The following is a 70447-nucleotide window of genomic DNA, read 5'->3' on the forward strand; positions in this document are numbered from 1 at the left end:
TCACTGGGTAGTGGCACTGCCACCATCCCAGCAAGAATACCAGTCAGGGAAGACCAGCCTGGCCGCAATTGGATGTCAGCGCCTGTCAAGAGTGCACCACTTGGCTCTAATCTCTACTCCACTGAAGGCAGAGCCTGTGTCTCTTTTTCTTTAATGTGTACTGCTTGCCACCACCATCATGGATTTAATTTGAGTTGACATGTATGGCTTTGAGGAGGCAATTTTTTAGCTGAAAATTTGGCTAAAATATAAAGAGGGAGAAGTTGGGGGGGCTATGAAGAGATTATTGGGGAGGAAGGGTTGCCAACCTCCAGGTACTATCCGAAATGGAGGGCACCTCCTTGCCTATACCAATTTGGAAAACAGCACTGGAGATAAAGTGTACAAAGGTAACAAAGTTCTTATATTGTGCTTAATTAACAATGACATACAAAAGTGGAATACATAAACACTAACACATCACAAATATATACAATATGTACAATACATTTTTGATGCAGTCTCTGTAACAGAATAATGCAATTTTCTTGGTATATATTTGTAGCTAATATCAATTTAAATGGTCCAAAAGGTACACATTCAAACAATCCCAAAAGTTTACTTATTGGGAGTAGATGGGGGATGGCCGTTTCAAGGTCTTTTCTTCAGCCCCATTCAAAATTATGTTTCCAAGTAATTCTTATCTAGTACACCATCAAATTAATTCACTGGTTCCCAGAAGGATACTCCAAAGTGTAGCGGCAAGCTATGCTTGTTCTGGCATTGGAGTCCCTCCCCTCCCCAAACCCCACCCTCCTCAGGCTCCACCCAAAAAAACCCTCCCACCAGTGGTAAAGAGGGACCTGGCAACCCGAGGGGGGGGCACACATGCATGGCAATTTCCCTCCCATTTCAGATCTTTTCACCATACTATAAGAGCCAGCGTGGTGTAGTGGTCAAGAGCGGTGGTTTGGAGCGGTGGACTCTAATCTGGAGAACCGGGTTTGATTCCTCACTCCTCCACATGAGCAGAGGAGGCTGATCTGCTGAACTGGATTTGTTTCTTAATTCCTACACACGAAGCCAGCTGGGTGACCTTGGGCTAGTCACACTCTCTCAGTCCCAGCTACCTCACAGCGTGTGTGTTGTGTGGAGGGGAAGGGAAGGTGATTGTAAGCCGGTTTGATTCTTCCTTAAGTGGTAGAGAAAGTCAGCGTATAAAAACCAACTCTTCTTCTCCTCCTCCTCTTAAGAGCTCCATCAGGCAATTTTTCCATTCTGCCCTCTATTTTCTGTTCCCCATCTCTTTAAATGATGCTCAGCTGCTCTGGACAACATTCCCTGTCTCCTGGAGGGCAACGAGCATTGTCAGTTTTCATCAGTCATGTTTCTTTTGGAGTATGTGTACTTTTTTAATTTACAAAGGAATGCTTTTCTGCATACCTGAAGAGTGTTCCCACACTTATCAAATATGCATACCTGGCTGGGAAATACAGCGGGGTACAAATTGAATCAAATCACGTAATAAATAATAAAACCTTACTTTGCCTCTTGGTGGGCCCATTTTGCTGCACTGCTGATTAGAAGGCAAGCTGCCTCCGAACAGAGTTTTTAATGGCAAACAGCTACTGGTATGTCTGTCTTCCATTAATGTATTTTAGCCTTACAGAGATTTATGCTACAATAAAGGTAAAGGTGGTCCCCTGTGCAAGCACTGGGTCATTACTGACCCATGGGGTGACATCACATCATGATGTTTTACTAGGCAGACTATGTTTACTGGGGTGGTTTGCCATTTCCTTCCCCAGTCATCTACACTTTAACCCCAGCAAGCTGGGTATACCTTATAGAAATCACCAGATTTCCAGATTTTTCTGTAAAGTACTTTCTTTTGCTTGGTTGGAATATACCATAGGTCAGTTTCCTAAGCTGTATAGAGCTGACCATTTCTAAATAAGTAACTTACCACAGTGTGCATGTAACTACTTCCTAACCTGGCCATATGGCCCCATGCATGTATACCAACAGTGGTGTTGAAATGACTTCCTCAAGGTGAGACCCTTTGTTCCTGTGCTATGTGAGTACATACTGATTCGGAGTAGACAATTTCACAGGCTTTTGCTACCAAGGCATTTATCTCTCTTCTGGCCAGGTGATAATCACGTTGGAAAGACCAATGAGGTTATTTGACTGGAGGTTATCACTACCTCTGTTGTCTTTATACATTGCTTGTGAGATTATAGGATCTGGATAAGATGGACCCTTGGTCTGATTTAGCCAGGCAATTCTTGCAAAATTTGCATCTAAAAACCTCTCCACCCCCTTGCCCCTTTCCATTCTGCTGATGGAACAGCTCTGTGTAACTGAAAACCTTGAATATTTCCAGTCTAATTACTAGTCTTGCTAACCTCCAGGTACTAGCTGCTATTTCAACTGATGTCCAGCCGATAGAGATCCATTCCCCTGGGAAAAAAATGGCCACTTTGGCAATTGGGCTCTATGGCACTGAAGTCCCTCCCCTTCCCAAACCCCACCTTCCTCAGGCTCCACCCCAAAAACCTCCCACCAGTGGCAAAGAGGGACCTGGCAACCCTACTAATGACTGCACTTCACACTAAGTGGGGCTGCCTTTGAAGGTGCTTTGGAAACTTCAGGTTGTTCAGAATGCAGCTGCCAGGCTGTTTGTTGATCAATTCACCATGGCTTGCACACATCCAGCCCATTTTGTGGCAACTGCACTGGCTTTCAATTTCGTGGTCAAATTCAAGGTGCTGGTATTAACCTTTAAAGCCCTAAATGGTCTGGGACCTTCACACCTAAAGGACCGCCTCTCCTGTTATGACCCCCCACTGTATCTTTGCTCTGCCACATGTGGGCTTTTGGTGGTGCCTGGCACTCGATTTGCCCAACTGAGTGCAACAAGGGTGAGAGCCTTTTCTATCATGCCTCGGGTTGCCAACCTCTAGGTGGTAGCTGGAGATCTCCCACTATTACAACTGATCTCCAGGCAAAAGAGATCAGTTCACAGGAAGAAAATGACTGTTTTGGAAGGTGGACTCTATGGCATTACTCCATTGAAGTCCCTCCCCTCTCCAAACCCTGCCCTACTCAGGCTCCACCCCCAAAATCTCCAGGTATTTCCCAACCTGGAGCTGGCAACCTTAATCACGGCAGCCGTAATTGTGGCCCCGACGTGGTAGAATGCTTTGTCTGAGGAGGCTCATGCCCCGCATTCAGCAGGGATTGTAAAATGGAGTTATTCCACCAGGCATTTCACTAATGTAATTTCGGTAGACTCTACTGAACGCTGTTGATTTTTTATGCCAAAATCATTAGTTTCCTGTGTGCTGAGTTTTTAATTGGATCTTATTGAAATTATGGTTTTATTGTTGTTGCTGCTCTGCACCAAGCTCCGTTCTGGGGGAGGAAACAGGATAAAAATATAATCAAACAAACAAATCAATAATTCAAATTCCTTTCTTATAAGGAAGATGGTCAAATTTAGGCCACCAGCACCATCTTGTGGCCAGACAAGAACCTATTGGTTAATATCCCCTTAAAAAGATAGGGTTACTTTTCACATGGAGGAGACCCGTGGCGCAGAGTGGTAAGCTGCAGTACTGCAGTCCAAGCTCTGCTCACGACCTGAGTTCGATCCTGACGGAAGTCAGTTTCAGGTAGCTGGTTCAAGGTTGACTCAGCCTTCCATCCTTCTGAGGTCAGTAAAATGAGTACCCAGCTTGCTGGGGGTAAAGGTAAGATGGCTGGGGAAGGCACTGCCAAACCACCCTGTAAACAAAGTCTGCCTAGTAAACGTTGGGATGTGACGTCACCCCATGGGTCAGGAATGACCTGGTGCTTGCACAGGGGACTTTTACCTTATCTACTTTTCACATGAAGGTTGCCATTATCTGTGATCACTTTGACTTCTATCACTTGTCAGATTCAGAGGTGGGTATTTTCCACATCCAAGTGGCAGAGGTTGTGTGTTAAAAAAACTGATCTGGTGCATCCTCAACACATTTTGCTGCTCTGGGGGGAACCCAAGTGGCACATTCCCTTATGAAAATGGGGGGGGGGGCACACTTCACCAGGAAATACTGCTGCATAAACTTCACTGGAAGAAAAAGAGCTAGGCAAAGACTAGTTTCAAATAGTTTTTTTCTGGGGGGGGGATCACTATAAAGTGTTTTATTACTGTACTCTGCTACAGTGAAGTAAATTTAATGCAAGGTTCTCAGGTGTACATTAATAATGTGCAATACCTAGAACAGGTAATGCTATGATCTGATGTTGTAGGAAATCCAAGAACATTGTAAGGAACTGGCAAACAGTATTAAAAAAAAATAACGAAAATAAAAACGAAACATATTTTCCATCTTGGTTGAGGTTTGTTCTGGGTTAATCTGGTATGTCACAAATACTGGGAAACCTTGTATACCTTTAACTGTAGCAGTCCAAAGTGAGACAGAAACCCCAAAGACAGTAATGTCCTGAGGCAGAAAGATGAAGTTTTTACATTCTAGATCACCATGTGCATATGGAACTTGTTTTATAGCAGTGTTGTTGAGGTTCCGGCATTGCACACTATTGGCTTAAAGATTAGGGTGGATGATCTCTCACCAGCATTACCCAACAGGTAGACTGTTGAAATGTCATGCATTCTGCACCTGGGAAAGGTAAACAGGATTAGGGAGAGACTTGGATCATGTGCAGGGTCAACAAGTGAGGCAGTTTCTGGCCCAGCATTTCCACCAACAACTGTACAGTTCCTCCGTCAATCCAAAATCAATATATGGAAGACCTAACCAAAAGGCCCCCAACATCGAGCCATGTGGGCAACCCTCCATTATGTATTAACCATCTGGGAATTCCGGTGAGTTTCCCTGCACTGGGCCCTGACCCAGTTTCCAGCTACCACCCTTGGTTGTAGCAAAATAGTTCCTGTGGGGATTAGCTCCAGCAGAGCAGCCCTGCCGGATTAGATCAAGGTCCAGCATTCTACTTCCAGCAGAGCTTCAAGAAGGTGAGGGCCTTCCCCTGTAGTTTGTCTCCAACAACTTTTATTCAGAGGTTATTGCCTCTGTCTATGGAGGCTCCAGTGCATTATCATAGCTAGCAGCCATGGTTGGACCTACACTCTATGAATTTGTCCAAATGCTTTAAACAAGCCATTTAAGCTAGGAATCGCTAGGATGATGCAAAACCTAGTGTATACTAGGGTAGATTTTGAGGTGATCAGGTTTGAAGCTTGCTGATGTTTTGATCTTGGGAGAAGTAGCTTTTCCCCTTCAGCCTATCCTGCCTAGTAGACTTGTTCATTGTCTGTAAAACATTACTTTTGAACGTAGGAGAAAGGTAATTAAGTGTACAAAAGGCAGGGAATATGTGCTCTAAATTTGTAAAGTGAACATCTTTAAATCCTTTTTGGTTTGTCAATGACAGACAGCATGGTAAAGGAGTGTGGTCTGTGATCCAAGTTCAAATCCTCTTCAGCTATGAAGCTCATTACCAAGCTATTTTCCCCCAGCCTAACCTCTCTCTTTAAACAAGACCACCTCAGCGCTGACTGCCCTGAGCTCTTGGAGGTACAGATCAATGAACAGCCTTCTTGAAGGAAGACAGTAAAGCAGTACTATTAATTCCAAGTTGTGAACATGATGCTTACAACTTAAGTCTTATGTTTTATTTAAACCATAACTTATAAAGAGTCTGGGGACAAATCCACACAAGATTAACAGTGAATGTGAAGTGGAAACTAGATAGAACAGGGTCACTTGCGCCCAACTCTATATAAGCCACCAGCCTGAAAAGATCAGAGAGCTGCTCTCAGAGGAGACCTTGGCAATACCCTTCATCCAGTCCAGCCTAAAACTAACCTTCCCCTCTGTACACAGTCGGCCAAACCCACACTGCGTGTCGGTGTTTTGCTTTGGGAGTGGAGATGAGCCTACGGTGGCAGGCCTACGACAGCTTGGAGCCCACCCTAGCTGAGCCCCGCTTCACTGCCGCTGTCTTCATCAAGCTGAGCCAATCCCTTTTCCGCATCCCCCTTCTCCACATAGTTGAGGATGCGCCGGTTGGCTTGGATCAAGTAATGTTGCTGGCGGAAGTAGACTTTGAGGGCTCCCTTGATGGCGACGAAGGCAATGCCTCCCTGCCGGGGGAAAAGGAGGGCAGAAGTGAAATTTACAGCCCCAAGTTATTCCCCTTTCCCTCCACACACACCCCACAAGATAAGGAAGAAGAGGAGGAGGAGGAAAAGAGTTGGTGTTTATATGCCGACTTTCTCTACCACTTAAGGAAGAATCAAACCGGCTTACAATCACCTTCCCTTCCCCACAACAGACACCCTGTGAGTTAGGTGGAGCTGAGAGAGCTGTGACTAGCTCAAGGTCACCCAGCTGGCTTCATGTGTAGGAGTGGCAAAACCAACCCAGTTCACCAGATTAGCATCTGCCACTCATGTGGAAGAGTGGGGAATCAAACCTGGTTCTCCAGATCAGAGTCCATAGCTCCAAACCACCACTCTCAACCACTACACCATGCTGGCTCTCTGGGTCAGCATTGGGTAAGCCTCTCATACAAGTTGTCAAATATGGTCTACTCCAAATGGCAGCAACCTGTCAAGGGATCTGGCAGGGGGCCTCTCCCAGCCCAGAAACATTTTCATTAGAGACACTGAGAGTTGAACTTGGGGATTTGTATTTGCCAGGCAGGTGCTCTATCCAAGGGCTATGGCCTTCCAAATGGACTACCAGACAGACAGGTAAAAAGTGTCACGGTACTGTGACTGCTAATGACTCCTTTGCAATCCAGCCAAAACATTATACCCCCATCCTTCCCCATCTTATTCCTCACCAGGATGGTACGCTGTAGGCTGGAGTTCACTCGGTGGAACATGACCCTGCCAACCAGATTGGCAATGGTAGGGAAGACCAGAGCGCCACACAGTGTGCGTGAGATGGACAGGTGGTCATTCTGGTAGCGGGACTCGGCCAGTGGTGCTTGCACAATGGGACGGCTGACCCCTGAAGACGGAAGAGAAAAAGATCAGGGTGTTTGAGAAGTAATAGGATTCCTGCGCTATGCCTCCTACACCCAAAGCAATCTAAAGTCTGCCCTTTCAGCTTTTCTGGCTGGATTACTTCCATGATTACATAGCTTGGCATGTGGATCACCTTCACAGCCAAGCTGCATGTTACCCTCACCACAACACAGCAAGTCCTCTCCAACTTCTGAGAATTATGAATTCCCCCTCTTACAGGCAAGGGAAACTAGAGGCAACCACTAGGACACACTCACAGAAATGGGTGCCCCTGGCTATCTTTCCCCATCTTTATCTCTACTTCTCTCCCCTTAGGGGTTAATCTTCCAGTTGCTCTTCCCCCTCCCATGGAAAATTAACCACTAAGGAAAGAGAAAAGCAGAGCAGAACTAGAAAGGAGGGGAGGGACTCCTCTTTCCTTGTTTATCTGTTATTCCCTCCACCTTTCTCTGCTTGCTCTTTGAAATTCTCAACAGGCAGAGCTAGTTGCTCTCAAAAGGAGAGCACAGTTTGCAGCCCAGTTTTAATTCTTTTTCTCCTTTCTTCTTGTCTGCTATGGGTGGACCTGTGACTGATTCCATAAAAGCCTGGTAAGATGAATGATCACTAAATTCAGCTCCCTATGAATTCCGCCTGCCGTTAAAACAGAATCACCTACAAGATCCTAGCCCTTGCGTTTGCCAAGAGGTGTTGGCAGGTGACGTCCTAGCAGCCAGGCAGGTTGCTGAACAAAGCCTTCCAGTGCTTGGAGGATTTCCAGCAGTCCTCCCACTGTATCACGGCTGAACTTACAGCCAAGCTTCATGACTGCCTCTCAGCTTTTCCTACCCTCCAATTCAAAACAAGATGCCCAGATTAGGGTCCGCTTGCAGGCAGACGGACTCACCTGGGACCAAAGCCTGCAGAGCCTGCAGTTTGCTGGAATACTTCCGCCAGACCCGCAGCACGTAGTCTTCCCAACGGATCATCTTGCCCAGGACCAGCATGACAGGGATGGTGGGAAGCCCCATGAGCAAGAAAAGAGGGTCTGCCCGCTCCATCACATCCAACCCCTTTTTATGGCCGACAACCTACAAAAAGAGAGACGGCCCATCAGCAACGTAGACGGGAGAAGTGGGCAACTTCCACTCCCGTCAATCAGGAGAACATTTAATTTACCGTATTTTTAGCTCCATAAGACGCACTTTTTTCCTCCTCAAAAGTGAGGGGAAATGTCTGTGCGTCTTATGGAGCGAATGTGTGTGAATCCAGCCCTCGGGGAGAAGGGCAAAGCTGCCGAGAGGCCCTGGGAGCCACGGCCGACCCCCGGCCGCGGCAGCCCAGAGCAGAGCCGGCACGCCCCAGGAGCCGGCTAGGAAGCCGCCAGCCAGCTGGGGGGCGGGAGGCCCCTCCCAGCAGCTGCCCAGCGCAGCGGGAGCCCGGCACGGAGCCCACGCGCCCCAGGAGCCGGCTTTAAAGCCGCCAGCCAGCTGGGAGGCAGGAGGCCCCTCCCAGCCGCCCAGCGCAGCGGCAGTGGGGCGCGGAGCTGGGCCGCCCCGGGAGCCGGCTGGGATGCCGCCAGCCAGCTGGGGGGAGGCCCCTCCCAGCCGCGCAACGGGGCACGGAGCGCCATCCGCGTGCTCGGGGATTCAGGGCACTTCCCCAGGCGTAACGTCCCCCCCCCTCGTGCAGACAGGGCATTCAGGCACCAGCCGCCGCACAAGTCCCCAGGGCGGGTCTCTGCCGGTGCCCCTCTTGGGGGGCACGGAGTTCGGCCAACCTCTTTCAGACCTCAGGGTCCCATGCTGCTTCCCAGGGCAGAGATGCAGGGGCAGTACACCATTTGATTCAGAATATATTTTTTCTTGTTTTCCTCCTCTAAAAACTAGGTGTGTCTTATGGTCAGGTGCGTCTTATGGAGCGAAAAATACGGTATATAGCACGAACCTTAAGGCACTCAATACAGGTTTCAAGCACAGCCTAGTTCTGAGTCAGGGAACAAGATTCTCTCTTAACAGCTTATTCTTAGAGGCTCCCCTCAACCAGTGCATTATTATGTGGCACCACCATAGAGCATGGTACTTTAGAGGGTAACAAACACAGCACGCTTAAACATCTTTCCATTGAAATCCTTTGGAGCAGATTCAAGAACATCCAGGTCAGTAATCGGACTTGCCCGTGTGCACAGAAATCACCAGAGACAATGACCCATGTGCTGCTCCATTGTGTCTATCGTGAGTCCTTACAGGAAGCCCATATTAAGCCGGTGATAAAAAGATATTTCACATTTCTCTGCAAAAGGCAAAGCGGCTTTCCTTTTGGCTGACCGGCACTCTTGCACTAAGGAGAAGGTAGCAAAGTTTCTTCTAGCTGCCATGAGAATTCAAGGAACCATGCGCAACCTAACTGATGGCCACCACGAATGAAAATTTGGCGCCTCCCCGGGGGCCTCCGCCCGCCCCCCGGCCTAGTCGCCCCAGAATGCCGTCGCGCCTGCTGGACCCTGCCTGCGGGGCCGAGTCCCTCCCCCCGCCTCCTTCCCCGCTCGCCAGCTGACGAGCGGGGCCGTTGTCAGCCACGTGGGTCTCCGGCCCCTTTGCCGGGGCGCGCGGAAACGGACTGGGTTGGCCGCTGCCTGTTGCCCCTCCTGGCTCCTTCCCCGGTAAGTGGGGTTTCCAGGGGTCTTCCCCCCCACCCGTCGATGGTAGCGGGGACCGGGGTTCCCGGGCAGTCCCAGGAACCCGGGTGGGAGGGCGACTCGGGACACAATGTTTGACAGCCTTGTTCAGGTCTTCCAAATTGAGGGCTGTGGCTTCCTTTATTGAGTCAATCCATCTCTTGTTGGGTCTTCCTCTTTTCCTGCTGCCCTCAACTTTTCCTAGCATGACTGTCTTTTTTACCTAGATAGTATTTTATCAACATCTTCTACAGGCCGAACAAGCAGTCTCAACTTGCTCCATTGATGTAAAGAGCCACCGGACTCAGCAAGGTTACCATTAGCCTGAAAACCCACCACTACCGTTTGGTTTTGCTTTGGGAAAAATAACCCTGTGCAATTGGGAAAAGATACCTTTTGATAATAGTGATTAATTTTCTTTGGATTAACCTCCTGATTAAAGCTTGCAACCCCTCTAAACCTTCTTTGTAAAGAGTCAGGTGAAGATCTTGCCACCAGACGATGTCCCGTAACACACAAGCATGCATGCCTGCAAGCACAGATGCACACTTCCCAGAAACCCTCAAATTACCTGCATCACAGTAACTGCTCCATAGGTAACTGCTGACCAGTATAACGTTCCCACCACAATGCCAGCAGCAGCAAAGGGGCTCACTTTGGATAAAACCCGGTCCACTTGCTGCAAGAAATAAACCAAGGGTCCTATGAGGAAGAAATTATAAATGTCAGTGTAAGCATCTGGTCATCGCAGGCATTTCTACAGCTTGGTTCTTGACTGCCTTAAGAATTAGGGCTCCCTCAGAGATCTGCAAGGCCCCATTTCTGAGCTTTCATTAAAAATATCTGAACCCACAAAGGTGACTTATACCGAGTCTGTTCAAGATCAGTACGGTTTATGCAGACTGACAGCGCTCTCCAAAATCTTCAGTGGAGGTTTTTCACATCACCTTCTACCTGACCTTTCAACTGGATGCCATAGATTGAACTTTGTGACTTTCAGAGCCACAGGTGGACTTTAATCTAGAGAACCGGGTTTGATTCCCCACTCCTCCACATGAGTGGAGGACGCTAATCTGGTGAACCAGGTTGGTTTCCCCACTCCTTCACATGAAGCCAGCTGGGTGACCTTGGGCTAGTCACAGCTCTCTTAGAGCTCTCATCTCACAGGGTGTCTGTTGTGGGGAAGGGAAGGTGATTGTAAACTGGTTTGATTCTTAAGTGATAGAGAAAGTTGGCATATAAAAAACAACTCTTCTTCCTATGAATTACAGCTGATATAGCAAGATAAGGCAAATCTCAACCTCTATTAAAATGCAGTTAATTGAACAGTTACAGAAAAGTTAGATTAACTGTCCAAAATGAAAGTAGCCCTAAGCAAACAAGCTGAAAAGTGCTTGAACTCTGTTAACTTGCAAATTCAGCAAGGAAAAAGTAGTAATATCATAGCTACCGCTACATACTCACCCAGTTTGGGGAAGACAATGTGATATTCTGTGCCACACTGCGGGCAGCTCACTCTGCCTGTGCTGTTGCCTTTCTGCTTCTCATCCAACCAGCGCTGGAGGCAGGCTTGGTGGATCCATTTGGTGGAGCCTTTGCAACGGCAGGGGCAGACCCACTCGGCTGACCGGTCATCACCCTCGGTAGCAAAACAGACCCAGCAGTGCCTGAGAAAGGGAGATCAGAGAAGGAATGAACCCAACCATCAAGAGGACTCTGCCTGTTCCTCTGGCTTAAGGTATTGCTAAGATTTATCACTGAGAAGCCTTCCCATGTGAAGGGGGAACAAGTTTAAGCCTTTCTTCCGTGTGGCTGAACAAAATAAATAAAGAGCTGAGATGGGCCACTGGGACTCACTCTTGTCTGAGGCATGGAGACAGGTGGGCCATTGGAAGGGGGGGCAGCAGAGAATCTTATGATACCAAAGGAGGAACTCAGGGAGGCAAGAAACTTGCAACAGGCTGCAAATTTCCTCAGGTGCTTTTTACAATGGTAAAGGTAAGCCCAGACAGCATCTGGATAGCAGCCCCATGTGAGCTTCCCAAAAGGTGTGGAACAGTGTCATAAATAAATGAAATTATTTGTTCTGTATAAATAAATCACTTTTAAAAATTGGGAACATCCCCATGCATGGATACTTCCATTGCGACAGCTGAAGGGAAATGCATACTTTCTCTGCTGACAGAACCTCTGTGTCTAAAGAATCAACATGCAATTGTTGTTTCCAAAAAGATTCCCACAATCCAACACTCTAATCACATATTTAGCATAATGCGGGAGCAGCAAATATGCATGAACAAGTTTTTCAGCCCAAGTTGGCCACCAATGGTTTTGTTAAACCCAATTCAGAAAAGAACTTGCATTTTCTGTAACAATTACTTGTCTCTCTGACGTGGGATCCCTCTGCATTTCATAAATGCCTTCCCCAGACAACCACCAGATTACCTTGTAGGACCATTGTGAGAATGGAGTTAGGGGTTCCCATCCTCTAAAGTGGCCTGTGGGCAATTCTTTTTAGCTCTCACTTCACACCTCTCCGCTAACCCCAGAGTCACTAACTAGGCTGGGGACATCCCCTGCCCCAATTACTGATCCTGAACCTAAGTTCTAGCCCAGTTATGCCTCTGCCACAAATGACAACTCTGGATGCTTCAGGCTAGACCAGGTATGCAACAGTGCAGAATAGTAGCAGTATCTCTCCTGTCACTCATGCGCTGATTGGGGCCACCCAACATTTAGAGACACCCTAAGCATTTCTGAAGATTTGGTTTTTCTGAATCCATTCCCTTGTTTAGTTATCATTACATCAAGTTTCAGTGAGTTCTACTGACGACTTCCATGTTTGGAAGTCAATTGATCAGACATAGTGGGTTTATACAAGTGAGGAGGGAGAAAGATGTGTTTTTGTCCTGAAACTCTTCCATACCAAAGATCATTGTATTCAGATGCCAGAATAGAAGCTGCTGCCCCTTGAGGTATGGTATCTCGCTCAGCATTCATACAGCCCTTATTGAATTGGTCTGCTCTTGGTTTTAAAATCCCACTACATCACAATCTTGCTGGACCCAATAAATTATTCTGTGGAAAGCAGGGTTGTCCAAACTGTGGCCCCCGGGCTGCCTGCAGCCCAGGACGGCTATGAATGCGGCCCAACACAAAATCGTAAACTTGATTAAAACATTATGAATCAGCTATCGTTATTGTGCAGCCCAAGACAATTCTTCTTCTTCCTATGTGGCCCAGGGAAGCCAAAAGATTGGACTCCCCTGGTGTAAAGCATCAGTCCCAACAACCTCTGTGAGCAAAGACAGTATGGCAGAGATACTCAGTTTAAATCTCACCTTCCACATAAACTCACTAGGTAGTATCAGGCATGCTACTCTTTCAGCTGCCCACCTAACACCTATCTGAAATATGAGGATAATCATTCTGACCTACCTTACAGGGTTACTACAAAGACGAGTGAGCTAATACACCTGAAGTACTTCAAGCACACACAAAAGATATTTCGTAACAGCCGTGTAATTAATTGTTCTGGAGCCCCGGCTATTACAGCTTGAGTTCCAGAACAGGCCCCGGAACAGCCTGTGGCACGGGTGTAACAAGGACACACCCAGTATGCCCAGGTTACACCACACACAACTTCCCGAGTGCCCAAATGCTTTGCATACATGACCTCCATAATCTTTTCAAAGGTCCTGTAAGGTAGGTCAGTATTGCCCTCCCTGTTGCAGATGGTGTGTATGTGTGTGGGGGTAACACAGAGACAGCATGACTGGTCTGAAGCCACCTAGCAAACTTGTCGTGGAGGAAAGATTCAAACGGGGACTACAGGGACACCAGCTCACTCTGGGAAGTTTTGCCACAAGCCACCCGAGAGCGACGAATACGGACTTCTTCAAAGTTTGACTCGTCCCAAATTAACAGAATTCCTACATGGAAACGACATGGAAGAAGTTAAAAAAACTTGGGCACAGGCCATCACATATTGGGATAAATTGGCAAAAATGGATTTTACTATTTTATTGGTTCTTGTAGGTTATCCGGGCTGTGTAACCGTGGTCTTGGTATTTTCTTTCCTGACGTTTAGCCAGCAGCTGAGGCAGGCATCTTCAGAGGAGTAACTTGCCTTCAGTGTGACTCCTCTGAAGATGCCTGCCACAGCTGCTGGCGAAACGTCAGGAAAGAAAATACCAAGACCACGGTCACACAGCCCGGATAACCTACAAGAACCAATGAACTCTGACCGCGAAAACCTTCGACAATATTTTACTACTTTAGTGAGTGAGTTATAGAAACAAGTTTATGAACTTTTTAAAATTATTATTATTAACTTTCAAAACTGTTTAGACACTTCTGAGGAAGGCAGGTGACGGGTCCCTTTTTAAGGCGGGTGGAGGGTCAAAAGGGTATTTTTGTTTCGTTGAACTTTATAACTTTGTATAATGAGAGCTGATACTCTTTTGTATTTTCTTTTTTTGTTTTGTTATTATTGCATTTGTTGGTTTGGTTTTACAGTATAAAAATAAAAAAATTAATAATAATAATAATAAAAGTTTGACTCATTCCACAGCGAGGAAACCCCTCGCGTGCCTTTCAAAAGAACGCCAGGCCTCTTGAACACGACAGACGGATCGAGACAGAAACGAAACCGAACCAGGCGGCCGTTTCTTACCGAGAGTTCAAAGAAGTTCCCGGCAGGGCATCCCGACCGAAACCCCGCTGTACTGATCTGACGCTTAAAGTGCAAACCCAACACGCTCGTACCTCTCCCATGCTTCTTCGGCTGCGGCTGCCTCTGCCATAGGCGCTGCTGCTGCTGCTGCTGCTGCTGCTGCTGCTGCCACTGCCGGCCGCCTCTGTCAATCAGATCCTCCCCACGCAAAAAATCAACCCCGCAGCTCGACCCAGAAGACCCGGGTTAGCAAAGGGCAGCGGCATCGGGACCTCCCGCGGGTCCCATGGCCACGCACGGACGCCTGTTTACAAACCCACCGCCCTGACTCGGTTTGCTGCCGCCGCGGGTCCGGGAAGGTCCCTTGACTTGCACGAGGCGCTGCCTGACGTCCGAGGCGCCCTCTCTGCTTCCGGGTCCTCTTAAAGAGACAGGCGAACCTTTCGGCGAGGCGCTTCCAAAGCGCTGCAAACTGCGTAGCGGCTCCAACCCCTGGCGCCTTTAAAACTGCCGCAGGTGAAAAGAGTGTCTGCAAAGGCAAGCTTCACCTGCCGGAGTTCCGCCCGTCTTTTATTATCATTGCCGTGTAGGGCATATATGGTTCTTGTGGGTTATCCGGGTTGTGTGACCGTGGTCTTGGTATTTTCTTTCCTGACGCTTCGCCAGCAGCTGTGGCAGGCATCTTCAGAGGAGTGACACTGAAGGACAGTGTCTCTCAGTGTCAAGGGTGTAGGAAGAGTAATATATAGTCAGAAAGGGGTTGGGTTTGAGCTGAATCATTGTCCTGCAAAAAGTAACAAAGGTAATGTGCTAACCATTGTCCTGTAAGTATCAAGATAATGTGCTATTGAGGGTGTGGTGTGTTAATGTGGAACCATTGTATCCTGAAGTGATCTGTTAACATGTGGAATCCAAAGCTAATCTGCATGGCTATTGTGGACTGTAGTCTTTGTTAGTCTGGAGGTTTTCAGGACAGGAAGCCAAGCATATATAGATAGATAGATATATGCTCGTTCGTTTTAATGTTCATCCCCTCCAGGGTGCTATACGGGAGATTTGAGAAAATCCCTTATACAGAAAGATTGTGCCCACGTGGGATGAACAAGATAGAGGATGATGAATATGTTTTATTATACTGTAAATTTTATAATGATCTTTGGGTTACTCTTCTACAGTCTGTTTTGCAATTGCTTGAGGGGCAATTGGATTCTGCCAAAGTCCGCAAACTTATTGTAACACAGAATAGGAATACAATTGAATCGGGAGCAAAATTTCTCTATTATGCTACTAAGAGGAGATATGTTTTTGACCACTGACTTGTATGTAATTTATGACGTTATTATGCCAATAAAGGTAAAGGTAAGACATTGCCATGTGCCTTCTCTACGCAGGAGTCTCCCTGCTTACTGAATCAGGGTTCTGATTTTCTTACAGGGATTATCAATCGCTGTGCAGGAATTTCCAGTTATCCACGTCGCCTGCAAAGAGACAGAGTGTTTTTTGTTCTTCTTCTTCTTGCATTGTATTTAATAGTAAACACGGAATGTAAAATCTGTCTGAAACTCCTACAGTCGATACTTGAACACACGAAGCTACCTTCTATTGGATCAGATCCTTGGTCCATCAAAGTCAGTATTGTCTACTCATACCGGCAGCGGCTCTCCAGGATCTCAGGCTGAGGTCTTTCACATCACCTACTTGCCTAGTCACTTTAACTGGAGATGCTGGGGATTGAACCTGGGACCTTCTGCATGCCAAGCCTCAACTTCAAGAGGGGCGTTAATTATCTCCAGACACACTATTTCTAAACTCCGTTTTGAGTAATGAGATGTTGCGATGCCTGGTTTAGCCCCCCACCCCACCCTTTTTGCTCACAGTGGTTCCAGTTGGTCTATTATAGTCTGTTGTATCTGTAATAATAAGTTTATCCCTATAGAAAGAATAATCGCTATTCTCAAAAACTGGGACAGGATTATAGTTGTAGGAAATTGGTGGTTCTGAAATACTTGTTAATGTTTTAGGCCATATGCATTTGCTGGAAAAATGCTGGTGTTTTCTAAACTGATTTGCTATTTTTGTTATGGTGTTGGGTTATTTGTAGGTGCTCTCACTAGAGAAAAATAAAATAATTAGCTGGTAGCACTTAGATAATTGTCTCAGTTTGTTACTGTGTGTTTGGCCTAAAGTGCCATGTATGTTAGGAGCAGTGGCCTTCTCTGCCAAAATAATGCAAATGTTCCTTACAGAACAATCCTAAACAGAGTTACACCCTTCTAAGTCTGTTAGGATGTAACTCTGTTAAGGATTGCACTGTTAATGACTGTGACTGTTTCCTTGATAAATAGGACACACTCTGTTCAAGAACCTATCAGAGTTTGGGGATGAGGAAAATAGGGGCAGGGTATTTGTGTGGAGCTGTGGCTCAGTGGCAGAGCATTCACTTTGCATTCAGAAGGTCCTAGAATCCCCAGCATCCCTAGCTAAAAGGACTGGGTAGAAGTGATATGAAAGACCTCCACTCTAGGATCCCGGGAGAGATGGTGCCACTTAGAATAGACAGTGGCTGAACTACCTTGGGTATGTCAAGGTAGTTTCTCATGTGGAAAAGTGAATGTGCTGCCCTATACGAGGCCCTCTTTGCTCTGTCTATTTGTAATGTAAAGTATATAATACAAAAATCATAAAACCAACCTAGGTATGTTCTGCCCCTGGAACCTGTTGTGTAACAGTACTTAGTAGAGATAAGGAAGAAGAGGCATTATACAGCAAATTTTCTTTTTTCTTTTTTTTTTTTTTTGCATTTTCTACAATTGTAAAGTCTCTGGCATGTAGGGTTAACTCTTGGTAACAGTAGTCTTGAATGGAGGTGGAAAGTGCTGTCAAATGGCAACTGACTTATGGTGACCCAAAAGGGTTTTCAAGGTAAGAGATGAAGAAAGGTGGTTTGCCATTGCCTGTCTCTGCTTAGCACCCCTGGACTTCCTTAGCATTCTCCCATTCAGCTACTAACCAGGGTCAACCCTGCTTAGCTTCCAAGATGTGATGAGATCAGGCTAGCCTGGTCCATCCAGATGATAAAAACTTTCAGTTTCTTCTTTTTGACCTACTTTTACAGTTCAATCCTAAATGCAGGTAGAATAATAGAATCACATCCATATAAGTCCATAGAATTCAAAGCATTTATAGGGATGTAACTTTGCTTGATTGCACTATTAATCTCTTAACTGATGAAACTACAGCCAAGTTTTCCAGTCATGCATCCTAACTCCTAATTTCCTGGTTGTACATGTAGGAGCTCTTCAAAGTCTAACCAGATAGTATGCTGGTAGTTCTGTCAGAAGCTGCAAGAATTGTTTTGAAAAAATAGTCCTGTGAACCTTATCTTAAAGTCTATCTCATTTTTATTCCATCATAAATTTTTTGGGGATTAGAACCCTCTTCTATGAGTAGGGTTGCCATCTCTGGGTTGGGAAATACCTGGAGAATTTGGGGGTGGAACCTGGGAAGGGCAGGGTTTGGGGAGGGAAGGGAAGGAACTTAAATGGAGTATAATGCCATAGAGTCCAACCTCCAAAGCAGCCATTTTCTCCAAGGGAACTGATCTTGACCATCTGGAGATCAATTGTAGTAGTGGGAGATCTCCAGGTGCTACCTGGAGGTTGGCAGCCCTATCTATGAGTCTTCATTAAAGTTGAATTAGTAAATAATGGCAATTCTAGACTAAATGGCTAGCATGGAAGTACTCAGTTGTCACTTTTTGTTTTTGCCACAGTTCTTCAAAGTGTATTACCCTGAACCAAAACAGAAATGTAGACTGACATTGAGAAACTATAGTTTTCATACAATAACTATTATTATCAATGTAAACTTGGGCATAATATAAAGTTTGACAATGTGGGAGTAAAAAATGAGAAGCTCAGGAGCCCTGCCAGAAAAAAGTAACAACTCTAGACTATTTAGCTCCCCTCCACACACTCTGAGCAATGTCTGCCCATATCTTCCAGATGACGGGACCACTTGCTATGTGCACACTGTGAGAAAATGAGAACTTATTTAATAAACATACCATCTTTTTTCTTATATTTACCTGTTTCTTACTGATTATCTGTATTTGAAAGGCATGTAAATTGACTTAAATACTCCTTCTCATGACTTAATACATGTTAGGGCTTAGCTCCTGCCAACCTGTTTCAATACTAGGACTCAGCTCCAAAATGTGAAATAATAAAACAAGTGTCCCTGAACATGTGCAGAATAGCTTTTATTGTAAAATAGTATAACTAGTCACACATCTGGAATTTATTTGCATGCATCTTGCTTTCCCCCACTTCTCCCAGAAGCATAAATATTTTAGTTTCACAAACATCTTGTGAGGGAAGTTAGGGTAAGTGACTTACCAAAGGACACCAACTTAGCTGCATGGCAGAGCAGGAATTTGAATGTTGGTTCCTAACATCTATACTCCAGACATTGCATCGTCTTGTGGATTTGAGTTGCTGTGAATCGAGTTTTTAGTCCCATTTAAGTTGCATAAGATGAAGTGGCTTAAATTGAAGTGCTTGGGTAGAGGAATTGCAGACTATTGTCGAAGGCTTTCACAGTCAGAGTTCATTGGTTCTTTTAGGTTATCCGGGCTGTGTAACCATGGTCTTGGTATTTTCTTTCCTCAAAATACCAAGACCACAGTTACACAGCCCGGATAACCTACAAGAACCAATGAATTGCAGACTGTTTGCAAATACCATAATCTTTTTAGAACAGTACGGCAAAACCTTTGTGTCCCATCCTCCAAAGTCCATGAGAGAGAAAACATTCTAATCTTGTCTCAATGTACGCTCCCAGTAATCAAACAAAGGTAATTTTAATGCTTCCCTTTTCATTCCTATACATATTTTATTTGACTGGGGCCTTTCTTCCTGTTTTCTGTAGATAAACAAACAAGGTATATATATTCAGACTGCAAAGTTAAAAGGTCAGGATAAATTGCAAGCTAAATACATGCTGAAATCAGCCAGTGTTGAACTTGGACCTGGGAGAACTGGGTTCAAATCCTTGCTCAGTCATATGGTTTACTGGGTGACATTGAGGCAGCATAACATACCCCACAGGGCTCCTGTGAAGGTAAAATTAGGCGAAGCCATTTAAGCTGCCCTGAGCACCTTGTAGGAAAAATGTAATACAAAAATGATAAATGGATTATAGAAGACATTGGAGGGAAGAGGAATAAAGGCTCCAGCATTACTCCTAAATCCTCAACCCTCACCTTAGTCTTAACTTTGTGTGGAAACTAAGCCTATGCATTAGTGTATATTCTTGCCCTGTTAACCTTGCCTCTGTCTCTTCCTCTCTGTCTCAATTTACGTCATAAACTCCTTGGCCTGTGTTCTCTCTTATGCTCAAAGCAGTCCTGGCCATTGGGGTGGGGTAGTGGCTAGGATCATATTGTACTAGCTTTAATACAGATTCCATGGCTTCCAGTTTATTTCCAGTTCCTAGAATTACCAACTTCAAAGGGGGCCTGGAGTTTTTCCAAAATTACAACTTATCCTCAGACTACAGAGTTCAGTTCCCCTGGAGAAAATGGCAGCTTCAGAGGGTGGACTCTGTGGCATTACATCCCCGCTTAGCTCCCTCACTTCCCCAAACTCTTCCCTCCCCAAACACCACCCCCCAATTGCAAGAATGTCCCAAGCCAGAGTTGGCTACCATACCACTTTTAGGGTTGCCAACCTCCAGGTACTAGCTGGAGATCTCCTGCTATTAAAACTGATCTCCAGCTGATATAGATCAGTTCATCTGGGGAAAATGGACACTTTGGCAATTGGACTCTATGGCATTGAAGTCCCTCCCCTCCCCAAACCCCACCTTCCTCAGTCTCCACCCCAAAAATCTCCAGGTATTTCCCATCCCGGAGCTGGCAACCCTAACCACCTCTGTTTTTTTTATTGTAGAACTGGAGAAGAAGCCTCAATATGGAACTGAAGTTTGCATTTTTGTGATTTCCAGAATAAGTTTGGGCTATGCCAATACAAGCCTATGACAAGGCGATTGTCCCCTAAGAAACACCCTAGCCATGTGATTGGCCAACAGTGGCTGCCAATAGAGAGTCATTCACAGTGTTCCTGTAAGGAAGATACGGAAGCTGGAGAGGTCATAAGGTTCCCACTCACTGAGAATAATTTATTTTGCTATTTAAAAGGTTCTGTGAAGCCAGGGTCTTGCAACACCACATGCAACACATTTAGATTAGAAAAAACACAATCCCAGAAATAAGGCACGGATCACAGAATTCCTACCTCTGTGTGTGTGGGAGGGGAACATATTTTTCCCCAGGATCACTCAAACAGGACATAAAGCAGTCCTAGACGTTTTTAGGAGGTGTGGGGAGGCTGTTCTGTGGTGCAAGTTGCAAGCATTTTCTTGAGAAGGCAGAGTTCATTGGGTTTTTATTGTACTGTGTATGTTTTTAAATTTGGAATTGTAAGATGCCACGAAGGAAAGGCGGAGGATAAATATTTTAATAAAAAAGGGCGCCGGGACTTTTGAACGCTCCACCTTGAGCAACAGGGCATCTCGGGTAGGCAAGCTGGGTGAGGCAGCAACCATCTCATATTTCATCAAAATGTTCTTCTATAAAGAAGCCCTCCTTGTTAAATGGAAACTGCAGTGTCACACAACCACAAATTTTAACAGGGGCACATGAGTGTAGGCAGCAGCCTCATCCGGGCTACTGCAGCGCTTTAAAGCCCCAAGGTAAACATTTGAAAAGGCCGCAAGCCCGTTTAGAACATAAGAAAAGCCCTGCTGGATCAGACCAAGGCCCATCAAGTCCAGCACTCTGTTCACACGGTGGCCAACCAGGTGCCTCTAGGAAGCCACAAACAAGACGACTGCAGCAGCACCATCCTGCCTGTGCTCCACAGCACCTAAGATAATAGGCATACTCCTCTGATCCTGGAGAGAATAAGTGTGCACCATGACCAGTATCCATTTTTACTAGTAGCCATGAATAGCCTTCTCCTCCATGAACATGTCCACTCCCCTTTTTAAGCCTTCCAAGTTGGCAGCCATCCCCACATCCTGGGGCAGGGAGTTCCACAATTTAACTAGGCGTTGTGTGCAGAAATACTTCCTTTTATCTGTTTTGTATCTCTCCCCCTCCAGCTCCAGCAGATGACCCCGCGTTCTAGTAATATGGGAGAGGGAGAAAAAGCTTCTCCCTCTGATCAGGGATCACTTCCAAGCAACCAGCCCCCTTTCCGCATCTCTCGCCAGGACTACACTGGAGCCGAAGCGACGCCTCTGCCCCTTTAAGAGCCGAGCGATGATGTCACCCCGTTTCCTCCTCGCCCCCAGTGTTCGCGCCACCAACCTTGATACGGAAGACCCGCCTCCAGGAGCCGCGCGGACCAATAGGCGGCATCTGTCAAACCGCGAGCCGCGCGGACCAACAGGCGGCAGCTGTCAAACCGCGAGCCGCGCCCCTGCTAGGCTCTCCCGGCCCGATGCCGGCTGTCACTCAGAAGGCTGGGCGCGACGCGATTCGCTGAACGGCAGGGAGCCTCGCTTGGCCCCGCCCTTCTTCGTGGCGGAGGGGAGAGGGCAGGCTACGTTGCGCCGGGTTGGGGTGGTGGTGACCGGGCCGCAGCGATAGGAGCCGCGGCGGCCGTGCAACGTCCAGCGTGAGCGGGCGGCTGTTGCCAGCTGCGAGTCTTCGGCCCGGCCAGGCTCGGCGGCGGCGGCCCCGGCGGCCATGGAGTCCTACGATATCATCGCCAACCAGCCCGTAGTCATTGACAACGTGAGCAGCGGCCGGGAGGGGGGAAGGGAGCCGCGCCCGGCGGCGGCGGCTGAGGCGGGGCTGCAGCTGGGTGGGGCCCTGAGCTGGGTCGAGGCCTGGTCCCTGCGCTGGCCGGGCGGGGTGGGCCTTCCCTTTTTTCCCTCTCCAGGAGCTGGCTGTCGTTATAAGCCTCGGCGCGCTATTTTTTTTTGTTTGTATGTACACGCACGCCGGTTCATTTCAATAACGGAGACCCAAAGTGGTGACAACATCCTCCCTTTTCTCCCGCATTAACCTATAGTGTGTCTGTGTTAAGGGCCGTCAAGTCGCTTCCGACTCGTGGCGGCCCTATATTCATGGAAGGTTTTGCATTGGATTTGTCACTCTATAGATCAGTGGTTCCCAACCTTTTTTTGACTAGGACTTTTTTGTTCGGTGCAGGGACCCCAAGGTTCAAAATAAAAATTCCGAGAATTTGAAAATAAACTTTAATCATAACTGTTAGTTAAACATTAAACTTAGAATAATATTTGAATATATTTTTATAATCGAGAACTTTTAATTGAAAATATTAATTTATTATGGGTTTATAACTTTGTTTCGTGGACCTTAATTTAGTTCTCGCGGACCCCTGGGGGTTCATGGACCCCTGGTTGGGAACCAGGGCTATAGATGCACATTTTCCCCATCTGAATTCTCAAAACTCTGCATGGCGGCTTATTGTTGAGTTTTGAGAATATGGATGGGGGGAAAGTGCATCTAAAGAGTGGCAAATCCAATGCAAAGCCTTCCACGAATAAATGGCCATATGAATCAGTGTTGTCCAAAATGCCCTATCTTTAACAGCCTTGCTCAGATCTTGCAAACTGAGGGCTGTGTCTTCCTTTATTGATTCAATCCAGCTCTTGTTGGGTCTTCCTCTGCTGCCCTCAACTTTTCCTAGCATGACTGTCTTTTCTAGTATATATAGCAATCAACACAACACAATACAATACCAACCTATAATAGCAATCATCATAATAATATAGGCTGCAGTGCATTACGGGGAGACGATAATAATAGCTGGAAGACAGACGATGCAGCTGCCATGTTAGAGTTAAGCAGGTCTGGTTCATTTCTGGGTGGGAGAACTAAGAATTTGGTGTAAGCTGGTTCTTGTAGGTTATCCAGGCTGTGTGACCGTGGTCTTGGTATTTTCTTTCCTGACATGTCCTTCAGTGTTACTCCTCTGAAGATGCCTGCCACAGCTGCTGGCGAAACGTCAGGAAAGAAAATACCAAGACCACGGTCACACAGCCCGGATAACCTACAAGAACCAATGAACTCTGACCGTGAAAGCCTTCGACAATATTTTGGTGTAAGCTGTCTTGAGTTCCACCGAGCAAGAGGAAGGGTTGGCTGTAGCATATTGTCAGCGGGGTAGAAAAAGTGATGATGATTATTCCAGTATGTTAAGAAATAAACATTTCCTAACGGCTGTATTGAGGAATGTTCAATAGTGATTATTGTTGATAATGTATTACTCATAAAGCTGCTTATACTGAGTCAGGCCACTGGTCTTTCATGGTCTGTGTTGTTTGTTCTGATTGGTTGCAGTTCTCCTGAATCTTAGCTGGAGGTCTTCCACATCACCTACTACCTGATCCTTTTAACTGGAGATGCTGGCGATTGAACCTGGGACCTTTTGTATGCAAAGCAGATGCTCTTATTACTGAGCAACAGCCCCGCCCTAAGAATATTTTAATACATCACAGTTAATAATCATTATTCTAAACTATTTCTTAATATTGCACAGCCCAATAACGACTGCCTCAAATTTAGAGATGTGTCTTGGTCCTTTATTTCTGTGGAGGCATATTATTGAGTTGAATATCAGTTGACATTTTGTAAAGTGAGGAATTTCTAACTCACAAGTGTTATCCTAAGCAGATCACTGGCTTTAATGGATTTAGAAGAGGGTAACTGCTTAGGATTACACTGCAAAACTGCATCAGGCTCGGGAGAGCCTGTGATACGTGTCTATGCTGGTGGTTCTGCAATACTGACATTGGTGACAGAATCTCATGGATTATCGTGGCACCTTGTTGCATCTTAAATCTGCATTATATCAGGGGTCATTATTCTTAATAGTGTAGCCTTAAACATTATTTCATGGTTCTTGATATGAATAATATCAAGTTTTAAGCAATGTAATATATACAAAAATTGATCAGGAAAGAAAATACCAAGACCACGGTCACACAGCCCAGATAACCTACAAGAACCAATAAAAATTGATATTTGGCGACCAGGGGCTTAGCATTTACAAACTTTTTGCTCCCATTCTAGTTGAGAGCCAGCATGGTATAGTGGTTTGGAGCGGTGGACTCTGATCTGGAGAACCAGGTTTGATTCCCCACTCCTACACATGAAGCCAGCTGGGTGACCTTGGGCTAGTCACATTCTTTCAGCCCCACCTACCTCACAGGGTGTCTGTTGTGGGGAGGGGAAGGGAAGGTGATTGTAAGCTGGTTTGATTCTTCCTTAAGTGGCAGAGAAAGTCGGCATATAAAAACCAACTCTTCTTGTAAACATATAATGCTAATTAGTAATGGAAAATCTGTGGAGAGAGGCCTTGGCCTATCCTGCTTGCCAGTTTCTTCTCTCCACCCTTTAGAAGTAGTTATAAAACCATATTTTTAGTATTTGAAGTGCTTTGTATATAGTGTAATTCTTAGAATAATCCTTAAGGTAGGTCTCTTTTATTAAGTCTGTATTGACTTCGTGGCACTTTACGCACACACATTGCCAAAAGAAAGCTGAGCTGAGGCAAAGGAGAATTTTATTGAAAGGTCCTTTGTTTTGGGGGGCCAGATGCCTCATCCTTTACTCCAGAATCTTACAAAGAAAATCCAGGAAATATACTGGATGTCCCTTGTTTTACCACAGACTCAAAGTAGTTTTCTTACATTGAGTCATCTAGCAGTGCTACTTCATGTGAACCAGCCCGGGTGTGAGGCTTTGCGGTGTGGGGGGTTTATTTCAGCCTTGCAAACAAGTGCAGAAAATTTCTCCCCACCTACCTTTTTCATTTCTCTGCCTGTCAACTCACACTGCTGCTAGTTGTTTGTGGCCTATCAGTAGCTTGACAGAAGTGCTAAAAACTGTTTTCTGATGTACAAAGGCTTCATTGCCAGAGGCAATCCTTACACATTACAGAACAACCCAACCCATCAGTCAAGCTGGCATATCTGGTTTTTGTCTCATTTTATCCTCATGGCTAGTCCATGATCAACCACTGGGCTTCAGGGCTATGCACTGCTGGATCTTGCTAATCAGGCACTCTAACAGTTACACCACATGGCTCTCAGATGATTGAATAGGATACTTCTAGCAGGTTTGGTTAATTCTTTATAAATATGCAAGTAAAAAAGAAGGTGAGACAGAGCTGGAGAAAATCCTAGACATGGGCTGCTTGGGTACCTAAAATGTATGGCTGCCTGGCTTTGTGTTGTCATTTGACATACGGTAAAGGATGCACCTGTTTTGCCATTCTGCTTATTGACTCAGTTAAGGTGTGTAGTTGGGTGTAGGATCATGGAGTAACATGGACCTCGCTAGCATGCTGCACATCATATATTGATTTGAATGATAGGCTTAATTTTGTTGTTGTTGACTGTAGTGGCTCTTGGGTATGATTATTACTACTAGTAGTAATGCTCCTTCTCCAGAGAACAAAGGCTGTCATGTTAGCCTCTCAAGAGGCCTGTGAAAAAGCTTAAGTAGAGAGTGAGTGACTTCCCCAAGGTCACTCCCCCCACCCCGTGAGCTTCATGACTGAGGCTTAATCTGTACGTTATGACTTTTAACAAGTCGGGTCTATCTTCCCCAGTCATGACTTGTGTTTCCTACAGACACACAGCTGTGGGGAACTATCATAGTTACACACGAACACTTGCAGCCTTTTAAGAACATGTTGGGGCCTTATTCTGCTCCCCTGCACTGTTTTCAGGACTGAATGGATCTTTATTTGCCCCATTAAGGACTACTGCATGTGCAGCTCCAAAATGGGGCACTGGAGATATTTTGGCTCAGGACTATGAAGTGAGGAAAGCAGCCCTCCCTTCTGCTATGTTGTGGTTCCGAGCAGAATTGGGCCCCTGTTACTCTTTAAAGACAGTTTTGCGCTGCTCGTGTGTGAATAGGGGGTGGGGAATATGAATTGGAACAAGGACCCAATTTATTAGAAGCCGTAACATCTACTTTGCACCTGAGCAGGGGTTGAAAGATGGATTTCCCACATCCGAGCTCCATCACAAGAGTTATTACACCTCACTGCTGCTTTGTTGTGGTTTGACCTAAACACGACAGTGGCAAGGAAAAAGCATGCTCCAGTGGACTTTGTGCTTGTACAACATCTCATTTATATTGGGCTGCTACCTGTCCAAAGCAGCTGTACTCACAACATGCCACAGGAGAGTAGGCATATCTGATTTGCACAGGTAGCACGAGATACTTTGTGAGTACATAGACCCACATGAAAATGCTTTTATCCTCAGCCAGCATCACACTTAAAACAGGTCTATGTTGCCTTTGCCAAGTGGAATAATGTCCAACTAGACATCTATAGCCTAATGGGGACCCTGCCAGGTGCAGCTACCTACCACATGTTCTCCATTGTGTGTTGACCATGATTGTCTCATTTTCTCAAGCCATTTTTTTGCCAAGTGATCATCTCGGAGCAGATGGCAGCGTCATCTCAGATATTATACACTTGAAAAGCACCCCTTTGCCCAAATGCTGGATGTTAACATGGTTATAATTTGATAAGCGTGAGAGATTTCGACACTCTTTAGTATTAATAGCTTCATGATGAAATGCCATTAAGCATCCCATTGTCTGTTCAATAGCACTGACTCTAATTGCTGGAATCTTGGCGGAAAAAAGGTTCCCTACCCCTGCTCTACCACTTAGGGAAAAATCAAACCGGGTTACAATCACCTTCCCTTCCCCACAACAGACACTCTGTGAGTTAGGTGGGGCTGAGAGAGCTTGAAGAGAGCTGTGACTAGCCCAAGGTCACCCAGCTAGCTTCATGTGTAGGAGTGGGGAAACCAACCCAGTTCACCAGATTCACTCATGTGGAGGAGTGGGGAATCAAACCTGGTTCTCCAGATTAGAGTCCACCGCTCCAAACCACCATTCTCAACCACTACACCACACCGGCTCTTGTTCATGCCATTGTGCAGTTGTCTGAGTGGGTTTCAAATGGGAAGTGTTGGGTATATTCCATGACTTCTATCAGCCTTCTCCTCATTTTACTGTCCTTACTGGCATGCAAAATTCATTGGTTGGGGTGGCCCTCTTTTCTTGCCATGCTAGAGCTGCCATTTTTGGCTCCTTCCATGTTCAGCTTGGTTGAACAACCAATCTGTTGCTGCATGTTCGTGACACTGAAACCTCAGGCTGTGTGAACTGGCTTTGGCATCAGGCAACTGCATGTTTGGAGCCAGCCAGCCACATATACAAGGTTTTTGGTCATAGTTCTGTTGCAGTGGGGTGACTTGCAAATTGGGAAGAAACTGTTCTTTCCAATGGTAAAAGCTGTTCGAAGGTGTTCAGAAATCCCTAGAAAGTCACAGTAGGAGAGTAACAATTTTTTTTAAAATTGTGGCTATAGAGTCAAGACACTGTTAATTCTGAGTGTGACAAACACTACAGACTAGAACAAGGCAGGATTGCAAGGCCTTTATATTGCTTGATCCTCATTTCTTTGATGGTGGCTACGTTTCTGTCCATTAATGTGTGATCACTTGAATAAGAAGTTAGCAAAACCTGGTGCAGACACGTATATTGTCAGTGATTATTTCAGGTTTGAAGGAAATTTGTGTAGACTGTGGAAGTCTTCAGGGATGAATGTCACAGGGTAGAATGGTGACAAAGTGTTGGGAGTGGCGGATGGTTTTTATTTGAAGTATCCTTGTCAATTCAGACTTGCTCTGAGTTCTCCAAATCACTGCCATCTTCAGCCCCTTCTGTGGCTGTGATAAGGCAGAATTTGGCTCTGCTTTGTAAAGAACATGATTCTACAGCTGTTTGGAAATCTGTTTTTGGAGGGAGGTACATAGACTACCTTTTTTCAAATAATTAAATATTATGCTTTTATCTGATGTCCTCCTGGACCCTTTTGCTTGGATCTCTTTCATACCAAACATTACTTTTTCGTAAAGCTGTTGTTTCCTTTTTTCCTTTGTTTACTGCAATCATTCTACTAGCTGATGTGTAACTTGCATGCATGCAACTTTATATCACTTCGGTAGTGAATGACTTCCTTCTCCCTGTACTTAGCTGAAGTGTTAAACAGAGACCTGTTGTCAACAAAGGCAATTTCATATTGTCTACTTGGTTGAACCACATTGTGGCTCTTATGTTTAATTTTAGAAAATGTGCTTATTCCCATGGATTGATTGGGTGATTTTGATTTATAGTTAGTCATTAAATACGTATCAGATCATCCGGGCAGTGCAGAACTTTCACTTTTCTTGCATTTGCATTAACGATAGGCTGGTGGTGGATCCTACCACTTTCCTACCACCCCACTGAGCAGAGTTTGTTTATCAGTTATGTCTATACCCCATCTTTCCTTTTGGCTCAAGTTTGAAGCCTTCCTCCATCATAAGTGGCTCTTTTGTTGGAGGAAGAGCAAGTTAAGTTGGAGAAAGGCTCCTTGGAGGATGGTTGGTTCTCTAGCCTGTTTTGTGTTTTAACATATTTCACTGCATGACCTAGGAGTTCTAAACATCTAGACACTGAGAAGTATGTCTGCAGAATCTCCAGTCCTGCGGCAGTATTTTGGAATAAACACAGAGTACATACCAGAACAGAAGAACTGTATTCATTGTCTGGTATGGATTATCTGGGGAAGTGAGAGCCCTTGTATGAAGCTCTCAGACACTGAACTGTGTTCTCTGTGCAATAGGATTTGGCATGTTTTTGCCCATCTCATTGCTTGCTGGGGTGTGGCTGTGAAAGAGACTTGCTTATTCATGCTGCAAAGAAATAAATTAGTAACTGGACTGAGGGAAGCTGTCCAGCCTCAGTATTCATAGCTGTTCTTGGAGGCTGGCAAAGCCAGTCAGCTAAGCTGACATCTGATCCTCTGAGGAGGGCATATCTATAGTCGGGCTCTTCTATGACTGCTGATTATGGAGGGGCACTTTATCGCTCTCCTTTCAAAGATTTTTATAAAACTGGCTTGCTTTTGGAATGTGGTATTGAATTGTCCTTCCCTCGCATTAGGAGAGGGGAGTGCTCAATTTGCAACAGTGGAGGAATTTTATTTCTGGCATGGGGAAATAGAAGAAGGGTGGTCTTGTGACATGGCATGAATCATTGGCTTGTTGGCTGTTCTGATGCCCTGGGCAATCCTGCCCTTCTACGTAGTCTGCCTTGGCTCCCATATTTCCCAGTTGTGGTGATGTTTCAGACTCTTCTGAGAGCCAGCATGGTGTAGTGGTTGAGAGTGTCTGACTTGGATCTGGGAAACCTGGGTTCAAATGCCCACCCTGCCAAGTTGTTCTCTCTCAACCGAACCTGCGTAATTGGAATGTTGTAGGTCAGTCCCCATCAGGGATAAAAGTAGGGTACAGATGGAGTAAGTAAATTCTGGGGATGTCAGGCTAGTGATCTATCCAGTCCAGCTCTGTTGTGTCTGACTGGCAGTGGGCCTGTCCGAGGACTTTCAAGAGGAAGTTCTTCCCTGATCCTTCCACCTTAGGTCTGTTAAGCAAGCCTTTGGAAGCAAATACAAGTTTTTTGCTCCTTGTACCTAGTGTAGTGCTTTTTCACTGGTATAAATGGCCAAGGCTGGAGCGCTTGAGAGACATCGGCAGTTGCATCTGCTATGCCCAGCTGACATCATGCCCTTGCTGGCAATCGGTCAGCCTTACTTTCAAAAAGTAGAAGATGAGGTTATGTCACTAGATATAGGTTTTTTAAATTTTTAGTATGAGGCCCTGTTTGTTCTGCGATGCTGTACCATGAATAAAGGGACAATTGGAAGAAGGGCGATAGTGTGAAGTATTTATACATTTCAACTTCTTTTTAGGCTTCCCCTCAACCAGCAGAGCTTCAGATTATACAAGTGTAACTGAGAACAAAAGATAAACTGAATGTTGTCTTAACCACCTGGCTGCGTGAAGCACCAAAGGGGAATGAATCCGCAGGCTCCGCGGCTCCTTTCTTTTCACTAGAGCGTCTACATTTGTCTCTTCTGAGTGGCTGAAATTCAGCAAATGTATCTCTCTTGCACCAGAAAGTCTTTTACTTTTTTCTGAACTTTTCTTCTTTTTCTTCTTTCAGGGTTCAGGAGTAGTAAAGGCTGGTTTTGCTGGAGATCAGATCCCAAAATACTGCTTCCCGAACTAGTGAGTATAGATGCTAAACAGTTTCTTTGTCTCTTCAGTAATGAGGTGTGGAGGATAAGGTTGTGTTGCACCAGGAGTTTGGGGGGCCGGAATCCTAATCCTCAAGATGCACACCTGCCCTGCAGCTTCGATAGACAACCACTTTTCTTTCTCTTGCTAGTGTGGGTCGTCCGAAGCATGTCCGGGTCATGGCTGGGGCATTAGAAGGAGATCTCTTCATTGGACCTAAGGCAGAGGTAACCCCCCTTTTACTTTATTATCTTGTGTTTTAGATAAAAATAATCTCCCCTAGCAACTAATCACAATCAAAATTCAAAATGCAATGCTGTGGGCAGTGCCATACACAAATAAGATGCCGGATTCAAGTCAAAGGACCAGATACTCAAGTGAAGGGGAGTAGAAAGAAAGGTTGGGGAGACAGATCATTTTGACAGCATCACAACAAAGTGGTGAGTTACTAACAGGCATTTCCATCCAGGTGGGGCCAAGCCTGTCTTCCCCTGTTGACGTTCTTGCTGGGACGCTGGTGGTACAACATTCTGCCAGCCCTTGTTCTCCTGGCTGATGGCAGAGGCCAGAGTATCCATCTCTTGGTTGCTGCAGTCTCAGAGCAACTAGGTGTGTTTCCTTCATTTGGGTGTAGCCAAGTCCTATAAGCATTCACCGTTTAATTCAGCTGCACCCTGGAACTCTGGATTTCTTCCAAAGGTGTGAGATGCCTGGCAAACCTGCCTTCACTGGATCTTCTCCCTGAATGAGTTGGTCTCTACTGCTGGTCTCGATAGCTGTCCTGTTCTGTGTGAAGGCAGTTCCAGAACTCCCAAGTGTACTTGTGCCTGAGCCTTATGGCATTGGACAAGTCAATCAGTCTTTCACTTTATCCATCTTTAAATTGGGATGTTGCTTCTGCTCTGGAAAAGTATTTACTGGCTGCTGGAAAACACAGCTGACCACTGGCTATCTACAAGCTGTCAGAGTATCTGGCGCCTAAAAATGCTTGATACATTATTGGAAGTAGAAGAAAGCCCACAGTAATCAAGTGATTCAGTTGGATCACACATCCCTTGTTGCATTAGGAAATTGTGATGGCATCTTAGCAAGGTTCTAGGCAGTTTGGGTGTAGCAGCTTTCCCATACTATTCTGAGCTTTTAAGTCTGTTGTGGATAGTGACCTTCTGCCCACCCTTTCTGTCGAGTCCAGTTTTTGCTGGATGTAAAATATTTCTTCTTTTCACCCTTGTCTGGGTCGGGCTTATGTGTTGGCTGCCGTGTACTAACCCTATTGCCGTGAATTTATTCCTCTGTCCTCTAGGAACATAGGGGGTTGTTGTCCATCCGGTACCCCATGGAACATGGTATCGTTCGGGACTGGAATGACATGGAGAGGATCTGGCAGTATGTTTATTCCAAAGATCAGCTGCAGACATTTTCGGAAGAGGTAACATTGCAGAACATTCATCCTTTGGCTTTAGGATTCTTTTGCTTTGTGCTGGCTTTTCAGTGAGAAGCCTGCTGGGCTGCCCAGGCTTTGGGAGGAGAGATGATGCTCTTAAGGGTCTTTTGCTGCCAGCAGGGATGATAGTTGTGGTTTCTCTCATCAGATCTGATGGAGGTCCCGCATCCTTGGGCAGATGTGCCTGGCAGGGATCCTCTTTTCTTTGACGATCCTAGAGAATGGTCTTGCCTAGCCCAAGGGGACTTGCATGGCTTGGAACCAAAGTGGCTTTGGGAGAGCAATCTCACATATTACCTCCCGTCTATGTTAATGTCATTGGTGTTAAGAAAGTCTGCTTGAGCACTTAAATTCCTGTATTTTCTATGGTAGCAAACAAGTTGTGGAACTCCTTCCTCCCACTGGAAGTATGACTGGCTGCACCAGTATGCAATTTAAGAAGTTTGTCAAATGGAGCCTATTACATTAGGCCAAAGCTTCTTAAACTGTGGGTCGCGACCCCATATGGGGTCGTGTAGCTGAATGTGGGGGTCGCGAAAAATTTGGCAACAGTAAATGGTAAAATTATATATATACCAAAGAATGGTTTCAAAATAAATTTTATGATTTATTATCAGTAATGTTTGATTTTTATACCTATTTTATATACCTATATACCTGGAGTCAAGTAAAAATGTCTTCAATGAAAAGGGGTGTCGTGTGGAAAAAGTTTAAAAAGCCCTGCATTAGGCAGTTATTCTTTTTCAGGATAATAGTGTTTTCTAGCTGTGTGTGTCTCATGTACGGGAATTGGATTTGGAATTTTTGATTTCCCCCCTTTTGTTTTATACTTTGCAGTTCTAGCCATTTATTAAATCATTGAGTTGCTTTAGGCATTGTGTGTGGAAAAGTATAGACAGCTGAATAAGTAAATAAACCTGTCCCATCCCAACAAAGAGACCCCAGCCTCTCCTTGAGAGGAAATTATAAGGATCAGACTTTGAACTGTTTGTTTGACTACAGGGACTAGGGGCTGTTCAGCAGGGATGCAGGGACTTGCATCGCCAGATCCTTCTTACCGGTACTCAGTTGTTTACTAAACCAGGCAGAAATCAGTTTGCATTAGAAGTTAGAGGCTCCAGGGCCTTTTGGTTTCTCCTGCTGTGATAGCTGGGGATTTTGCAAAAGAACCCTGCCCTCCTCCAGGGCTGTAGCTGATCATACTGTATCTGGAGAAGGGTAATTGCTACAAAGCACAGAAGAACTTCTCAAACCATTAATGGATGTATTTCATTTTTTTAAAGTCAGCTTTCAGTGCTTGTCTAAGTTGAACAAATAACCAGTACACACACACACACAAATCCCTGCACGCAGTTGCCATCCTGGGCTGGAATCGGCATGATGGGAAGCAGCAGCAAGACCTGTATTTAATCCTGTCTCCCTCATTTCTCTCCCAGCATCCCGTTCTCCTGACAGAAGCCCCTCTAAATCCCAGCAAAAACCGGGAGAAGGCTGCTGAGGTTTTCTTTGAGACCTTCAACGTTCCAGCTCTCTTCATCTCCATGCAAGCTGTCCTCAGCCTGTAAGTATTCAGTTGCTGAAAAGGTGGAGGTGGCAGGGGGTAAAGTTGGCACCTTTCTTGCTACCAAGCTGGCCCGGGCCGCTGCTTAAATGCAGCTGACCTATATGCTTGCTTCAGTGATATTTCAGGGAGTCGCTCAATAATTTCAGGAAGTGACAGTGACTTAGGAAAAGCAAACTCTTTGTGACCACTGACACCAGTGAGCAGCAAACTGGAGAGAATGCTTCCCCCCACCCTGCTGGCCAAACATTGTGATAACCCAAGCAACTCAAGATCCTATTCTTGGGCGGGAAGGGGGGATGCTTTTTGGCCTTCATTATATTGTCTCCCCAATCCTCGGTTCTGCATTCGGTGCCAGAAGATTCAGATAGCATAACCGTAGGATTGTAAGTCTGGCCCTGGAAAGCTGAAGTGTGATTAAGCCGTCTACAAGATTTGCCTTGTGTAGTTTGCTTGGTATTTCTCTTCTGTTTGGCAGTGAACTGAACAGCGACAAAGGGTGGCAGGAATATTGGGCAGAGAACACCATGGCTGATGATTGGGATTTCTTGCTTGGTTTTCACTGATCTGTTCAGCAGTTGACACTGATTATTTTAGCCTGTTTGATTGCATGCGCCCATGAGTTCCTGAAAACAGGTTTGCTATTTATGCGTCTTGTTGCAAGCCTTGCCAGGTTCTGTTACCCGCCCCTGTGCTGTACCCTGGCGAGCTGCCCTCAGGCTTACATGAAGTGTGGCTTTTGCAGTTGTTTCCTGGGCCTAGCCCTTCAGCTGTGCTTTGGAAGGCTGCGTTGTAACTAACAAATGTCCTTCTTGCCTCCCTCCGCTCACCATAGTTATGCCACAGGCCGCACTACAGGAGTGGTGCTCGATGCAGGGGATGGAGTGACGCATGCGGTACCCATCTATGAGGGCTTTGCCATGCCCCACTCAATCATGAGGGTAGACATTGCTGGGCGGGATGTTTCCCGTTACCTCCGCCTGCTGCTACGGAAAGAAGGCTATGACTTCCACACCTCCGCTGAATTTGAAGTGGTCAAGACAATAAAAGAGGTGAGATGAGGATAGCTGGCGGCATCTTTTTGAAGAGGCTGTTGCCACAAAACTACATGGTCTTTTTTTAACTTACAGAATTCCAGGAAGGAATTTTGGGCTAGTGAGTAGGGAGCCCTGTGCCAGAACCGTGGGCCATTTGAATTTGAAACCCAGATGGCTAATTGTAAGGTTTGGCAAGCTCTCCCCCTAACCTGGCAAGCTCTCTATCTCCAACCACTTCTTTGGGCACTGTTTTCACTGCTTTCTCTGGCCTCACATCAGGAGGAGAGGGTGTTCTCTCCCAGTAACCCTTACCTTCTTCCTTCTTGTGCTCGCCCTTGTGCTCCTGAACAAGAGGCTCGGCATGTCACTGGCTGTTTCCCAGCTCATTTACATTACATTTACATTAAAACTTTATTATGGTCCACGGCCAGCATAAAAACAGGTACAGGGAATAAACAAAAGGAATAAGATCAGTATACAACCAAACTCATGTAGCAACTGCCGACAAACATGGTATATACCAAACACAAGCTGCAGGATAAACATAACCTATAAGCAAATTTACAATTTGAAATTCTCCTTGACAAATACTAAAAATTTAAATCCTACACAGAAACTTTAAAACTCTGTCACTCTTTATGTCAAAAGGCCCTTTTTATTTTTTCTAAAATTACAAACTTGGGTACAAAATCGAGCAACCAGCCAAGTTGTTTGATGATTCTTGTCTGAGAGAAAATATTCAAGTTTTATTTTATTAAATCTCCTAGGAAACTTTTCCAGCAATGGCCCTGTTTCCCCGCTCGCTTTGAATAAAGCTCAGCTAGTCCTGAAAGGTCTACCGAGTTCTTGCAGGAGCAGTTCTGAGAACTCAAAGCCCACCCAGGTCTCCCCAGCAGCTCCTCCTTGTGCTCCTGTGTCTAGGCAGCTGGCTGGTAAAGCACCTTCTGGTTCCAGAGCTGCTGTGTTACTCCTCTGCCTCCCTTCGGACAGCACCCCCCCCCATGGTCAACCCCCATCCACCCAGAGCTGGTGCCAACTGGGAGTGAGGAATCTGCAGCCCCAGACAGTAATACCATGCTGTCTAAGCACTTCTGTTTAAAATTGATCTGCTGTCATCCAAGGAAGCTAATGGAATAAAAGAATTCCATGTATCTGAAAGGGGGTGTGAATGAACAGAGGAATCTGAATCCAGTCTGCTGACATGATGTTAGGCACAGTGGTTCTTAAACTCTGGTCCTCAGGGCACTTTCCCCATGCCAACAAGCTATGGTTTCTTTTGAAGTTGCCACTGCATACTGGAGACGCAACCAAGCTTTTTTTTTTTTAGCTTAGGTTTGAAACACTTAACTTGTTTGGGAGCACAAGCACGGCCGCAGGGGGAACTTCAAAGAACTCCTTGGCTGTGTGCGTGGTCTCCCTCCCAGCACTCATTGAGCTTGGCAGAACTGTGGCCTCAAAGGGGAAGATGCAGCCGGTTGAGTTTGCACTAGAAAGCGCTTGAAAAGCAGTTTCCTGAGATGCTGCCTGTAAAAATAAAAAAGAGATGGTGATAACCAAAAAACAAATATTATGCAAGGTCCTCCCCAGTTACAGACGAGGAGAGTCAGATGGGCCACCAGCCTCTGATTTAGTGGCTGCTGAGGAGCATAACCTGACCTCAGATCCCTGCAGGTCAGTAATAACCTCTTTAGGCCAACCCTTGAGCATGACAATAGAACTGCGTTGTCGGCATAAAGCAGTAGAGGAGTATGAACAGAGCTGAGTTTAGGGCAGTGACCATTGACCACTCTTAGAGAAACAGCTAGATCATTTAGGAAGAGGTTGAATAGATACAGAGGTCGCAGCCAGATGTGAGGGCGATCTGGCCGCGACATCTGTCACCCCATTGATCACCAGGGTTGATTCGGCTGATCTGGCTGGCTACACGGGTGTCCCCTACCTCCCTCACCCTCCCGAAGCTGCGCACTTGGTGGCAGAGGACAACCATCCCAAATTATCCCTGCAGGTCATTGTGACCAGAATATCACGTATCTGTCCCTCGTTGGACAGAAGGCAGTCTCTGTCATGGAACATTCCTTTCAATCTCTTTGGTCTCTGTGGTCCTGTGCCCATTCATTCTCTTCTTGCCTGTATCTTGCCTCTCTGTTTTCCTTCCCTCTCCCTCTTGCTTCTTCTCCAGTTGTCGCCAACTAACATCAGCTCTCTGGCCTTTTTCCTCGTGTCGTGCCCTTCTCTCGCTTGCCTACATTCTGTAGCCTTCCAGGAAAAGGCATGATTGATAAGCAAACCAGGACAATGGTCCTGAGTGGTGCAACACAGTTTAAGGATCTTTTTGTTTGTTTTAATAATTTTTATTTTATAATCAGGAAAAAAAACATAACAATCACTCCAACATCAGTCAAACATACAGTATATTAAATCTTACGAAGAGATTTTTTAAACCGCTCCCATTAACCAGCCGAAATCCAAAAAGTTCCCGTTACTAGCATTGTTTCATACTCCATGTTTAAATCCCGTTACCCTATCTGGTGAGTTGTATATTTAGCCTACTAGTTTCGCTACATCTCTGCCTCTACTCTGTCAGTCTGTTTCATACTTAACTCGTTAATGTATTAAAACTTGCTTATTTGCTGAATTAATCAATTTAGACATTGATAATTACTGCTTCATACACCACATCTAAATCTACTACATTACCATATTCTAATCTATACTTTCTAGTTATTTCATTACTGAGTATTAAGATTACATTTGAGCTTATTCAAAATAGGGTTCCCATTTCTTCTGTAGCTCCTCTATGGGTCTTTTATTCAGCAGATGAGTCAGCTTTGCCATCCCAGCATATTCAGCCATCTTCTCTCTCCATCTTTCTGTCTCAGGAATTTCATAAGGATCTTATGCTCTTAAGCAATAGCAGGGTGTTTGGGAACACAGCCGTCCTGGGGTTTCTGATAAGGGCTTGAACGTATCTTTTGCATGGTGCATTGATGGCATGGTAGACATTGGCATGGGGAGGGCTAACAGAACCATTGGCTTATTGGGGGGGCTGGAGTGGGGCAGACCCACTAGGATTTCCTCCAGCAAATTATTCCCAGTATCCCAATTGTCTCGTGTTTGTTTCACACCATAGAGAGCTTGCTACTTGTCCATCAACCCCCAGAAGGATGAGGCCCTGGAGACGGAGAAGGTGCAATACACACTGCCTGACGGGAGCACTTTAGATGTAAGTTTCTGAGCTAGTAAGTGGTTCTGACTTCTGAGAGGTGACAGTGAGAACCCTGAGGCTGGGAATTCCTTTACAATGCATTTGCGGTGGTGAGAGTCATCGTAAACAGGAAAGCCTTGGTTTTTTTTGTTGTGCTCAGATGTTGGCATATCCAAAACAAACACATGGTTGGTCCCAACGTTTTGCAGCCATGTGGGCCTGTTCATACCCATGGAACAGTGCCCTCCCCCACACGCACACACACGTGCATCATGTTTGCAAATGCTGTAGTATGTGAGCCAAGTGCCAAGTGGTCCTTGTTGGAGCTGAGCTGTGCCTTGTGGCCATGCTAAATGTCGTTGCTGCTCTCTCGGCAGGTTGGTCCATCCCGATTCCGAGCTCCTGAGCTGCTCTTCCAGCCAGACCTAATAGGAGACGAAAGCGAAGGGATCCATGAAGTGCTTGCATTTGCCATCCAGAAATCTGACATGGACCTGAGGAGGACGCTGTTTGCGAACATTGTCCTGTCTGGGGGGTCTACACTCTTTAAAGGTATGTTGTTAAAAGCTGATAGTGCCTGGAGGTAGAAAGCTTGTTTGGAAAAAGGTGTGGAACACCAGAGGCTGCCTTATTCCAAGAAATGGAAAGGAAACTTCAAAAGATGAACTTCAATCAGACTCAAGGCATTAGAGTTACAAAGCTTCTTTTCAGGGTCAACTATAAAATACACTGCTCTAAGCCCAGTTATGAAAATTCCTGTATTGTTCCAATGTTAAAATTACATAAAAGTTCCCATCGAAGTAATAATGCAGCAGAGCCTCAAAAGAAGACATATTAGGCAACATAAAAATTTAATTTGAGTAAAACAAGGTGTAAATTTAATCTTTTTAAAACAACAACACATTAACTGATAACAAATATTTGCAAAATATGAAACCCCTTTCTCCACTAGTTGATACTCCTAGAATCATAGAATCATCAGATTCATCTAGTCCAACCCCCTGCACAATGGAGGAAATTCACAACAACCTCTTCCCCCCACACCCCCAGTGCACCATACTCCATGCCCAGAAGATGGCCAAGATGCCCTCCCTCTCATGATCTGCCTAAGGTCATAGAATCAGCATTGCTGACAGATGGCCATCCAGCCTTTGCTTTAAAAAACTCCCTGAAAATGTATGGACAGAAAATTTTGTACACTGCTTATGCTACGTCTCTGAGTATACGCTAATAAAGGTTGATTGATTGATTAAACCTCCAGGGAAGGAGCTCTTACCACCTCCTCAGGAAGTCTGTTCCACTGAGGAACTGCTCTGTTAGAAAATTCTTCCTAATGTCTAGATGGAATACCTAGTGGTGTTGCCCATCAGATCCTACCTGAGATCCTTTTTCACTGGACAGTGCTAGGATTTGAACCTGGAACCCTCTATATATGCAAAACTTGTGTTGCACAAGTTGAGTGATACAATGGCATCTCTAGGAGAAAGAGCCGATATCGGAGGCTGAAATACTGAAAGGAGGTCTTCCTGTGTGCCTCCTGCCGCTTTCCTGTTTTGTGTAGCAGCTGTGATCAGGTCTAGTGTTTTGAACCCTACAATCTGGTGCCTTGCTTTGGGCCAAAGCGTTACTTGGGAAAGGACTCTGCCCTTTCCTGCTTAGACATTATTAGGGCTTTTTTCCTGGCCGCATCAAAAGCCACCTGTCCTGAAAAAGACATGATACCAGGCCTTAAAAACACTAGCCCTGACCTGGATGGCCCAGGCTATCAGACCTCATCAGATCTTGGAAGCTATGGAGGGTCGGCCCTGGTTAGTACTTGGTTGGGAGGCCACCAAGGAAGTCCAAGGTTGCAGTGCAAAGGCAGGCAATGGTAAACCACCTCTGAACGTCTCTTGCCTTAAAAACCCTTAAAAACAGCCTGCCACAAGTCAACTGCGACTTAACGGCACTTTCCACCACTACTATAAAAACACCAGGATGTCGGTGGCTGTCAGGCATGGCATCCTCAGAGGGCCCCCTTAGCCTTGCAGAGGCAGGGCATGCAACCCTGGAGTGACCTGATGCTTCTTCTGGCCTTCTTGGGTGCTCCAATGAAAGTGAGAATGGCAGCACTGCTGGCATGGTGGGGCCTTTGCCAACCTTGGGGTCCTGGAAGATGCCTGACCTCAACATGCTCTACACTGTAGCTAAAGGAGTCTAGGTCCGCACACCAGGCTTGGATATGAATTTATGCATGTCTCCAGTGGAGTCCAAATTAACATCCTGAAGCAGGTGGCTCTTGAGCTCTCTCATGCTGGGAGAGCCAGCGTGGGGTAGTGGTTAACAGCAGCTGTTTGGAGCGGCATACTCTGATCTGGTGAACCGGGTTTGATTCCCCACTCCTCCACATGAAGCCAGCTGGGTGACCTTGGGCTAGTCACAGCTCTTAGAGCTCTCTCAGCCCCACCTACCTCACAGGGTGTCTGTTGTGGGGAAGGGAAGGGAAGGCAATTGTAAGATGGTTTGATTCTCCCTTAAGTGGTAGAGAAATTTGGCATATAAAAAACAACCCTTCTTCATAATGGGCCTGCAAATGTAGTCTGTGCCCTCGGAGGCTTCCCAAGGGAGATAATTGGCCAGCATCAGAACTGTTGGGCATGACATACCAATAGTACATAAGGAGTGTGCTTGTGCAAAGTAGGGCCTTGTGTCCTTTCTCAACTGTATATTATTTTCCAACTGTGGTAGCAGCTTGCCAGCCAAGAAAGGTCTTTCCCAATATCTTCTCCCCTAAAATATTTTTGTGTTGCTTTCTTCATTGGGCAGGATGTACATAAAAAGCGAGTGGGGTGATGAGCAAGTACCTAAATGGAAGGAAGATAAGCAGTTGTGTTTTCAAGGAAGGCAGCTGGGCAGGGATCCCAGAGTACCTGCCATCTAGCCTTTTGGCTTTTAAGGGTGTCATTGTAGGATGAGCCAAGGAGCATGCAGTTCCTTAATGTAACAGCAGAGGGCAGAGCTCCCATACGGTATCACTTCTGCTAGCTGAAAGCAAAGTCCAGGCTTTTTCTCGCTTTGAATTCTGGGAAAGATACTGCCTGGGACATCCAGCGTTGGCAGAGTTCGAGAAATAATACAATCCTAGGTTTTGGAGTTTGCTTTCAATACTTTTACTGCAACAGGAATTGCAAAAGGCAGTAACTGACTGCAGGCTGTTAATGCAACAGAGAGGCATTCAGAGTACAAGCACGAGCATACACTAACACACAGCCCAGAGGAAAAACAACAAGAGGCAGGCTGAACTGCAAGAGAAAACATACCCTAAAGACCAGAAAATGCACTACAGCTCCCCCTAGGGTAAAAGTGGACTAAATGACTCAGCTCTATTTACATTAACTAGGCTGTCACTTCTCCAACATCCAGGACAGCTGCCCTGGACTTGGCGGGGCCTGCTCCCCATGGAGGCGGAAAGAAGCAGCTGGCTGCTATGCACCCACACCCTCCGGGCCTTGGGCAGTTCCCGGCCCCGCCTGTCCACCTTTCTTGGGCCCAGGCAGGGTGGGGTGAACCCTGAGGGGAGGCAGTGATTCTGGGACGGCATTCTGGAGTTTTGCCCAGGGCCCCAGAATCACTAAGACCACCCTGATTGCCTGAGGGTTTCTCTGCTTCTTGGCAGGCAAGAAACGGAGGCTGAAATGCATTAAGTAGGAAGAAAAATCCTAAAATGCTGGGTTGTAAATGAACACTCGGATTGAAGGGATGCTGAAAAGCTAGTGTTGTTAACCCTTTTCTGTGACTGTTATGGGAACAGTCAATTTATGCCTGAAGTATTGAGGCATGCCTCTTGAAAGCCTTGATAGCTCTGACCACATGGATCATGGTACAGTGCTCCTAATTCTGCCAACATCTTTGTGTCTCTTCTGTAAGGTTTTGGGGACCGGCTGCTCAGTGAAGTGAAGAAACTGGCTCCGAAAGATGTAAAAATTAAGGTGAGGTGATGGAGAAATTCCAGGCCCTGTTCTCGCTTTAAGTTAGTATTCAAATCTGTGCACCCCTCTCAGACAATGATGCATGTGTGCAAAACCCCAGCTGGATCTTTTATCTGATTCATGTGTGCCTCTTGTAGAAATGGTTTGTATTTTAATGTCTAAGGGCTCCTTCATTGAGCCCCGTGGCGCAAAGTGGTAAGCTGCAGTACTGCAATCCAAGCTCTGCTCACGACCTGAGTTCGATCCCAACAGAAGTTGGTTTCAGGTAGCCGGCTCAAGGTTGACTCAGCCTTCCATCCTTCCGAGGTCGGTAAAATGAGTACCCAGCTTGCTGGGGGTAAAGGGAAGATGACTGGGGAAGGCACTGGCAAACCACCCCGTAAACACAGCCTGCCTAGTAAACGTTGGGATGTGACGTCACCCCATGGGTCAGGAATGACTTGGTTATTGCACAGGGGACCTTTATCTTTTTTAAGGGCTCCTTCATAGTCTTGATCTTTACAGATAATGGGGGTCCTGTTAACATGAAGGAAAAGAACACTTTCTAGTTGCTTACTCAATAACCATGAAGAAATTTGGAAACTTGCTGCTTCTTAAAATGAAACTTGAATCTCTGGATTCTTTGGAAACCTTTAGAACTGTTGCTGGAGGACTCAGTATGACTTGCATGATCTGCTTTGAGTCCCATTGATTGGGAGAAAAGCAGGATATCAGTGTTCAAAAAAAGGATCTGCACACTTGGATGTTGGTACATGCTGAATCTTCGAAGGAGAGTGCGTTCAGCATCTCAGTTGCAGTAAAGGGCATCCTGTAGGGCTGGGCTACACTAGGTAACATAAGAACATAAGAAAAGCCCTGCTGGATCAGACCAAGGCCCATCAAGTCCAGCAGTCTGTTCACACAGTGGCCAACCAGGTGCCTCTAGGAAGCCCCCAAACAAGACGACTGCAGCAGCACCATCCTGCAGCTGAAGAAGGGCCTGGCTATTCCACACAGAAAAGCAGTTGCTTTAGTATGGGGCTAACTACAGCATCTAGACTTCCTTGGAGTTCTTGCCCCATCTCAGACTTGTGTTTTCCCTCATTGCAGATTTCTGCTCCTCAGGAGAGGTTATACTCTACGTGGATTGGGTAAGAGGATCTCCGGCAGATTTCCATCCCTAGTATCTAGCAGTAGACGCTGCAGTGGAGCTGTAATGGGGTTTAGCTGTATAATTCCCACAAGGCTGTCCAGAAATTGAGGGCTGTGTAATGGTGGAGTTTCTTACCTCTCCTTGGTATTCCATCACAGACAAGTATTGGGTGGGGGTGGCTCCTTCCACCTTAGTTGAGGAAGTTCTCCTGTGCTGGGATGGCTTCAGAGTACAGACTGATGAAAAATCGTGGTGGGGTTTATGTAGAAACAGAATCTAATTTTGATGGGCCATGCTTTGAGGCAATAAGGCAGCCCATTTGCCATTGCTTTTCTGGAAGCAAATAGTTGCTTGTGTGTTGGCAAAGATAATTCTCTTGCACAGGGTATGCACCTCATTGCTTTTTGGCTCTCTGACCCTGCTCTCTCTTTCTGTTCCAAACAGTGGCTCTATTCTGGCCTCCCTGGACACTTTTAAGAAGATGTGGGTGTCCAAGAAGGAGTACGAGGAGGACGGGTCGCGGGCCATTCATCGGAAGACCTTCTAGGGCAGGGGTGGGGGTGGCTGCAGCTGGTGTCCTTGGGCGGCTCCTCCAGGCCATGTCTTTTCTCTCTTAACCCTTTCCCGTCCAGGGCTGCTCCCTCCTTGTTGGTTGGGGCCAAACCCTGCCTTCCTCCTGGGCCTCATGCTTACCTGTCGTAGTGCCCTGTCCAATGCATGTTGCTAGCATGTGCCCCTTGGGCGGGAGGCGCAGCTGTATTTTTGAGGCCTTGGCTGCGATGGAGGAGGGCAGCGGCCCCAGCCAGAAAAGGAACTCAGAGCTCCATTCCTCTTCCTGATCTGTTCCATAGGAAAAGCACCGTGCGATCTCTAATGCCGGTGTGCTCTTTGCGTCAGAAGTAGGAAGGCCGCTTTCTGCCTCTGCTATGTAAGATGGAGGTTTGCACGGTCTTCAGTTTGATGGAAGGTTGCACCTGGCAAAGAAAAACAATGAACCGGTAAATGCGGCTGCCTGTGGCAGCTGTGTTGACTGCTTAAGCCATAGCACAAGAATTGCCCTAGACCCAGCATCTCTCTCAGCCAGCTGCATCTGAAAATATCCCTCCTTACGAGGCCGGCAGCTAAGCGTTCTTCAGCAGGCCTGCAAGTGGGATTTAGTCCTCCGGGCCTTTCATTGCTGTTAGTGCCCAGGTTCTCAACAGCAGCTGAAGAACTGCCTTAGCACAAGCCCCCCGCCTTCCCCCCATTCATCTTTAGAGGCCCCTGTGTTTAGTTTCTAAAAGGGTGGCAAGGGGGTAATCATAGTGAAACAGAAAGGGCCAGTACCTTGATGGACAGTGGGCTTAATCAAAGCTTCACTAGCGGTACAGGGGAGAAGTGTTCTCTTCTGTCCTCTGGTCTAACCACACAGGGGACTAGTGCTGTTTACATTTCATTAGTCAGTGTAGGCCTGGGAAATTGCATCTAGAGAGTTCTCCAGTGGCCAGAGAAGCTCTGGGTAGCTGTCGAAGCAGCTGCTGGGCCTAACCAAACATTTCTCATGCATTACCTCTGTGTGTCTCTCCCCCCACCCCGAGTGTCGAGGAGACTGGTGCGTTACTACTGAGACAATTCTGTGTTGGGGTAAAACAGAGAATGCAGCTGTGACACTGGGCACCGATTCCCCCCACGCACACCTCCTTGCCTTCCTCTGAAAATGGTTTCTCAGACCAATGGCACTTATTTAATTAATGCCAAGCTGGTTGTGATTGGTGGCAACCTTGCTTGTTAGGGACTGAACGCCAAGGACACTCTGCCACTTTACCAACTCCTGCTCCATCTTTTCAGGCACTGTATTTGCAAAGCTGGACTGGGTGTGTGGCAAAAGGAGTTTGGGTGACCAACCAGGGGCAGATAAAGTGGTAGGGGAAGAGTTCAGCTCCGGCTGCCCACATAAACTTTAGATCTAAACTAGATCTAAACAGGCAACTCCTCCCTCCCTTCTACTTGAAAGGTGAACAAGGTACACGTAAACAATTCCCTATGGTTGTCCCTGCTGTGGCTCATTTGGATCTTCATTTGTTTAAGCAAGGAAGTTTCCCTTCTGCTGTTGGGAGCGACAGAGATGCTTTCCCTGTTCCTTTCACAGCCCCTTGCCCTATATCAATAATTTCCTCCCAGGCAGTTTGGGTGGTGCCTTCTTGGTCAGTGATGACTATGGCCATAATCTGTCCCAAGAGGCAAACCTCTACTATTCTGTTAAAAAATAAATCAATCACGGGCCTTCTGGGCATCTAGAGAATTGGGTACGGTAGGGTTGCAATACAGGAGGGGTCCCATGGTAGCCAAAGTATATAGCAGCGGAGAGGATGGGAAGCTAGCCACCTTCTGACTCTAGGTGCATTCTAGCAATGCATTTTAGCCTTGGACTGGAAAGGGTTAATTTTTTTAAAATAAAAAAAAAGAATGAAAATACATTAATTTAAAAGAGCCCCCTGCTAAGGGGTGAGGCTGTATCCCTCAAGGGGCAGAAGCTCTTGCCCCTCCAAGCGTGTGTGTATATTGGCTTCTTCATGTTATCTTATCTACCACCTAGAGCAATCTATACCAAATGGAGGCAAGTGCAAAACCCCCGCCCCCCATTCCTCCACCTCTCTGGACTGCAATGTACAATAATTTAACACAGTTGCCTGTATTTTTATTTTGTAAATTCATTATAGTAACTATAAATTAACAAGACCGTAGATGTGTATGTGTCATCTCTACAGCAACTAGCGGTGGAGGAAGCGCAATTAAGTTGGGTTCTGCCTAACGTTTTCTTCATGATCTGAATTGAACCAGTAGTACATGTATTATAAGCATGATGTGTTTGAAGTTCAAAAGAAGGCAGAGATAAAAGGGTGTGTGGCAGCCATGGACAAGAGAGCCGCTTCGGACACTACAGAAGACTGGCTTTTTGAATTTGGGAGGCCGTGCCTAATTGCGTTGTTTTGTTCCTCCTTTCCTGTCGTCCTTAACCTCTTCAGCAGTAGTTTGCGGGTCCGGCCCCCCAGCTTTTGTGGTATCTGAACTATAAAGGTGGTAGACTTAACTGAAGGCTTCATACTTGGCAGCAGCACTGCAGGAGGAGGGCTACTATGGCATTAGGAAGAACTTTAACCTTGGTGCCAGCATTTGAACTTCAGTGTCAAGATAGAACAGCTCACTTAGGTAGCAAGACATTATTAAGTACTTGTTCACAGTTCTCACGCTTCCAACTGTTGCTGAATAGACACAGACAAACGGGGTTCCCTCATCCTATCCTGGCTGAGTGAATGGTGTGGTTTCCTATCAGAAATGTAGGTCTACCACTTCGGTTTGTCCTTGTCCTGCACAGCTGAAGGATCACGTAGGGTACTTTCTTAGCTGAGGCACTGGGAATCTCTGTATAAACGGAGTGGGCATCTAGAAGATAACCAGGAATTTTCTACACTTCACCAGCTTTCATTGGGTGGCTGCTGTTGAACAGTAGCAGCAAGCCCTGGGTGAGGACAACAGGAGAAGCACTTCATTGTAAGTTTGAGATCTTACCTTATGAGAACATACAAGCAAGGGATCTGCAGGGACTTCTAGGGGGCATCTCATTTTCTCCTCCCCCACAGCCACTCCCCTTTTCCTACTTGCTTCACCCCTTTCCACCCACCAGCCAGCATACCTTTATCTGACCTGTCTTCAGCTTTCCCTCCCCCTGGCAGCCTCATCGTGGGGGAAATATGGCCCATGTGAGTGGTGCTGGCTGCTGAGCCAGGCCCAGTAGCAAAGTGGGGAATCTGCAAGGGCTTGGGGCACCCAATTTCCCCCTGTATCCCCTTCCCCACACTATTGTCTCTTCTCCTCCTCCTGGCAGTCCCTACATCCTCACCATTCCCTGCTTCCTTCTTTCCTTCCCATTCACCAACCAAACTGTTATCTGCACCCCACCTTTCTCCACAATGTTAAATTAGGCTGGGAGTATGTGACTGGCCCAAGGTCAACTGTGTGAGCTTCCAATACAAAGTGGGGTTTTTAACATTGGCCTGAAACTGTACACCTCACTGGCTTTCATTGGGTGGCTGCTGTTGAACAGTAGCAGCAAGCCCTGGGTGAGTTATGCAGGTCATGTGGTAACAGGCCACCAAGGTGATTGCTGCTTGCCCTCATGAGCCTTCCCTTAAAGGCCAAAACAACCTTGGAAAAGGCCCTGCTGTTTACTGACAAAAAACGTTTGAAGGCAGCACTGTTGTGGTTCCCAAACAACAGCTGCTGAGGACACTTGTTTCTTAAAGCTACAGGCACTGCTAATTTATTAGGTATCTGAAGAAGTGAGCTGTGGCTCACGAAAGCTCATACCCTACCAGAAAATATTTTTGTTAGTCTTTAAGGTGCTACTGGACTCTTGCCCTTTTCTACTACTGCTAATTTATTGTCTGGCTGGTGCCATATCAATAAACATTTACAGGCACTGCTTTTGTTTTGGGTTTTTTAGATTTCAAATTTTTCTGAAAGCCTTGGCCATGTTTCTGCTTTGATGAAAGATCTGTTCTATTTATGGATCCAGTCTCTGGATGTAAGTAACCATGGATTTGACCATGTTGAGAATTAGATATACTGATAGTTGCTCCAGTTTTCTCTTAATGGCTTTTTTGATTGCCAAAAGGAATAGAGACTTTTATAAGTCTTGAATTGAATGACTACACTATTCACTGAAGATAATTCACAGTGGGTAGCCGTGTTAGTCTGTCTGCAGTAGTAGAAAAGAGCAAGAGTCCAGTAGCACCTTAAAGACTAACAAAAATATTTTCTGGCAGGGTATGAGCTTTCGTGAGCCACAGCTCACTTCTTCAGATACAGCTAGAATGTGAATCCATCTGTCTTTAAGTAGAGGAGAGTGAATTCAGACAAGCATTAGTATGTAAATGTTCACAGTATGTAAATGTGAATAGCAGGCGTGATGGGATTAGGTGTGGTATGCAGAAGAGTCTGTGATGTTCAGGGGAGAGATTGGGTGTGGAGAAATCAGCATTGGTAATGAGCCATGAATGCAAGGTCTTTATTCAGCCCAGGTAAATGCATTGTCTTTAGTTTGAATATCAATTGTAATTCAGCAGTTTCCAACTCATAGCGACCCTATGAATCAATGTCCTCCAAAGTGTCCTATCCTTAACAGCCAAGAGACAAATAGGAACACTAAATACACACAAGGAGTCAAAAGATGACTTTATTAGGTATATAGAACACGGTACACTCCTTCACAAACTAGAGGACCGGTCAGTTCCACCTTGAGTCTAACCAACCATAAATAAAGCACACTACATGCTTTAGTCAAATCATGGCACCTCATGTGGAACCAGTTTATAATGAGCCCCACAAGAAGGGCAGCGTTGGGCTTCTCCCTTGTGCAGCCAGAACCAGATCACAGTGCTGTTGTCCTCTTCGCCTGCATTATGGTAAAGTAACAGCAGATTAGACAGATGCTACATGGAGAAAGTGTTGTTCCAATATACACAGTTGTGGAAGAGTACTCTTTCCTTGATCCTAAAGATGCTACCCTTTGAATCCTAACTGGCAGAAGTGATTGTGAAGTTTCCCAGATCAGTAAACAACCTACAACAGATCTGCTAATAGCTGCACACCACTAGCAAGGATGGCTTTGTTCTAAGCAGTAATAATGGGTTTCTGGGAAAATTTGAATCAGAAAATTTTCTGATTATGTGGGATAGAAAACTTTTCATTTCACATCACTCACTGGTTCTCGGTAACTAGGCAAGAAGCTTTTATGAAGGGGAAGAGTTCTTGTACCATCCGCTGTATCCTGGCAGGTGGAACTTATCAGAACATGGATCACACAGTATTCATAATTAACTTTTGCAGAGGTTACATTGCAGCTAGTGTGCCTTGTGGCATTCAACCATATTTCTTTTCCAAGGGAAGCCCAGGCCCAAAAAGACCACTCTTCCTCAACCAACTATGATTTCACCTGTAGACTGGTGATCACAGAAACACTGTCCCCTTGAAATGATGTAGCTACCAATCACCACCATTAAATGCTAAAAAGACTTTATTTGCCCAAGGAGATACTTACAGATGCAGCCCACAATCCGCTTCTCATTGATGGAAGGGACTATGTTGGGATCTTCCTTAGTCCCAGCACGGCGTTTAGGTGGAAGAGTGCTCCATGGGTCCTACAGCAAGAAGGAGAGAATCAGATTGAAGAGCAATAGATGGAAAGCCAGACATCCAGAACAGGTACCCCAAGTTTTCAACAATTTCCTACTCTTCCTCCCCATTCTCAGATTCTTAGCAGAAGATCAACCTCTACCTTCAGACCTCAATTTTTTCTTCCTCTGAGCCATTTCACACCAGCCAGGCACTCAATCAGTATTTTTTCTATCACTAGCATTCAGGAGACTTTGTTTCCAGGCCAATATAAAAACATAAGTGAGTCATACCCTGGCCAGTCTCACTGCGCTACAATCAGCTGCCAGATTTTCTGATTCTGAAGTAAACAGAGCAGGACAAGGAAACACTTCTGTTTTTTGGTTATAGACGTTGAGAGTCAGTAGGCTACCGTTTACTTAAAATCGCGTATGGGATAGTGCAGTGGAGTAGTCAGGTACTGGCTGACACTTTTCCTTTTACTCACCAGCCCTTTCTCCAAAGCTTTCATGATTTTTCTTTCCAGTCCTGTAGCCTGTTCTTCATCAGTAGGGATACCTGGGGCAGAGAAAGACAATGATTCAAGGGGTAGTTTGAGATGGAAGACTCTTCCCACTAGACCCCACCCCCACAATACAAAAGGTGATGTTATCCCATGCTTCACACACATCCACACAACTCATTAAAATGATTTGATCACCACTGAAGAGTCTCAGCATCCAGAACAGCAACTAGTTCATTCAACCCCCCTTCCCCAATTCTGGGCACAGCCCAATCTATATGAAGGTAGACACAGGAATATGTGTAGGCCTAATATACATTTTACTAATTGATCTATTTAAGATACAGCACCGAGAACAGCTGCATCATTACAGAGCTCCAGGAAAGGCTTGCTGGTGCCTTTCATTCTCCAGAGAGCATGTAGAATAGGACTGCAACTCAGTAGCATAGCTACAGTATTTCAACACCTTTAAAATCTTTTCTATACAACACATTTCAGAAGATAATATCTTAATATTTTATTAACTCAGGCATTTATTTGCTTGTTTACTGCCAGGATATTATATTTTCATTCTTTTAATAGTTTCAGATCTGTTCACATGCTTTTGGAGTTTTATTCCTTGACATGTTGATTTTAGGACGGTTTAGGAACTGTGAGAGACTGCATACAAAAATCTGAATAAAATCAGCACCAAGCATAATAATAGTACGTACACCAATACGTATACCTTACATATTTTATGTAGGGAGGCAACTATGAATATCCTAAAAATATTGTAGGCTAGACCAGGCTGAATACTACTCTAAAAGCTAGTGGCAGGGTATAATATAGTTCTGGATATGAAGATCTGAGTTCTAATCTCACTCCAACCATGGATAAACCACATGGCTGTAGGGAACTGTTTCAACTTCAGTTCCTTTACCTGTCAAATTAAGAATAGCAGTTTACCTCATTGGGTTGTTAGTGAGGAAATACACCATTTGATCCCCAGAATCACTCCTCTCTTATACAAAGTATAGTCATAGGTGTCATATGACCGTGCACAAGGAATTCTGTGCATGATCTAAGCTGACACAAGGCTGGTAATTTGGAGGTAGTTACACTAAGGACAGTGGAGTCTGTTCTCTCACCTCAATATTTTCTTACACTGAAGACTAATCAATTTATCTGTGGGAGTTCATTCACTTCAGTGGTAAGTAAGGCAGCCAAAAGGAAGTACAGTGAATGCATTCAAAGTTGGTTATTCATGACTTAACACTATTTATCTGTTAATAGCATATAAACTCTAGTCTGTTGCAGAAAATAACTGATCACTTTACATTTACTGCTACTGTAAGAGAATAAGATTCAATACTGCATCTCCCAGTAAGTCGTGTCTCAAGTGAAAAGTCAAGCAGTTGGCACTAAACCCTCCCCCACTCTTTTTCTCTTCCTCAGTCAGGATCTGCTCTCCCATTTCATTTTTGTCCAGATAATACACTTCCACTGAAGAGTCACACTATTTCTGTACTGTAGTACTGGTACAAAATAAGCTAATAGTAGTAATCAGCAGTAAGAGCACTGGCTCTTGGAAGCATCATACCAAGACAAAACTGTAATTATTACTCAGTGAACACTGTGCTCCCACTAGGATTTCACATACATTCTCAATGAGCTTTACAAAACCCTGCAAAAGACAATTAGTACTATACAGGAGGAGGAAGGAGCTATTATTATTACATATCCCCAATGCTGCATGCAAAGGAAAGCATCCACTACACTGGACGTAATAGTTAACCTAGCATCTTCTACATTAATAAAAGCACACCCTCTGTCCCACTTGAAATAATGTGCACTGATTAGAGTTGCCAACCTTTTCACTGACAGAATTCCTACATCTTTACCAACAACGTATTCAAGAAATGCATCTAAACTAGCGTGTGTGTGTGTGTGTATACACACACACAAGCACACACACACACACATATATATACACACACACAAGCTTCCCCTCTTGGGTTGATTTTCAGAACACTGTCTTTTGTCTATCCCTGCTGTAAGCCAGCTATCTGAATGATTTATATAGCTGCTTTAAAATCCTTTAGTTTAGGGGCAGGCGGAGTTCAGTTTTGCCTAGTCTACTTTGCTTTTGCAGACCCTACCTGGGATCCCCAGCCTTTTGCCTCAAGAAGAATAAGGGGGCCTTTTTGGATCACGACCAGTCCATAAAAATCCCAGCGCGCAACGCGTATTCGGAAGCTCTACCAAAGCAGGCCAGCGATCGCCACTGGACTGCAGCTTCCCCCCACTCCCAGTCCCGCAAAGCCAAAGGCTCGGCGCGGACACGGCTGCTTCCGGGCCTCGCCACAGGACCTCGAGAGGCCGCTTCCCGGCAGCCCAAGCTCACCTCCGCCGGCCATAGAGCGGGAGGCCCCCGACAGCCGCAGCGGGCCGAGCGAACCCCGGCCCGCCCTCAGCCCCCGAAGGCCGCCGCATAACCGCAGTAACCTTGACGCCATAGCAACCCCGAAGGAGCAAGCGGGACAACGACGAGGAAGCGGCCGCCCCCGGCAGGACCTCCTTCCGCCTTCCAGACCGGAACTTCCCGTCACCTGACCCACGCCCCGTTCCAACTTTCAAAGAGCGGACCTCCATCTAGAGGTAGAAAGCGGGCTGAAGAGTTCCCCCCGCAGCCGGCACTTCCGGTGAAAGTTGAAAGCGACCGTCGACTAGGATGTTTCTCTTTGGACTTCGGGAGGCGTCGCTGTATCCTTTGGCATCTTCGTCATGAACGGCCCCCCTTTTAGTTTTCATTGGCGGCGAGAGCGGAATACTAGTTGGGCGAGCGAGGGATCTACGGGCTAGCCCGACTAGATGCCTCTACCGCCCCAGAGCGGAAGTGGGAATGAGTGCGGCCGCGCTAATGTACGGTATCTATGGCTACTCCCCCCCACGAGGCCATATACGCCTCACGTGACCACAACTGCTCTCTATGAGGCCTTTTTTTTAGGGGAGGTAGGGGGAACGGCTTACTGGAGGGGGGGTATGTGCTTGGCAGACAATAGGCAACATTTGAGTAATATGGCTGTCTGCAGCTTTGCTGCTGCGTCTGCTATTCCGTGCCTGTTTACCTGGCTGGGAATAAACTCCGTTAACCCTTGTGGGACTGTAGGTTCTTCTTCAAAAGATTCTTCTTGGAAAGAATCTTTTATCCTTTCATCTCTTCTGTATAGTTCTTCAGTGTATTGTTCCCACCTCTTCATTATTTTGTCCTGCTCAGTTAATGTATTTCCATGCTGATCTTTCAGCATGCCTAACCTTGCTTTAAATTTCCCTTTGATTTCTTGGATCTTGTGGAACAGATCTCTTGTTCTTCCTTTTTTGTTATTCTATTTCTTTACACTGGTTATTATAATAGGTCTCTTTGTCTCTACGTGCGAGTCGCTGGAACGTTGCACTTAGACTTTTGATTCTATTTCTATCACCTTCTACTTTTGCTTCTCGTCTATCTCTGGCAATTTTAAGCGTTTCCTCAGACATCCATCGAAGTTTTTCTTTTCTTTTGGCTACAGGAATAGTCTTTGCACATTCTTCCTTGATAATATCTCTAGTTACCACCCATAGTTCTTCAGGTTTACATTCACTTGAACTCAGTAATGCAAATCTGTTCCTTACATGGTCTTTAAACTCTTCCGGAATATTGCTTAGATTGTATTTTGGTGCTATGAATGTTTTGTTATTTTTCTTAAGCTTTATCTTGATTTTCGATATTAACAATTCATGATCTGTATCGCAGTCGGCTCCTGGTCTTGTTTTGGCCGAGAGAATAGAGCTTCTCCATCTTCTGCTTCCAATTATATAATCTATTTGATTTCTGTACTGGCCGTCTGGTGATGTCCATGTATATAATCGTCTATTTGGTTGCCTGAAACATGTGTTTGCAATGAACAGATTGTTGTCTCCACAGAATTCTATGAGGCGTTCTCCTGCTTCATTCCGTGCTCCTAGCCCAAATCTTCCAACATTTGATTCTGTTTTGTTTCCTACTTTTGCGTTCCAATCACCTATGATTATCAGCATATCTTGTTTAGGTGTCTGATCAATTTCTTCCTGAACACTGGCATAAAAACTTTCAATTTCTCATCAGCATCTGTAGTTGGGGCATAAACTTGAATGATGCTTATGTTGATAGGCTTTCCCTGAAGTCTGATTGATATTCTTCGGTCAGACTTTGCATTATAGCTCCTGACTGCCTTTGCTACATCTTGCCTCACTATTAAAGCAACTCCGTTTCTTCTCTTTTTGTCATTCCCTGAATAAAACACATTGTAATTTTCTGATTGAAAATGTCCTAATCCAGTCCACTTTAATTCACTTACACCCAGGACTGAAATGTCCATACGTTCCATTTCTTGTTTAACAATTTCAAGCTTACCCTGATTCATGCTCCTCACATTCCATGTTCCTATTATATGCGTCGAACAGCTCCGGACTTTCCTTTTGCATCTATTCATGTCAACCACTGAACTTCCTTTCGGCTTTAGTCCAATCGCACCATTAAGAACAGCGCTACTCGTACTTGTCCTCTGCTCTACCCCAGTAGCAGATTGAGTGCCATCCGACCTGGGGGTCCCAACTTCCAGCACTATATCTTTTTTCATTTTGGATTGTCTCATCATAGGGTTTTCAAGGTAAAGGTTGGTCAGAAGTGGTTTACCAGTGCCTTCTTCTGCGCAGTACTAACCAGGGTTAGCCATAGTGGCACTGCCGTTGTCTACGAAAGATCTTCTGCCAGTGTCACCTTCCACTACTGCTGCTGCCCAGTAGCTAACCTTCAGGGATTCCTCTGCCCCCATCCCCATTGGAACTGCCTGTTCTCTTCTGCGGATGTGGCCATTGATCCCTTAAGGTGGTGGATGCATCTTCGTCCGGTGTCTCAGCTGTGACCATTCCGTCTTGAGTGACTCTGCTAGGAGTTTAGTCTCTTGATAGAGTCTAGACCCCTTACGGTATTGCTCTCAGCTTCCCTGACACACACAAACCCCCTCACCACGTTAAGGTGTGCATCCAGAAGGGGATACGAAGTCTGCCAGTGTAAAATCGTCCTATGTATTTAAAGTGAAATCTTGAGGATAGTTAGGAGCAAGCTAAAGAATCAGATGTTTCCATGACTTTGATTCACATAATCTATTTGATGATTCTGTCTCAACAAGGCACAAAAATGTTGCTTCCAGAAGTATCTCTCTCCAAATATTTATTGGAGAACATATTTTCCTGCTTTTTATCACACAGTACCTTAAATGTGGTGGTGAAAAGTGCTGTCAAGTCACAGCTGATTAGAGTTTTCAAGGCAAGAGACAGAGGTGGTTTGCCAGTGCCTGCCTCCCTGTGGGCTGAGAGAACTGTGACTGGCCCAAGGTCACCCAGCAGGCTTCATGTGGAGGAGTGGGGAATCAAACTCGGTTCTCCAGATTAGAGTCTACCTCTCTTAACACTACACCATACTTAGCTACCAGATTCTAAAATGTAGACCTTCTCTAACTGTTCTGCTTCTCCCTGTTTACTGGTGTTAAGCAAAACTCCAGCAGCACCTAAACATTTAAACAAATGTTATTACAGCATAAGCTTACTTCCTCAGATACACAGGAATGTCCATCCAAAGCTACTAAATGTGTATTTAGAGTTCAAGTAAAAGAAAAACGGGGGGGGGGGAGCGCAGAGATGTTGCACTGAAAAGTCAGTGTAAAATAAGTAAAGTGTACACATCCCAGAAGGGAACAGGTAGAGAGAAATCAACATATAGATATAGCACCTTCACAATTTTTCACAATAACCCACTGTAATCCACGAAGCCCATCAGGGGAATCAGTGAAGCATCTCCATAGTCTCTTTCTTTCTACACTCAGCAGGCTGTTTGCACACTGTACCATCTTTGGGGCCTTGAACAAAGCCCCTAGGCTCTGAAATAAAACATTTATTGGTTAAATTTTACTTTGGAGGAAGTTTTGAACCAGCAGCCTATTTTTTTGATTGGTCCATGCCATGAAAAAACTTCCGCTGCAGTTTTATGTACGTTAATCTCTCTGTTAAAGGTTAGGGCATTTTTTTTCCTTTGGCCAGATTGCAACCTTAGTAGGAGGTGATATGAAAGACTAATACCGGAAAACTGGGAGAGCTTCTGCTATTCAGAATATGTAATATTGATGTTGATAGACTTGCTCAGTATAGAGCCGTTTGCATATTCTTATGATTGGAGAGGGGAGGCTTGGTTTATAAGTTTACATCAGTCTCAGAGAAATGAGCGCTGAGTGAGTTACACACAGATCCATTCCCCATAGGGTTGGGGAGCAAGCCAGAATCATATTGCAAACTGTTCAGAGTAGTGTTTCCCAACCTGGGGGGTGGTCGCAGGCCAGTCCTCCTGAGAGGTGGCTCCTGCAGACTTCTTTCTTCCTGGCTAATATCTCACATTCCCATCTCCCCCTCCCTCTTTGTGACAATAATGAAAAGAAAGAGTCATTCAGCGGTAGTAACTTTACAGTAGTAGCTGAAAGAAGGGGGAGGGAAGTTGGAGAGTAGGGGGGAAGCTCTTCAGCATGCTGTGGAAAAGCCAGAGGAGGACATAGAGAGGGTTGTGCATGTACACTCTGTCTTGGTGCTGCTCTTTCAGCAGCCCAACTTCTTACCCAGCCCCTGCATTGTTTCACTGGCCTCTACCTGCTGTGGTAGATGTACTGCACGGAGCCCCTTGCCACCAACCTCTTCTCTACCACCTACCATCTTCGCATATCTCCTCAACCCAGTGCCCCTCCCACAAGTGCACCCCCTCAGAACTCCAGCTCTGACCCAGCTGGCGGAGGAGGAAAGAAATTTCCACTTGCTTGGGGTTCACAGTGGGGGCAGCGGCACCCTTTATGTGAGGTTTGTTGGTTTCTCAAAAGCATCTGGTTTGGGCCCTATAGAAAATGGAATGCTGGAATAGATCTGGGTGCCGAGGACATAGTTTGCCTAGAGCACCAAAAGCCTTGGGCCGCCTATTAGGGTTGCAACCTCCAGGTACCAGCTGGAGATCTCCTGCTATTACAACTGATCTCCAGCTGAAAGAGATCAGTTCCCCTGGAGAAAATGGCCGCTTTGGCAATTGGACTCTATGGCATTGAAGCCCCTCCCATCCCCAAACCCCACCCTCCAATATACTCCGCCCCAAAAACCTCCCGCCGGTGGGGAAGAGTGACCTGGCAACCCTATGGGTCACCATACAAAGTATATTTGGATTTGTGGGTCACCATATCAAAAAGGTTGAAAACCGCTGGTTTAGAGGGTCGTATGGCTGAAAAGCAGGATATCAATCCCTTAGAGATAATTCACAGTGGGTAGCCGTGCTAGTCTGTCTGCAGTAGTAGAAAAGGGCAAGAGTCCAGTAGCACCTTAAAGACTAACAAAAATATTTTCTGCTAGGGTATGAACTTTCGTGAGCCACAGCTCACTTCTTCAGTTATCTGAAGAAGTGAGCTGTGGCTCACGAAAGCTCATACCCTAGCAGAAAATATTTTTGTTAGTCTTTAAGGTGCTACTGGACTCTTGCCCTTTTCTACTAATCCCTTAAAGAAGAATTAGGTTTCCCCTTTAGAGAACGACATGCCCCACCAATCAATGCTGGCGCTTGCAGGAAGGGTAGAGAGGCGTGTAAAAAGGACGTGGGCGTTTATTTCTTTTTCCTTCTTTTATAAACTCGGCCCCTTCAAACGGAAACCCCGGATTAGCTGAAACTTCAAGCTCTCTTCTCCCCCCCCCCCCCCGCGCGTCTACTTTAATGTCCCGAGATTACTTTGAACATCTAGTTGCTGATTGGTTCGTTTGTAGAGACTTTGCGTTCTTGGGTGCCGATTGGTTCCTTTGGCAATGGAATGTTGATTGCCCTTGTTGGTTTTTGAAACAGATAAGAGACGGGTGGGAGTTAGTAGCCGGCGCGGCTGGAGGGAGCTTCTTGCAGGTAGAGATCCTCGGGCGTAGGCATCGCTAAACCTAGCGGCTTCCGTTTCAAACCCCCGCCCCCGTTCTGACGCTTTGATATGTCCAATTAAAATCTCTTCCTCCCCACCCACCCCCGCGCGCCACTAATTTAGTGCAGGTGTTAGAGATGTCGAAGGTTTTACTTCTCAGAGCTTGTGGGTGCAATTGTAAACACGTTGACGAGGAAGTAAGTCCCATAAAGTTCAACGGGATTCATTTAAATAAATAACACATTTAGGATTTCAATGCATACGTGTTGTTTTTGGGGTGGTCCTGCCTTTGCAGCTGTGCTGGCTGTTACAACGGCAGGTTTGCAAGCCCTTAATTTGGAAAAAGCATTTGCATTATGCTTAAGTTGAAATGAAAATTAAAAACAGAGCCTTGCTTTTCCTTCCTTGTAATATCCCAGATCGCTAATCTCTGACAGTCTCAACAGGCATCAGACAAAGTGTGCTCTAGTTCTTGAAAGCTTATGCCAGAATAACAAAAATTAGGCTGTAACGTGCCATAAGCCTCCTGTTTAAATTTTCCACAGGGATAGTTAATTAACAAGTTTTGTATCACTTTAAAGATTAACAGATTTGTTGTGGCAAAAGCTTTTTAGAGCCGGAACTCACACTTGGGCATCAAATGTTACACATTGAGATAGAGGAAAAGAAATTCTAAATGTGGCCCAAATTGCATTGAAATGCAAGAGATATAATCTATTTCTATGTAAAACTCGTGTAAATCAGATAAGCAAAATAACTTAACAACTGTGATAGTTTTGATAAACACAATTTCCTTAGTATAGTTAAACTAAACTAACATCCACAGTATGAGAGGTAACCATTGTCTTGACTGAAGCCTCAACGGATGTTTGAACAATTTCACATTGGATGGAATCTCCTTTGTTGAAAACGGAGCCTTTCAAGTTAGTGTCTGAATGTCCAAAAAGAATAAAATGTCTTTATTTTTATTTTGATCCTGCCCTTGGCCGATGGTTGTGTGTGTGTGTGTGGTATTAGATAGGGTTGCCAACCCCCAGAAGGGACCTGGAGATCTCCCAGAATTACAGCTGATTTCCAGATGACAAAGATCAGTTCCCCTGGAGAAAATGTCTGCTTTGAAGAGTAGGCTGTATGGCAATATACCCTGCTGAGGTCCCTCCCCTAACCTCACCCTCCCCAGGTTCCACCCCCAAAATCTCCAGGTATTTCCCAACCTGGACTTGGCAACCCTATGTAATATACCACTTAAATGAGCTCCTCTGTTACCAGATTTCAAAATGCAGTTGCTGGGTAGATGTCGAGGCAGTGTTGACTCTGGTGCTTTCACACATGCCAAATAATGCACTTTCAGTCCACTTTGCAACTGGATTTTGTTGTGTGAAATGGCAAAATCTGCTTGCAAATGATCACTGACGTGCACTGAAAGTGGATTGAAAGCGCATTACTCAGTGGTGTGAGTTTGTTACAGGGCCTAGTCCCTAGGTCTGAGATCCTATTAGAATGTCTCTTATTGTAGGCGAGTGGCTGTTTTTCCGATGGTGCCATCTGTAGACATTCACATGCCAGGCTATCCTATGGTAGCTCCGTTTTGGACTTGAGTTTTGCTTTAAGGATGACGGGCCCTAAGGTGCTTGTGAATCTGCTTCTTGGCCTTCCATCTTTCCATTGGCTCAGCTGCCCTGATCTCATGGAAGGACACACAATTCTAGGGCCAGGCAGGGAAATGGTGACATTTTAGATTCTGAACTCAGGCATCTATGAACAACTTCTGCTAAATTAAACTGTATAAATATTATATTTAGGCTACAGGCTTTTGGATGATAGCTTCTTGGTGTGTATCATTTGGGGAGCCTCTGAGCCTTTCATCAGAAATTGACAGCTTTATGTATGCAGATAATGAGGCCTTGCAGGCTCACAGTTAGATTTGCCTTTCAAGATTTGAGAATTCCCAGCTGTAAGCATTCTCTGCTTTCCCACAATAACAGCTCCCTTTGATTGCTAGTCAGAACTTGGTTACCTCCTGTGTTACAATTATTTGCAGGCCTTCGCATGAAAGGCTTGGTAATGAGATGGAGAGCTTTGAGCCTTGTTGCCCACTGTGGCTCTGCTTGGGTGCCTGTATATTGGTAATTAAACCCAGCGAACTCAGACCTGGAACCTGGAGTGAGCTGCTTGCAGTTCAAATAGGGACATCCACTGAAGCAGGAAAGCCTCGGACAAGAGATCAGCAAAGCGATACGTAGCTTTTATCAGCAGGGTTAGGAGTTATCCTCGGCATTTATTTAAAGTTTACTGTACATTTGAAGCACATCATAGAATTATTACTTATTAATTACATTTGCATCTCCCACCTCCTCCAAAGGGCTTAGGAACGTTCATGAGGTCTGCTCCATTTTACCCTCATAACAGCCGTAGGAGGTAGTCTGAGAATGAGTGGCCTGTGGCCACCCTGTGAATCTCATGGCTGAGTGAGAATTTGAACCCAGGTCTCTCTGGTTCAAAGACAACACCCTAACTGCTAAAACATATCAGTTGAGCTAGTGCAGGGGTCCCCAATGTGGTGCCTGTGGGCACCATGGCACCCTCTGACACCTTTTCTGGTGCCCACCAAGTGTTTTTAGGAAGTGGATGGGGACAGTTAGGGCTTTTGCCCAGCAAGGCTTCTGATTGACTATTGGAGATTTGTTTTAATGTGGCTTTGGCAGCAGCTGCTACCACTACACAAGGACTGTGTCACAGAAGTTAAGGTATGAAAATCGTTTTGTGGCTGGCTCCGCCTCCTGCGGAAGCCATTTTGTGGCCACCATTTTGTTGTGCCCACCATGGTGTGTCAGAATTCCAAATGTGCCCCCAGGCTCAAAAAGGTGAGCTAGCGTGAAATTATTTTTATAATTTAAAAAATGGTTCTGGCCACATTAAGACATACTGAAGGCCTAAGCAATGTTAAGTGTAAGAGGGCCCAATAACATTACCCCAAAATGGTAATTCATAGAATTGTTTTATTTAGAGGCCTTTTGTAATCTGAGAGGGCTAAACTGTAGTTTATGTAGTTTATGCGTAATTCCAGCTCTGAAACTTCACATACAAAACACAACTTGATAGTTAAAAGCACTAAATAGACGATGGGTGGACTCTTTGTAATGAGAGAGCTGCTATTTGTGCCTCTTCTTTCTTTCCAGGTATCCGGGGGCCTTTTGCAGGGCATCCTAAGTGCTCCAGAAGAAGACAGGGTTGCTTTTGCTAATTGGTGAACTCCCCATTCCTCTTAAGATCAGTCAAGGCCAAAATACTGTCCTTGTTAGTATGTGTCTGTTTGTATTCCTTACTTTCCTGCCATTTCCACTCAACTTTCAACAAACAGCTTAAGCCTTTCCTGTGCCCCAGATCAAGCTGGGGGAGCCATCAGAGATGCCGATGAAGGAGACAGGAAAGCAAAGTTCCGAGGAATCCACTCCACCCTGTGACCAACCTGGGACTTCCAGGGACGCGGCAGAGCAGGCAGGCCAGAATCTGCCTTGCAAGGAAAAGAGCAGAGTCACTTTAGCTCCCCAGCCAAAGAAGGTATCATACAGCACGGAGCTGTTTAGCACCTGGAGGGACATCCGCTGGTTCCAGATCCCTTTGTCTTCTTTAAGGAGACCCAAAGCAGGTCTGTTCAACTTTAGGTTCCAGTATAGCCTGCAAGAGTACCAGCAGCTGCGAAAGACTAAGAGGCTGAAGGTTGGCCGGCCTTTCTCTGTGTTGCCTTTTCCTAGCTTAGCTGTGACACTTCATGATTGCTGTCCAGAGACCCTTTACAAGGAGGTGAGTAATCCTCAGGTGATTGGCAGCTCAGAATCGTGGTCCAGGAACACAATGTGCCTCTGACTCCTGAAAACATTGACCCTGAGCTTGACCTCTTAGCTAGGATCTTGGGTGGCCATGAGCACTACGCAGCATTCTGAGTTTTGCACCCGGAGATAGTCTGCTCTCAGCTCTAGGGTTTCCCCAAAACCCTAGAGCTGAGAGCAGATGATCTCTCTGGATCAGACCAGTGGTCCATCAACCATCCAACATCCTATTTCACACAGTGACCAACCAGTTGCCCTGGAGGACCAAAAAACAGGGCTTAGAGGTCAAGACCTTCCCCTGATGTTGCCTCCCTGCGCTGGGTTTCAGAAGTTTACTGCCTCTGGTCATGGAAGCTCCTTTTAGCCATCATGGCTAGTAGCCAGTGGGGACCTATCCTCCATGGATCTGTGTAATCCCCCTTTAAAGCTATCTATGCTAGTTGCCATAACTACATCTGCCGGCAATAAACTGCATCATTTAATTGATCTGTGAGTGAAGAAGTGTTTCCCTTTGTCTGTCCTGAAATATTATTTTGTCCTCCCTGTTGTGAGAATAACCGAAGGATGCAACCCATTCTGATCCTGAGGGTAGGTTATCAGTCTTCAGAGAGATATTAATAAAGAAGAAAATTATTAAAATTGATAAAGAAGAACATTTCTAGACGACCTAAATTAACTGGTATCTGTGAAAAAAAATAGGATATCAGCTCTGTCCTCAGGTATACAGTGTAGAAAACTATATTACAAGGGAACCGAGGGAAGGTGACTGGAGGGAGAAGATAAAGAAGGGAGATGAGTGTCAGAATGGAGTCAGAGGAGAGTTTTAGCTGGGTTGCCTTTCCAGTTGCAGTGGACTATGGCTCAGTGGTAGAGCGCCTTCTTTGTATGCAGTATGTCCCTGGTTCAGTCCCTGTCATCTCCCATGGAAGGACCTCAGGTAGCTGGTGTCAGGAAAGACTCCCCCTCCCCCTTGCCTGATACTTTGGAGAGCTGCTGCCAGCGAGAGCAGGAAATATTGAGCTCGCTAGACCAAAGATGCGACTCAGCTTAAGGCAACTTCAGTGCTCAAGTATCAGGGCCTTTCTCTGCTTTACAGCCACTGACTGCCAGAGCAATATTGAGTTTGGTGAGCCAAAGCTGTGACTTGGTATGATATGTAAAAGGCATTGACATCCATTTAGGATGAGGTTGTGTTCCTCCCCCAATCCCGCTTGCTGATGTTCCAGGCAGGATGGTGCTGATGGAACTTCCCAGCAGCCCTTGTTCTGGCTAGGGCCGAGTACCAAAGATTTCCTTTCCTTTGCTTCTTCAGCAGAAGTTTCTGAGGAGGAAATAAGCTTCCCGTAACTGTTGGGCTTCTGGCTGAGAGGTGGGGTCAGGCTGCTGTGCCCCTTCTGTGGCATTCTTTCTGAGAATGGAATTCCCGTCAGCTCTTGGTCCTCCAGATGGTTAAAAGAAATGACACTGCAAGCATCACAGTATAGTGTTTGCAGAACGCTAAGCATACTGGCATTAAAAGCAGATCAGCGAGAAGCTTCTTTCTGTGCAGGCACTTTTATGCTTGTGTCAACATTTGCAGTCTTTCAGTAGGTGGAAGAGACACTGTGGTTGGGAACTTTGATAATTTCTGTATTTAATATAAAACCAACAATTGGCTTATAAAACTCTTAACATGCTTATTACTCAACTACACCTATTCTTCTATACCTGGTACCATTCCCACAGTGTTTTTGCTCCACCTTTCCTCCCCAACTGCTTTTAAAAATTCCTTTTTTTTTCTTTTTTTTTTGCTTCTGCAGGCCAGTTTTGACTCCTGGAGCTTTTCCCAGTGGGAATAAGCTGGAAACAACCCTCCTCCCCTTTGCTGTGGCCCAAAGGGAAACTTTGCCCAGAACTGTTAGATCAGATACAGAGCATGTACTTAGGCCTGACGGTCTAGAATCACTGGATTTCATAACATCTGAGTCTAACACTATGTCTTTCCCAGTCGCACAAAACTGATCTGCCCATGCAAGGCTCGAGCATGCCATCCCCAAAGGGCCCGGGAAAGCAGAGATTCTTACCCAACTGTTCCTTCAGACTGTGCCTCTAACCTTTGACTTTTGTCTTAACAGCGTGGCAGGTGCTCAAGAACTGGCAAAGTGAAAAGCCACAAAAGCTCGTTGGCCCGCGGAGGAGGTAATAATCTAAACCATTCCCCCTGACTTTGGTAACTCGGGAAGGGGACCCACCGACGTGGCATCTGCTAGGGTGATCCTGGGGTCCAGCTAAGACGGCTCTGCGCCTTGGCAGCTAGGTGATATCGTTTGCTCTCTGAACAGCAGCGCCAAGATGGAATAATAGTGGTGGGGACAACAGTCAGTGCAGCAACAAAGAGAGAACCTGTAGAGAACCTGGCCATCAGTCACAGCGTTTCTGCTTCTCATCCATACTCACATTCTGATTGTCGCAGAAGGCACCAAACAGTGTGCCATGATGACAGGAATGCTGTGATGACAATCTATTCCATACACGCTTCTGTACACAAGACTGCTTCCAGGAAGAGCCCACAACACTTCTTCCAGCACAGCTAGCACCACAGGTCAGAAGGCAGCACTAGACGGGCTCCTGTCAGAGAGCGGTTTGGAAAAGCCCTTGGCCGCCCAAACGTAAGCAGCATGTCATCAAGTAACATTTTGCTAAGGGAAGAGCCGGGGCCACACAGGGAAGTAAGGGCTGCACTTCCAGTTGCAATGGTCAGCCACATTCCATAGCTCAATGGCTAGGCAGGCAGCAGTTCTTCACGGTTTAAGGGTTCGAGTCCTCTGATCACCCAAACACTGGCAGAAGTAGAAAAACAAGAAGGCAGCTGTACATAAACAGCCCTTTAGCCGGGGAAACATCTGGGGCCACACAGGGCCTACAACTGTCTCTCTGATCACAGAGGGAGATGTGGGCTGCTTCCACACAGGGGCATGAAAATGGGCCCCCGCCATGGCAGCAGCAGAAAGCAAATGCGGGCACACAATCCACACAAGCCTGTTTCCTCACTGCAAAGTGCCCTGTGCCATCAAGAAAGTGGAACTTAGTTCTGCCCCCTGCCCAGGAGTGATGACAGAGGGCACTCCCCTACAGCCGCTCCGAAGATTCCCCTTTAAACTGGAGAAAAACAGGATTGTTTCTTGCTCTGGCTTAACGAGGAAGTCCCTGGGAATGCCACCTTGTGCTAGGAGTGAGCATGAAGTCATATAGAGACTTTCCCCTTTAAGCGGAGACTTCCTACTTTCCATGTAAGAAAATAAAATCCCCCAGTGGAAGCAGCCAGGGCCAGGCACTGCTGTGGCAAATAGCCCAATGAGAAGGAAGGCTACGAGAAAAAGCCAGCCGTGGATGTCCCATGCCCCTCGCCCTGGGAACGGGCAGGGTGACACTCTGCATCCCCAGGCATTAGCCAGCTGCTGATGAGACAACCCAGATGCCACCAGCCACTTCTTGCGGGCTTTGCATGCACACAAAATTTTTTTTTCTAAAAGGTGTCACAGACAGATACGCTGCAGCAAGCAGGGAAAAGAGGGGCTGCAGGCTGCAGGGCCGGCACCAAAATCTCCAGCTTCAGGGAGGAGTGGTGATGCCTGCCCAACCTTGCAGAAGCGTTGTTCGTGCCTCCTATCAGCACAGTACTCAGTAGGGAGATGCAACACAGACCCTCCCACACAGCCCAGCCTTTCCCAGCCAGAGCACTCAGTGGGATTAGGCAGGGGTGCCAGAGATGAGAGCAGAAGGGGCAGGAAGGGCAGGACCACTTAGGGAACATGTGCCTGAAGCTCGCTGGGCAGCTGCTGCAGGGCCTCCCAAGGAGCAGCTCCGTGTGTTCCTTGGGTTCCTGTGTCTTGTGCTCCCTCAAAGGCAGATGCCTGCCGCCACCGGAGTGGATCCACTCCTGCCCAGGCTTACAGCTCACTCACCACACAGGGAAGTGATTGTGCACGCTTTGGGCCAAGGGCATGCCATCACTGAAGGACATCCAGCCTAGCTTTGCAGGCGATGCAGTATCTTATAGCAGTGTGCATTGGTGTACGTGGACGGAGCTGCACTTTTCCAGCAACTTGGAAGATGTGCCCTGGAGATTGTATTCTGCTGATAGCTAATGATGGTACTGGGGAAAAGGTGTGTGACCACCAACCTTAACACCCATCACAACCTCTCTCAGAGATGCAGGTAGGTTATGCAGTCAGATTCGCCATGCATCTTGTCCTTGTTTCTTTTTACAAGAGCCCTGACTGCTTTACACAGGCCAGACAGGGCAGCCCAGTTCCCTTTTCAGCTGCCCCTCACCCAGATGTTTCCCTGAGCTCAGGCCAAGGCCAAACTGGTTTGTGTGTGTAGTTTCTTTCCCGTTTCAGTCAACAGAGATGAACAAAAAGGGGTTAACTTTCATTCAAAACGTTAAACAACGTTGGAGTGCTGTAGGCACAGGGATGCAATATTTCTCAGCACTTGAACTTTTGGTCCTGCTTTTCATTCTTCCAATCCTCTCAGTTACAAACTGTTTCTCGCAGCCAGCCTCTGACTCGTTCCCTGTCAGGCTCAGTCCCGTCTCTCACTGTTCTAAATCGTCCACTGTCAACTTTGCCCCAACCATTCTGTCAGCTCTCATTGGCTGCGCTCTGAGAGAGGCGGAACGGGGCCTGTCTGTCTCAAAGGGGCTATGTGCAATCCAGTCCTGTCATGGTGTCTACCAGCCATTGAATTTGAGGAAGGGGAAGATGTGATGGTACATCCTATGAGGGTGAGGAAGGGTGCTGGCCGTCTACACCTGGGAGTCTGTCGCCATGACCTGCTTTGCCATGGGATGGTGAGTGCTGACTGGGGGTGCGTGATGCTTGCAGGCGAAGGGCAACAGCCATCCTTGCAGCCATCCTGTAGGAGGGTGTGAATGGGCCACCACATTGTACAGGAGCAACAGCTCAGCATATATGCACAGGGGTGCCTGAGCATCCACCCAGTTGGCAGGCTCCCAGTGGCTGCCTAGAGAACGTGGTCCTAAAGCGGTTCTGATTAGCATCTTGCGTCCAGCATTTTAAGTCAGCCAGTTATACACGTTACCTCCCCGCTAAGTAAAGTGTAGACCTTTTATGCATGGCTGTTTCCCTCGCGGTCACCTCTCCGACGACTTCGGGTCTTTGTTTTGATTGTGCATTCTGTTTCCGACCGTCAGTGGTCGCCTCGCTCTCCCCCTGTGTTTCCACCTGTGTCTCCCCATGTTTTCAAATTTGAGATAAAACAGGTCTCTCAAAACGCAGGGAGAGAGCTACTAGTCTCTCAACTTGCCCCTGTAGCTTTGCTTGTTTAGGTAGCCTGCTTGAAGAAGAAGAAGAGTTGGTTTTTATATGCTAACTTTCTCTACCGCTTAAGGGAGAATCAAACCAGCTTACAAGCCCCATCCCTTCCCCTCCCCACACCCCTTGAGGTAGGTGGAGCTGAGAGAGCTCTAAGAGAGCTGTGACTAGCCCAAGGTCACCCAGCAGGCTTCATGCAGAGGAGTGGGGAAACCAATCCGGTTCACCAGATTAGCGTCCACCGCTCATGTGGAGGAGTGGGGAATCAAACCCGGTTCTCCAGATTAGAGTCCACCGCTCCAAACCACTGCTCTTAACCACTACACAACGCTTGGCAGCAAATGGCTGCTGGTTCTGTTAATTCCCCATGGCAGGTTAAGCATCTCCTCTGGCATTTGCTGGAGAACAGGCCACTGTGAGGGTGGCTTTACTGGTTAGCTGAGATGTTTGTAACCATGCTGAACAGCAGGCAAAATTCATCCATGAGTGCATTGAGTTGGTGAGGGAAGTTGATCCTCAGTGTCATCTGTCAATTGTTGGAGGGTCTGGTGCACATGCTGTGCTTTCTGTTGTGGATTTCCATATGGGCCAGAGCCCCTGAGAAGTTCCCCTCCTGAAGTTCAGTCTGCAGGCAGGGCCAGGAAGTGTCGCTCAAACTCATGTAGCTACTTGCATTTTTGTGCCGGCAAGGCCTGTGTGGAATGATGGATGGACATCCTGCCATGGCATCTGCTCCTGATGGAAGGCCATTTGCTATATACACTTGTAAGGTATGGCAGGTTTGGATATTGGCTCCCGGCAGGGATGAAAACCCATAATAAGCAGCCCCATTATCAATATTGCTCATGTCCTTTTTGCCATGCAGCTCCAGTGGCATCCGTGCCTGCAAGACCACAACGCCGCCTGCAGCTTCGCCACCGTTACCTGACAATATTGCCTGCTACTGACACCTTTGATTGTGAGGACAGAAACGTTGCCACAGCACAGAACCCTGTACTAGGTGCCAGTGAGGGAAAGAGCACCAGTGTTGATTGGGTGGTCTTTGGACAGCCCTGTGTGGTCCTTTGCCGCATCCATCAACCCTACTGGGAGTGCTGCCGTTGGAACAAGATGTCGCCCCTACCCCCAAGCCCACCACATCACCTGCAGTCTTCCCACCGCTCCAAGCGCCATTGCTCCACAAGTTTGCATGCCACTGATGTCCATGGCCGTGAGAACAGCAGAAGTGCAAAGGCACAGATCCCCAGAGTGAGTGCCAGTCAGGTGAACAGTACCCTAACAGAGAGGGTTGCACCAGGGCTCTCCAGCATGCAACCCCTTGTACTCCTGCGTCGTATCTGTCTAGCACAAGATGGGTGCGAGACAGCACCTCGGGACAAGGATGAACCTAGACCCCGTGCTGACCAGTCATCTACTGAGGAGCCCATTCCCATGCAACCCCGGGTACTACTCCGTCGCATCTGTCTGGCACAAGATAAGGGTGAGACAGCACCTCAGGAGCAGGATGAACCCAGACCCACTGATGCCCAGGCACAAGCTGAGGAGCTCATGCCCATGCAGCCCCGTGTACTCCTCCGTCGCATCTCTCTGATGCAAGATCAGTGTGAAACAGCACTTGAGGATTGGGATGAACCCAGGTCCTGTGATAACCAGTTGTGCAGTGAGGAACTACTCCTTATGCAACCCCACGTACTCCTCCATCGCGTCTGTCTGGATCAGTGCAAGACAGCACCTAAGGACAGGAATGTACCCAGGTCCCGAGATGACCAGTCACGTGCTGAGGAACTAAACCCCAAGCGACCCCATGTACTCCTTCATCGTGTCTGTCTGGATCAGTGTGAGACAGCGTCCGAGGACAGGGATGAACCCAGACTCCCTGATCCCCAGCCGGCTGAAAAACAAATCCCCATGCAGCCCCGTGTGCTCCTCCATCGCATCTGTCTGGCACAAGTTCAATGTGAGACAGCACCTCCAGACCTGGATGACCCCTTTGATTGCCAATCAAGGGCTGAGAAGTCCATCGCCATACCTGAAGAACCCCCATCATCAGCCCACCTTGGAGAGTACCAAGCAGAACCTGATGGGTCCAGTCTAGCTGTGGAACAGCCATTTAGTTCTGCAATGACCCCATCAGCCAGCCAGCCACCGACAGCTCCTTCACCAGCCCATGCCCAGGAAGCCAAGTCAAGCAGTCCATCCCATCTGCACCTGACCAATTTGAGTGAGTGGGGGATAGGCTGATAGTTGTGGGTGTCTCCTTGCACAGCTGAGCAGGCCCTTAGCCAGCAGTTGTGCCTTCATTTGTGCCTTCCTGCCGATGTTACTGCTGGCAGAGGCTGATTGCCCAGTAAAGGCTGTGTGCCACATGTCACTACAAAGCACCAACGTGCCTTGGCCAGGTGTTGAGATGCTACAGTTTCCAGTTTGCTCGTACAACTCCTGTGCAGTTAAACCGTCATATTTAGATTGTATCTGCGTTCAATATGGTAACTTCACCACCTTCCGGTGGTTGTGGATGGGAGAATGCCCCTTCCTTTTAGTCTAGCTAGCAAAGCCCAGTGAAACTGGTTGGGATGGATATTGCTTTCTAGCAATGCTTCTGGTAGATTGGGATATGCGCCTTGACTCTCCCTGCTGCAATTTACTAGCACCCCACTGACCTGGATGGCCCAGGCTAGCCCGATCTCATCAGATCTCGGAAGCTAAGCAAGGTCAACCCTGGTAAGTATTTGGATGTGAGACCACCAAGGAACTCCAGGGTCGCTATGCAGAGGAAGGCAATGGCAAACCACTTCTGTAAGTCTCTTGCCTTGAAAGCCCTACCGGGTTGCCATAAGTCAGCTGTGACTTGACGGCACTTCACACACACATTTTTGGTGGACTGTATCACATGCCGTTGCATTTGATGATCAAACACTTTCTCCTCCCCAGAGCTGAACACCAGACCTTAGCTCATGGGCCTGGCTTGCAGCATGCAGTGCACCCTCCCACTCCTCAGCCCAGGTCTGCAGGAGGTGTACAGTGGCCATCTCAAGAGCCTGTGACCAGGTTCAATCCCCGGCATCTCCAGTTAAAGGGACTAGGCAAGTAGGTGATGGGAAAGACCGCTGCCTGAGACCCTGGAGAGCTGCTACCAGTCTGAGTAGACAATACTGACTTTGATGGACCAAAGGTCTGATTCGGTATAAGGCAGCTTCATGTGTTCATGTGACCAGGTCCTATGTGACACTGAGCAGTGGTGGGAAAGCCCTGCACATCTCTTACTAGGGGTGCTTGCTACAAGTGACGTGGGCTGTCTCCCCATCCCATGCCCGTTTTAGGTGTTTGTTGTCCCTCCCACGTGTCTGCCAAGGTGGCATTCGCCCATTGCATTCCATTCCTTCTGTCTCCTAAACTGTTCCTCCCCCTGCCTGTTTGAGCTGACATTCACATTTGTTTTGCTGTCTCTGTCTTGCCCACCTTCTTGTATCCCAACCTTGTAGAGACATAGTCTTCCGAATAAATTTCATTTGTACAGTTGTGTCTTCCGTTGTTTATTTAGCATGTCATGGCACATGTACTCTGCTGTCCTTCACCCCACATTGTTGGATATCCCAATGCAGGCTAACTCTGACAGATTATTAAGATCCTACCAATCTCCTCCTCTGACACAGCCTTCCTTCTGGAAAATGATGGAGAAATCACAAGCTGTGTGACCTCTGAGTTTCCAAGAGCAGACTGCTGCCCTCCTGGGTGAAACCAGCAACTGTATGCAACAGTAGGA

The 70447-nt window shown here is 46.3% G+C and overlaps 3 protein-coding genes across 3 annotated transcripts; 1 reads left to right on the forward strand and 2 right to left on the reverse strand.

Annotated features, from left to right (window-relative positions):
• Positions 1-5941: 5941 nt before the first annotated feature.
• LOC130486735 (E3 ubiquitin-protein ligase MARCHF5-like) lies at positions 5942-14507 on the reverse strand. Its single transcript, XM_056859990.1, has 6 exons — positions 14451-14507; positions 11148-11350; positions 10255-10385; positions 7914-8097; positions 6841-7010; positions 5942-6136 (listed from the first exon to the last, which is right to left on the reverse strand). The coding sequence occupies exons 1-6, from the start codon at positions 14486-14488 to the stop codon at positions 5966-5968; spliced, it is 897 nt and encodes a 298-aa protein (XP_056715968.1). The 5' UTR covers positions 14489-14507; the 3' UTR covers positions 5942-5965.
• Positions 14508-22022: 7515 nt separating this feature from the next.
• On the forward strand, positions 22023-43464 carry ACTR1B (actin related protein 1B). The gene is made up of 11 exons (XM_056859985.1): positions 22023-22159; positions 30479-30543; positions 30704-30779; positions 31856-31981; positions 33433-33557; positions 34393-34609; positions 37725-37817; positions 38177-38351; positions 41706-41767; positions 42857-42897; positions 43344-43464. The coding sequence occupies exons 1-11, from the start codon at positions 22112-22114 to the stop codon at positions 43444-43446; spliced, it is 1131 nt and encodes a 376-aa protein (XP_056715963.1). The 5' UTR covers positions 22023-22111; the 3' UTR covers positions 43447-43464.
• A 4634-nt stretch (positions 43465-48098) lies between these two features.
• Positions 48099-52052, reverse strand: LOC130486737 (cytochrome c oxidase subunit 5B, mitochondrial). Its single transcript, XM_056859992.1, has 4 exons — positions 51941-52052; positions 49540-49610; positions 48979-49078; positions 48099-48333 (listed from the first exon to the last, which is right to left on the reverse strand). The coding sequence occupies exons 1-4, from the start codon at positions 52050-52052 to the stop codon at positions 48224-48226; spliced, it is 393 nt and encodes a 130-aa protein (XP_056715970.1). The 3' UTR covers positions 48099-48223.
• Between the last annotated feature and the right edge of the window lie 18395 nt (positions 52053-70447).

This window comes from Euleptes europaea, chromosome 14, assembly GCF_029931775.1.
Source record: "Euleptes europaea isolate rEulEur1 chromosome 14, rEulEur1.hap1, whole genome shotgun sequence".
Lineage (NCBI taxonomy): Eukaryota > Metazoa > Chordata > Lepidosauria > Squamata > Sphaerodactylidae > Euleptes > Euleptes europaea.

What these genes read in the sequence shown, in the direction of transcription:
- LOC130486735 (XM_056859990.1), bottom strand. Translation starts at nt 14,488, where the DNA reads ATGGCAGAGGCAGCCGCAGCCGAAGAAGCATGGGAGAG. An exon ending in GAGCAGTTACTGTGATGCAG is followed by an intron (nt 8,098 to 10,254) that starts GTAATTTGAGGG and finishes CTCTTTTTGTAG; the next exon opens with GTTGTCGGCCATAAAAAGGG. An exon ending in GCCTACAGCGTACCATCCTG is followed by an intron (nt 6,137 to 6,840) that starts GTGAGGAATAAG and finishes TTCCCCCGGCAG; the next exon opens with GGAGGCATTGCCTTCGTCGC.
- ACTR1B (XM_056859985.1), top strand. Translation starts at nt 22,112, where the DNA reads ATGGAGTCCTACGATATCATCGCCAACCAGCCCGTAGTCATTGACAAC. An exon ending in TGCAGACATTTTCGGAAGAG is followed by an intron (nt 31,982 to 33,432) that starts GTAACATTGCAG and finishes TTTCTCTCCCAG; the next exon opens with CATCCCGTTCTCCTGACAGA. An exon ending in CTGACGGGAGCACTTTAGAT is followed by an intron (nt 37,818 to 38,176) that starts GTAAGTTTCTGA and finishes CTCTCTCGGCAG; the next exon opens with GTTGGTCCATCCCGATTCCG.
- LOC130486737 (XM_056859992.1), bottom strand. Translation starts at nt 52,052, where the DNA reads ATGGCGTCAAGGTTACTGCGGTTATGCGGCGGCCTTCGGGGGCTGAGG. An exon ending in CCGCTCTATGGCCGGCGGAG is followed by an intron (nt 49,611 to 51,940) that starts GTGAGCTTGGGC and finishes TCTCTGCCCCAG; the next exon opens with GTATCCCTACTGATGAAGAA. An exon ending in GCGGATTGTGGGCTGCATCT is followed by an intron (nt 48,334 to 48,978) that starts GTAAGTATCTCC and finishes ACCATAATGCAG; the next exon opens with GCGAAGAGGACAACAGCACT.